Source organism: Solanum dulcamara, chromosome 6 (assembly GCF_947179165.1).
Source record: "Solanum dulcamara chromosome 6, daSolDulc1.2, whole genome shotgun sequence".
NCBI classification, from domain to species: Eukaryota; Viridiplantae; Streptophyta; class Magnoliopsida; order Solanales; family Solanaceae; genus Solanum; species Solanum dulcamara.
Genome location: NC_077242.1, coordinates 70,074,331 through 70,145,519, shown reverse-complemented (window position 1 = coordinate 70,145,519; position 71,189 = coordinate 70,074,331). Strand labels below are relative to the sequence as shown.

Here is a 71,189-nt window from a genome sequence, read left to right as displayed (position 1 = left end):
GATTATGAAGTTGAAAGAAGGAAATGAATTTGATTATGAAGTTGAAAGAAGAAAATGAATTGTAATAGTTTTGTTGCATTTATGGAATTTTTGGGTGAAATATGGAATTGATGAATATTGAATAGTTTACTTGGAATATTTTTCACCTATGTTGGAATGAGTTGAAATTAATTATGAACATGAAATATTCATATTTATTTGGAAATGCAAAGTTTGGTTGAAAGTTGTTGCACTAATTGGAAAATTACATCAATTTATGTTATGGTGTGTTTAAGTTGATTATTGATGGAATTGGTGTTGATGTTGGCTTGGTTGTTGATATTGTGGCCGAGTTGTAATCTCGGGGTTGTCATATATATAGGGGAGATGCTGCCGAAATTTTTGTAGACAAGTATTGGAAAAATTGAGTTCTTAAAGTCTTATGAATAGTAATTGGTAAATGTGACCAATTGTAGATTTTGGAGGAAACGGGAATTGAATTTGGACAACCGTAAAACGTCAAAAAGGTATGTAAAGTTTTACATTTTCTTCTCTTGGCATGTCCTAGATGTAATAGGAGTGAATACGAACCTCGGGGATCAATCTACTCTTCGAAATCGACGCTCGAAAATTTCCATTTTCTATTCAATAGAATTGAATTAGGTAATTATGAATAATTTTAAAAAAAATTGTCTAAACTTCTAGATTTTGCACAAATGAATTTTGAATACCTTGAAACTCTTCTAAATAATATTATGAAGTCTAACGCACGTGATTTGTATGTGCCACCTCATTTGACCGAGGTGGGCCCCACTATTCCGAATTTTTCGTTGTTATTCCGTTTGGATTATGTTAGGGAAAATTTGAAAGAAACTTTTTGCTATGCTTCCTAATATTATATAAATAATTACTCCGTTAAATTTCCATAATATATTTGGAAGTATTTGTACTATTATTATTATTCAAGTTTCCTTTTATGATTTGTTATCGAAATTATGCCATCGAGTCTGTATAAATGTTTTGTAATTTAAATTGCATTTAGTTTCTCACTACTCCACTCGTGGATGCCTCAATGCTTCTTTCACTGAGCCTGGGCCAGGATATGTTTTCGTGCGTATTTCTCTGCATTGTTCGCCGTGTCCCGACGTGAGGGGGCAGGTATGACATGTACATGGGGTGGTAAATGTTATGCCACGGAGTTATGCTGTGCCATGTACATATATGTTTGTTATATGATATGATTTGATATGGCCATCTGATATGATATGATTTGTTACGGAGATATTCCCTACTCTGGTGTTATGATGTGCTGTGGCGCCAATGACAGGAGGGCAACCACGTTTTGTTCACCGAGTCCCATAAAATGGGGCCGGATACGGCATATGTATTTGCATATATGATTTGGGATTATGAAAAGTATTTTGAAATTCTGAACATTTATTTTATTTTCTGCACATACTATTCAGATTATGATTTTATTTATTACAATTCATACTTTACATATTCGGTACATTTTTCGTACTGACCCCCTTTCTTCGGGGGGGCTGCGTTACATGCCCGCAGGTACCGAAGTTCGATTTGCTGATCCACCTGTTTAGGATATTTGCTGCGTCGTTGACAGTGCTCCCTTGTTCGGAGCTTGTATTTTGGTACTGACTTTATCTCTGTATATTTGGATATGTTGGTCAGGGGTACGACGGGGCCTTGTCTCGTCATATGACTATGCTATCATCTGTAGAGGTCTGTAGACAGAGTTATGTCGTGGGTTTTGGATATATGGTTTGGATCTTTGTGTGTGTTGTGACAACCTTTCAACTCTCGTGCGTATATCTACTTTTATGATATATTTAGTAATTTCTACTAATCACTACATTTGTTTATTCGAAAAAAAAATAGCCAAATTTGGGATAAGGGTACGTTTGGGTGCCCAACTCGGGCACCAGTCACGGCCTACGGGGTTGGGTCGTGACAAAAGTGGTATCAGAGCGGTTGGGTCCTCGGAATGTCTACAGACCGTGTCTAGTAGAGTCTTGTTTATCGGTGTGTTGTGCACCACATTTATAAGCAGGAGGCTACAGGACATTTAGGATATTACTTTTTCTTCTTGTCTTAGATCGTGCGATAGAGCTATATTATTAGGATGATTCTTTCCTAATGAAATGATTGTCATTATTTTCAGTAATGCCTCCGAGGAAAACGACGGCTAACCAAAAGGGAAAATCAGTAGCACCCGGTGAGATTAGTCGGGCGCACAGAGTTATCAGGGCCCGATCGATGCCTGAGAGGGAGACTGTGCCCCCGACAGCCAGCTCTGCTACACCGCCAGAAATTATGGCGGCCCCAGGTGAAAATCAGAGGGCGGATTCACCTGTTTTCGGAGCCCCAGCACCCGAGCCTCTAGCTCCACAGCCAAGAGCTGAGGAAAGGGCTATGCAGGATGCGGTCCAGCTGTTGACTAGTTTAGTGGCAGGCCAGGAACACAGACGCGGTTTGGGCGGAGATCAGGTACAGAGGCCTGATAGTTCGAGGGCTCGTGAGTTTCTGACTTGTAACCCTCCAGAGTTCTTCGGGACAAAGCCCGAAGAGGACCCCCAGGAGTTCATTAGGGAGATGCAGCGCACTTTGCGTCTGATTAAAGCTTCCACGACAGAGTCAGTTGAGTTGGCTTCGTATAGACTGCTTGAGGTAGCTGCTAACTGGTATGAGTCCTGGGAGTTGTCCAGGGGTAGACTAGCTTCTCCAGCTATATGGGATGAGTTTACGGAGGCGTTTATTAGTCATTTCCTTCCTCCTGAGATGCGGAGAGCCAGAGTGGACAGATTTTTACAATTGAAGCAGCGAGGACGCAGTATTCGTGAGTATAGTCTGGAGTTTGACTCATTGGCCCAACACGCACATGTATTGGTAGCTGACATGACTGACAGGATGCACAGATATGTGATGGGCCTAGATCGGTACTTGGTGGATAGTTGTTTGGTGATGGCTGCTCAGCCAGGAATGGACATCGCCCGTATTCAGGCATATGCTCAGGGCATGGAGGAAAGACATAAAGGACACCAGTCACGGCAACCCAAGAAGGCCAGATCAACCGGGTATTCTGGAGAGCTCCGGGGCAGACCATACCAGCAACAGAGTAGTGGACAGTCCACCCAACCAACATGGAGTATGCCTCCACAGTCTGTAGACCGGAGGTCAGGTGGCACAGGATATTCTGCAGTAGGTTCGAGTTTCAAGGTTTCCAGTTCGCAGCTAGACAGAGGATCTGGTCAGACGAGGCCACCCAGGCCTCAGTGTTCTTATTGTGGCAAATACCATCTAGGGGAGTGCTATCGTGCTACAGGGGCTTGTTTTTCTTGTGGAAGTCAAAGCCATATGATGAGAGATTGTCCGTATAAAGGTGGGTTAGCCGACACAGAACGGCCTACCGGATCAGTTGCTGGGTCATCATCCTCTTCGGTAGCTATGCGCCCCACGGGGCAGGGTATATCTACACCAGCAGGCCGCGGTAGAGGCCGTGGCGGAGTCTCTAGTTCTAGCGGTCCTTCGAATCGCCTTTATTCTTTGGCCACCCGGCAGGATCAGGAGGCGTCTCCAGACGGGATCACAGGTAACCTAATTTCCTTATTTACCTATGTTGGTTAATCAATAAACTATGTGCAGTAGCAGGAAAAAAAAAGAAGGGAAACTCCGCCCTAAGATATTCATAAAACCCCATAGGATCAGTTTAACATTCGGGGACGAATGTTCTAAAGGGGGGAAGAATGTTATGACCCGTATTTTTCACATTAGGACAATTTGGGGATAATGGTAATAAGTCAAGGGCAAGGCTATGTTTGACCTTGTTGGATACAAAATTCTTAAGACTAAATTGAGATGTGGAAATATTGGAAATTTGTTAAGGGTAAAAATTGAAATTTCTCATGTGGAAATACCATAAAAGATTAAGGACAAAATTGGAATTACTCATGTGGAAATACTATAAAAGGTTGAGGACAAAATTGGAATTTCACATGTGGAAATACTATAAAAGGTTGAGGACAAAATTGGAATTTCACATGTGGAAATACTATAAAAGGTTAAGGGCATAATTGGAATTTCAACTTGGAAATATTAGAAAAGGTGAGGGGCAAATTGGTAATTTCACTTAGAAGTCTTTATGTCTTCCAACTCTTAGAACTTTCAAGACAATTCAAGAAAGAAGAAAAAAAAAACAAAGGAAAAGAAAATAAGGGGAAAATCGATCAAGGAAAAAAATAGGGAGAAAATTGAAATCTTGCTCCAAAAATTATTTTCTCCTAGTATTCCTACTAATTCAAGGATTCTCTACAATATGATAAAGTTATTTTGGAAAATAGGAGGCTTGTTTGGTTGATTTGAAGCTTTGGTAAAGTGAAGAAGTTGGAAGGAAAAGGTAAGAATTAATCCAATTTCTTTGTGTTATGAAGGTTGTTTATGTTGTAGTATGTGGAGATGTGTAGAATTTATGAAAATATGGAAGTTTTCATGGTGGGTTTTACATATGTATAAATCCATGTATATGAAGATTGTGGGGAAAGATGAATTAAATTTTTGTGTAGTATTTTTGTGTAGTATTTTTAGTGTAGTATTTGAATAGTAGTATGATAAATATTTGATGTTGAAAATGGAAGTTGGATGAAATTAATTGAAGTTGGAAATATGGGTTAGGTGATGAAATGGAAAAAAAAAATAAGTTTGTATAATTTGTTAGTTGTTGTTATGATTTTTGGGATATAAATAAAGTTTATATGGTGTAAGTTGGTATTAAAATGGTTTGTAGGAATTATGTAATTTTAGTATGATATTATAAGAATATGGAGGTAAGTTATTAAAAGTATGGATTCTTGTTGTTGATTATGAAGTTGAAAGAAGGAAATGAATTTGATTATGAAGTTGAAAGAAGGAAATGAATTTGATTATGAAGTTGAAAGAAGAAAATGAATTGTAATAGTTTTGTTGCATTTATGGAATTTTTGGGTGAAATATGGAATTGATGAATATTGAATAGTTTACTTGGAATATTTTTCACCTATGTTGGAATGAGTTGAAATTAATTATGAACATGAAATATTCATATTTATTTGGAAATGCAAAGTTTGGTTGAAAGTTGTTGCACTAATTGGAAAATTACATCAATTTATGTTATGGTGTGTTTAAGTTGATTATTGATGGAATTGGTGTTGATGTTGGCTTGGTTGTTGATATTGTGGCCGAGTTGTAATCTCGGGGTTGTCATATATATAGGGGAGATGCTGCCGAAATTTTTGTAGACAAGTATTGGAAAAATTGAGTTCTTAAAGTCTTATGAATAGTAATTGGTAAATGTGACCAATTGTAGATTTTGGAGGAAACGGGAATTGAATTTGGACAACCGTAAAACGTCAAAAAGGTATGTAAAGTTTTACATTTTCTTCTCTTGGCATGTCCTAGATGTAATAGGAGTGAATACGAACCTCGGGGATCAATCTACTCTTCGAAATCGACGCTCGAAAATTTCCATTTTCTATTCAATAGAATTGAATTAGGTAATTATGAATAATTTTAAAAAAAATTGTCTAAACTTCTAGATTTTGCACAAATGAATTTTGAATACCTTGAAACTCTTCTAAATAATATTATGAAGTCTAACGCACGTGATTTGTATGTGCCACCTCATTTGACCGAGGTGGGCCCCACTATTCCGAATTTTTCGTTGTTATTCCGTTTGGATTATGTTAGGGAAAATTTGAAAGAAACTTTTTGCTATGCTTCCTAATATTATATAAATAATTACTCCGTTAAATTTCCATAATATATTTGGAAGTATTTGTACTATTATTATTATTCAAGTTTCCTTTTATGATTTGTTATCGAAATTATGCCATCGAGTCTGTATAAATGTTTTGTAATTTAAATTGCATTTAGTTTCTCACTACTCCACTCGTGGATGCCTCAATGCTTCTTTCACTGAGCCTGGGCCAGGATATGTTTTCGTGCGTATTTCTCTGCATTGTTCGCCGTGTCCCGACGTGAGGGGGCAGGTATGACATGTACATGGGGTGGTAAATGTTATGCCACGGAGTTATGCTGTGCCATGTACATATATGTTTGTTATATGATATGATTTGATATGGCCATCTGATATGATATGATTTGTTACGGAGATATTCCCTACTCTGGTGTTATGATGTGCTGTGGCGCCAATGACAGGAGGGCAACCACGTTTTGTTCACCGAGTCCCATAAAATGGGGCCGGATACGGCATATGTATTTGCATATATGATTTGGGATTATGAAAAGTATTTTGAAATTCTGAACATTTATTTTATTTTCTGCACATACTATTCAGATTATGATTTTATTTATTACAATTCATACTTTACATATTCGGTACATTTTTCGTACTGACCCCCTTTCTTCGGGGGGGCTGCGTTACATGCCCGCAGGTACCGAAGTTCGATTTGCTGATCCACCTGTTTAGGATATTTGCTGCGTCGTTGACAGTGCTCCCTTGTTCGGAGCTTGTATTTTGGTACTGACTTTATCTCTGTATATTTGGATATGTTGGTCAGGGGTACGACGGGGCCTTGTCTCGTCATATGACTATGCTATCATCTGTAGAGGTCTGTAGACAGAGTTATGTCGTGGGTTTTGGATATATGGTTTGGATCTTTGTGTGTGTTGTGACAACCTTTCAACTCTCGTGCGTATATCTACTTTTATGATATATTTAGTAATTTCTACTAATCACTACATTTGTTTATTCGGAAAAAAAAATAGCCAAATTTGGGATAAGGGTACGTTTGGGTGCCCAACTCGGGCACCAGTCACGGCCTACGGGGTTGGATCGTGACACCTTGCCTCTAAGGAATTGCCTGAGAATCTTAAAGGCTCAGATGGTACTGAAATGAGGCTTGTGGATGCCCCTAGTTCCACACAGGAACAAGGTAACACTGCAGCTCCAATTCATGTGCACCAGCTGCAGTTTTTGGGAGAAGGCTCTTCACTTTGTCCAGCTGTTGGTTCCAAGGAAAATATGCTTGGTTTGAGTGTTGGTGCAGCTGCTACAGTGAAAGAAAAGAGTATACAAAATAAGGCCACTGAGGTGCAGGGATTGAGACCTGCATGTGCTACTATTTTCACTCCTGAAATGGGCATCAATGCAGCCCCTTTTCAGCCTCAGGATCTGCAGGTTGTGGGAGATGTCCTAGCTGCTGGTTTGAATGAAAAATTGCAGGTTTTGAGTGCTACTTCAGCCCCTAATCTGAAGGAATATAGAGTAAAACATAGGGACACTCAAGTGCAAGGATTCACACCTGCAGCTGGCCCTATTTTCAATCAACAATTTGACATAAATGCAGCTCATCTTCAGAGTCAAAATCTGCAGGTTTTGGGTGGTGGTTTAGTTGCAGGTTTGCATGAAAATCTACAGATTTTGGGTGTTACATCAGCTGCTAATTTTGAAGAGAATATGATGAACAATATGGCCACTCAGGAACAGGGATCAAGACCTCTAGTTGCTCCTATTTCCACTCAGGAAATGGGCAACACTGCAGCCCCTACTCAGTCTCAAAACCTGCAGGTTTTGGAACATGTTCCAGCTGTAGGATTAAAGGACAACTTGCATGTCTTGGGGGCTAGCTCAACTCCTAGTTTGAAAGGAAAAAGTGTGCAAGTTGTGGTCCCTAAACTAATACCATTTCAGCACCAAAGTCTAGATGTAGATCACAATGACAATGCTGAAAATGACCAGGAAAAGGGCTGCAGTTTCAGCTATGCTTCAAGTGTTCAATTCCTCAATCCTGTCTCCCAACAAGTGCAACACCCAAACCCACAAATGCAGGCCTTTTATGCCTCTTTAACTCAACTTCCTGCTGCGAACCTTGTATTTAAAACACAAGGAGAAGCTACTGTTTCTCCAACTGCTCAAATCAACTGTAGTAATTCCAAACAGACATCCAACTCTAGGACTCATAAAAGAAAGGAAGCTAGAAAGAGGAAAGAACTAAAACAACATCAAGCTGCTGCAGCCACGAATGATGTAGTTGCTAATACATGCTCGCAGTTGGTTTTAGTTAACCAAAATACACATATCAGAAGCCCCGATTTTAAAGGTGAAGATCCCATCACTATTACTCCACTAAACATTGAGCCTATTCCTTTTATGCAGCCACAACAAGACTCCACCATTCCCTGCGCACTAAATACTACTCCTACCCTAGCAAATGAATTTGATGAGTATGGTGTCATACATTCAGAAGATGAATATGACCAAGAGTTTCAAGGTGAGGTTGAACTAGAGGATGAAGAAGAGACTGCTGAACAGTCTAATAGAACTCTTGCACCATCCAAAACCACTACCAAAGTCACAGATAATGAGATGAACCAGCTAGCTAGTGAACAAGGCTTATCACCTAGAGGTATTCACCATAATCCAAAAATTTCTACTATGCATGCTTCGTTTAGTAGACCAAACACTAGGCTCTATAACCTCAGAACCCATCAATGATTAACACAATTGTATGGAATGCTAGAGGTATCAATACCAAAGGTGTCATAGATAGACTAAAATTCCTCAAACAAATCCATCAAACGTCCATAATTTCCATCCTAGAACCTTTTTCCAACAACGCTCATCTACAAAGCTTTAGAATCAACCTTGGTATGGATAGGTCCGCTTGCAATCCTAATGGTAAGATTTGGATTTTCTGGACTCAAGATGTTGATTGTAAAGTTACTGATATTGACGATCAACAGATCACTTGTGAGATGAAACATGTAGAGCATCCAAATGCATTTCTCATGACATTTGTCTATGTAAAATGCAAAGATACTCTTAGACGACCACTTTGGGATAGGCTTTTGCATCACGCTTCCACTAACCTTCCTTGGTGCACAGTTGGGGACTTCAATGTCACCACGTCCACTACTGAGAAACTAGGTGGAATCCCTTACAACATGCAGAAAAGCTTTGAGTTTATCAGCGTTATCGAAGCTTGTGGCCTAACGGATTTGGGGTATCATGGCTCAGACTACACTTGGTGTAATCAACGAGATATGCATAAAAGAATATGGAAGCGACTCGATAGAGCTATGGTGTCCGATAACTGGTTAGCTGTCATGCCACACACTTCAGTTACTCACCTCCCTTCGACTGGCTCTGACCATAACCCTTTACTAATAGAGATGAATGCTAGACAAGATTCCCTTATTAAATATTTTAAATTCTTGAATTGTTGGGTGGATAACCCTACTTTTCTTGAAACTGTAAAGTCCTGTTGGGACATACCTATGACGGGGAATCCAATGTGGTCATTCCACCAAAAAATGAAAAGGCTATCCTCTACCCTTAGCAAATGGTCGAGAGTGGAATTCGGCGACATTTTTGCCAAGGTTAAGGAATATGAAGAATTGGTGAAAAGTGCCGAAGAAAATCTGATAATATCCAATAATGAAGAGAACAGGATGCAATTGCATGCTCTCAACGCCGAATACACCAGATTTCTTAAAATTGAAGAGAACATTCTGAAACAAAAAACTCAACTACATTGGTTCAAGGATGGAGACGCTAACACCAAGTATTTCCATGCTTTAATTCGTGGCAGGAGAAGACGATTGTTCATTCACAAGGTTACTAACGAAGAGGAGGATTTGATTCAAGGCGACGAACACATTGCTAAAGCAGCTTGTGATCATTTTCAAAAAATATTCACAGGTGATGAGTCTCCGATTTCGGAGAACATCTTGAATTGCGTTCCTAGAATGATCACAGCTACTCAGAATGAAAGCCTTCAAGCCACGCCTACCATTGAGGAGTTAAAACAAGTGGTCTTCTCCATGAACCCTAACTCTGCAGCCGGTCCGGATGGCATGAATGGAAAATTTTTCCAAGCTTGCTGGGAAATTATTTCGGAGGACCTACTTGCAGTGGTTAACTCTTTCTTCTGTGGCCATGCTATGCCTAAGTTTTTTTCTCATGCATGTTTAGTCTTGCTCCCAAAGGTAGATCACCCCAACACGCTCTCTGACTATAGACCCATTAGTCTCAGTAACTTTACTAATAAGATAATATCAAAACTCATTTGCCTCAGGCTCTCTCCCATTCTCCCCGGTCTTATTTCTCCTAATCAGTCCGGGTTTGTAAAAGGAAGAAGCATCTCAGAAAATATCATGCTAGCACAAGAGATTATCCACGATATCCGGAAGCCTGTTATTGGCGAGAATGTGGTTATCAAGTTAGACATGGCCAAAGCATATGATAGAGTCTCCTGGTCCTATACTTGTCTGGTACTGAGAAGAATGAGCTTCGGTGAGACCTTTATTGATATGATTTGGCGAATCATGTCTAATAACTGGTACTCCGTTCTCGTTAATGGGTCTAGACATGGTTTTTTCCACTCCACCAGAGGGCTAAAACAGGGTGACCCTCTTTCTCCCGCCTTATTCATTTTAGGAGCGGAGGTGCTGTCCCGAATGCTGAATAGTCTTCATAGCTACCACTTCTACCAGGGTTTCCATATGGCGAAAAGAGGCCCACAGATTAATCATTTGAGTTTTGCGGATGACGTTATCATCTTTACCTCCGGAAGGAGGGAAACTCTTCAGATTATCATGAAGACCTTGACCCTATATGAGCAGACATCGGGGCAAATTATAAACAAGAATAAGAGCCACTTCATGATGCATTCCAATGCGCTCCAAGACAATGTGGATATGGTGAAACAGGTTACAGATTTCACTCAAAAGCATAGTCCCATCACCTACTTAGGATGCCCTCTCTACATTGGTAGGCAGAGAGTCATGTACTACACGAACATGGTTTCTAAGGTTGTCAACAGAATTAGAGGGTGGCATTCCAAAATCCTCAGCTACGGCGGTAGAGCTACACTTGTGAGATATGTACTTCAGTCGCTTCCCATTCACCTCCTTTCAGCCATTACTCCTCCTAGTACTACTCTCAAGCAGATTGAGAGAGTTACCGCTGATTTTTTCTGGGGGTGGAAAGATAATAAGAAAAAATACCATTGGTCTTCATGGAAAAATTTGTGCTATCCTTATGATGAAGGAGGTATTGGGTTGAAGAGAACTACAGATGTCTGCAAATCTCTCCAGTTCAAGCAGTGGTGGATATTTAGAGCTAAACAGACGCTGTGGGGTGATTTCCTTAGAGCCAAATACTGTCAGAGAGCCAACCCCATCACCAAAAAATTCCATTCTGGGCAGTCGCGTGTGTGGAAACATATGATGCACAACAAACACACTGCCGAACCTCACATTCAATGGAGGCTACACTCGGGTTCGTGTTGTTTCTGGTGGGACGACTGGCTAGGTGTCGGACCATTAGCAAACTATAGACACGAGCTGGGAAGAGCGAACAATGCTAGGGTGGCTGATTTTCTTATAGATGGGCAGTGGAACATCGACATGCTAAATCAGTTGGCTCCACCACAGCTCATTACTCTCATAACTTCTACCACACTACAGACGCAAGAAAACAAACCGGATCAGGCCATTTGGAAGCTGAATACCAATGGAAGCTTCACGTGCTCTTCGGCATGGAAGCTTGTGAGGAAACACAAGACCAAGACACTCTCCGACCACTACACTTGGCACAAAAACATACCCTTTAAATGCTTTTTTTTGCTGTGGAGGGCTTTTAGAGGCAAGCTGCCCACGGAGGAAAAGATCGTTGCATTCGGCCATGTTTCCACTCCATGTTCTTGCTGCCACAGCCCAGGTCCGGACACCATAGAACACATTTTCAGCATGGGCCAATTTGCTAGGAATATTTGGCGTTACTTCTCAGATTCCCTAGGCATCAGACATGAAGTCACGCCCCTCAAACCCCTTATTATGAGCTGGTGGCTTCGCAAGTACCGCACAGAAGCTCACAAACTTATCCTTCACTCCACCCCAATATTTATATGTTGGAATTTGTGGAAGAATAGATGCGCGAGCAAATACGGGGGGAAGAGTTCTAGCTTGGCGAGAGTGAAATTTGCAGTTTTCAAGGACATCTCTAATCTTCTTAGAATCGCATACCCCTATATCCATTGGCCTTCGAACTGGATCCACACTATCTCCTACATAGATAAGTGTAGTCATGAGATGAAGATTACCCAAGTCTCATGGATTAAGCCACAACTCGGTTTCGTTAAGCTAAATACTGACGGTAGCGCGTTGGGTAATCCGGGGGCTATTGGGGGGGTGGCATTGTAAGAGATCACATGGGTAATTTCCTCTTCGCTTATGCCATACCACTAGGGGAGGGAACCAACAATCAAGCTGAACTAGAGGCGGCTACTTATGGGCTTAGATGGTGCATTCAACAGGGCTTCCATCATGTTATCCTAGAAGTTGACTCGGAGTTGCTCACTAAATGGATCAGTCACCAGATGAAACCTCCGTGGAGCCTTCACCAGGTAACTCATGACCTTGTTGATATTACCAAATTATTTGCCTTCTTTGCTTGCAAACATGTATACAGGGAGGCAAACTTCACTGCGGATGCTCTCTCCAAGCACAGTCACACTCTTACCATTCCAGGCCACTACACTACCCTCCAGCAGCTACCTCGTGGTATTCGAGGATACTACATGCTAGATAGAATCGGCCTACCTAGCTTTAGGCGGAGGAAGACCAAACGGATTAAGAAGCCTCCATGATCTACTACTTTGTTTTGCATCCTTGGATTGATCACTCAATTGCAGTGTTTGTGATTCCCCATGTTATAATTTTAGCCATGTTCTTTGATGATTTTCGTTTACGCTAAAATTTTGTTGTATATATAGCTTTTATGAAGATTATCTCCTTTTATATTTAGATTTTTCCTTTACTATGTAAAGGGAGAGTCTCCCTTATTTATGTTTTTCTAGTTTCTTTGTATCGAGAGGAGTCCTCTCCTTTAGGTGCATAGTTTCTAGGACCCTTTTTTGTGTGCTTGTATCGGGGATGAGCTGATTGACCTTATTAGGAATATCGGCTTATGAACCACCATAGGATTGGAGGTTAGGTTTATGCCCCCCTCCGTGTATCTTTCTATTTTTATGTATAATACAGCTTGGGGGTGAGCGGCTCAACCCCTGGCCGTGCATGAGAGGTGGGAGCCTCGTGTATGGTCTGTTCCCAAAAAAAAAAAAAAAAAAAAAAAAAAAAAAAAAAATCTTATTGCCTTTTATTGACCTAAAATACCTTATATTTGTTTATATAACAAAAAAATAAAAATAAATTAAATTGATAGCTTTTAAAATAACGTGTTATAATATAATTTTTTTTAAAAAATAACGTGCTATAACTTAAAGAGTTATTGTTAATAATATTATTATTATTTTATTAAACGATAAAATTAAATACTCTATCAAAAATATTTTTTTTTTTAAAATTAAAAATTAATTAATCATTACCTAACTTAACTAATTTGTCCTAAAAACTAACACATCTCTTTATCCTACATGCCACATGACATGTTCCTAAGCTGGACTTTCTTCCTTTTAATTATATATAGATTGTAATATAATATAAAATATATTTGAAAAGTATTTTAAATTAAATCTAATTACAAAATTGTCACAATTTGTATTTATGGAAACTTAAAAATTAACATAACGCGTTTTTAAAAATAAAATAATTTTAAAATGTAAATTTATAAAAAAGTTGTTTAGACTTTTCACCTAAACACCTCAATTCCTCATTAAATGTTTCAATTAGACACTTTTAATTTAAACTTGATTTTTTTTACATCCATCTTCATTCATCTATTATTAGATAGTTAAATTAAGGGAAAAAATACTTATACCCCCAAAAGGGAAAGTATTTACCTTTAAATATCCATTACTTTCATACTTCATTTTTATTTTAAAATGATAAAAATTTATTTTTAAATACGGGCGCTGTCATCATGCTGGCGTCGTCGCCCATCCTACATAATACCAATAGGGTATCAATATACCGATGGAGTATCACAGAGAATTAAGCTCAGTTCTATATAATACCGATATGGTATCAATATACCGACAGAGTATCACAAAGAATATATTTACTAATTAGTTTAATAAATAAGATTGTGATTTTAATAATTTTTCTCTTAATTATTTTATTTTTTATTTCTTTAAAAAAGAGACCAATCTTATATGATACCGATAGTATATCAATATACCGCCAGAGTATTACAGAGAATTAAGCTTAATCCTATATAATATCGATATAGTATCAATATACTGATGGAGTATCACAGAGGATTATGACGTCATCATGATGTCATGAGCAAAATTAAAAGGGAGAAAGGGTAAATAGTTTGAATCATGAGTCTATTAAGGATAAATAGTTTTGATTGGGTCCAATTTGATTGAATAGTTTCACAATAACTCTATTTTGTATAGTTTTCCTTAAATTAATCATATAAAATATGTAATTTCTCCAATAATTATTATACATACTTTACCTACTTCAAACCAGAACGACGTCGTACTAACAGTCTTTCAAAAGTTTCAAAATCCATAATTTGTCTTCTACCTTAAAACCTTTTGCCAACCATCTGAAAATCTGGGATTTCAGAATTGAGGCAATCTAATTTATTTCTGATATTTATTTTTGTGTGTATGTGTGTATATATATTAGAAAGACAAAAGAATGATTATTCAGGTTTTGAAGAACCCTATTTCCTACCCAGTAAGCTCAATTTCCCCATTTTAATTTTTTGTATAGCTTAATAATCATATATGTGAAAGTCAGTTTAGAGTACTTAGAACTAGTTTTTATGTTTAACCACATTGAATTAACCCCTTTTTTTCTTCATGATTTTTGTGTTTCTATCTTTTTGGTTCAATGGCCACTTCTGATGTTATTGAATTTTTTAAAAACATTTACCAGTAGTGTTGGGAGAAAAACATTTAAAAACATGTATCTACGTTAGATGTCGGACCCTTTTTCGATAGTTTATGTGTTTACTTCTTCAGATTTTGAACTCTTTTAGTGAAAATTTTGGCTCTGCCACGGAGAGGGTGCTTACCATTTGAACAACCCTGAATTGAACTGATTTTGAGAATTTTTCTTTTCTATCTATTTAGTTTCTTTTTTTCCCCAAACCTTAAACATATGTTTGGAGCACTCGGGAAAATCTTAGTAGCTCAGTTCGTTGACTAGCTAAATTTTCATCTTGTTCTTGTTGAGGGGTTCATTGCCCACCTTGGAATCCCCTCCGCTATTTTTATTTGAATTTTTTTAAAAAAATAAATAAATATGTGGTGCACTCATTTGATACCTCAGTGTATAGCACTTGGAACTACTTTTTTTTTTCTTCTCATTTTATGTTTACTCACATTGAATTAACCCGTTTTTATAGCATAGATTGTTCTACCTGTTTTTTTATCCTCTCAAGATTTTGTGTGTATATCTCTTTGGTTGAATGGTGAATTCTGATTTATCGAATTTTTAAAAACATTTACTGGTGTTGGAGGAATTCCACTCAAAGGAATTGAGTGAAACTGCTTTTGATAAATTTGCTTCTTTAACAAAAGATTTCTGCCCCTTTTTTTTTGGTTTTAATGTTAAAGGGTTAATATTTATTTTATCAAAATTATTAATGTTATACTGACATTGGTAATTCTGTTTTTGAGAGATTTCACCTTTGAATTATTTTGTTTTTCAAGCTCTTTTATGGGTCCAGATTCTTGGTAGAAGGAATTCAGACTTTTCTAATATTTATTTATTCATATGTAATAGCAAGAAAATGAACATTTTCTTCTCAGTGATCACATTTGCATTTCAAGAACAGGATGCACAAAATGATCCATTTTAGTTGATAGGCGCTCCAATTATTAGCTACTTTTTTTTTCCGTGTGTGATCTTGTGCTTTGGTTATGAAACTGATGAAAACCTTTTACTATGTTGAATTTTTGGAGTTTCCAGATTTCTGACTGAGGTTGCATAGATGCTGCATTTAGGCGAAGACAAAAGCAATGTGGTATGCCTAAGTTCATGTTATCTGTTACTATTTCTCAAGCTTGTTGTAAAATTTTAAAAGTGTGATGTTGCATGGACTTACTGTGAGTTCTTGAGGAACTACTGTATTTCTAAAAACTACCTGCTCCAAGCAACAGTGAGATTGCGAGGGAAAGAGAGAAATTAAAGAAGATCCATTCAATGAGATCTTAGAATTAGAAAGAAAGACGCAATGGTCATACTTTCTTTACATCATGTGAAGCCTGGAACAACATGCAATATTTAACACCAGACAATATTCACTTTGGAACTTGTCACGACCCAAAAATCAAGATCATGGTGGCACCTACCCTAACCAACACCCATTGATAGGTAAACCAACCGTTATCCAAACTGAATATTCATTAAAACGCGGAAATAGAAGTAAAGAAGTAACAAAAATAAGTCTTAAAGTCAAACTTTCATAGAATATATATAATTGCGGAAAATAGGGTCTACAACCCCTAAATCCGGTGATATAGTCCAAAGCTTCTAGAATAACATGAATGAGATCCAAAATACTACAACTGTCTAATAGGTAAGGACATGCATAAAATAAAAGATAGAGAAGTCAGGATACTGCAGAACAACCAAGTAGCTACCTCCAAGGACTTCGATAAGTTCCAACTCGAAGCTAGAATTACCTACTACTTGAACCAGGGTCAGAACCTGCACAACCTACGAAAGTTCACATGTACTCAGTAGCATCATCGACCGACCCTTAAATGAAGCAATGACGAAGGTTGGTCCTACACTTCTCTGTTCAACACTTAGTCATAGATATCAGAAGTAAGATCTCAATTTAGAGACAGTTTAGCAACTAAAGATAACAATAGATCAAGTTAGAAGCACTATCTGAAACCAACAAATATCAGAGAATTCCACAGTAAGTACAAACCATAGAACACCGTCTATCTGAGTCAAACTCAATCAAGCAGGGAGGAAAATAAGCCACTATCATAATCACTATACCTTTTCACCACTACAAATCAATATGTAATTTAAAGATGATGAAATGAAATGCAAATGCATATGCTATGTATACACCTCTTCCTCTGTCGATTAGTCGGGACCCATGGGGGACTCGTGAGGTCCGTATACCGTCTAGGCGTGCAACTCCGACCATAACAATGGTAATGTGCATGCGTGCAACTCTGATCCCAATGAAATGCTATGCATGCGTGTAAAACCGATCCCAAATGATTAAGATATACTCATGATTTACACATTTCATAGAAATTAATCAACCCATCTCAACTTTGTCTTTACTTTCAATTTCTCATTTCATGGAAGGATTTCATATTGAATGGAATGCACAACAAAGACAACAAATATCAAGAAATATTGCCATAATTCGACTCTGACTCCATATAGGAGAGTAAGGTGCAAAATATCAGTCAAATAAACACGATAAGCCACATATTAAGCAAATGTATGAATAGCTATGCTCACAAGTCACGTAATCATCCAAACAATTAAGAAATCGTCAATTCCCCCATAACATGGCATCGATACCCGCATAAATGCTCGTCATTGAACCCCCATTACCATAACTCCTTAATTTAGCAGCAGGAAAGAGCTGTAGTCATACATTTTATAATTCCATCACCGTGTTTGTGCTTCTGTTTTACTAATATAATTTACCTATTGAAAAAGCGGGCTTTTTGAATATCCTTGTGGTTTGGCTGGTTAATTTTATGATTTCTGCATTCATCTGCCCTTGCATCAAAGCATGGATGCACACATCGGTGACATGGTTTATGTAATCAATTAACTCCATGATATTTGATTTGCTTATTATCAGTCGTATATTTGCTAGGATACAACAACAACAACAACTTACCCATTATATTTGCTAGGATAATATTGTATAATAATGTTTATGGAGCCAGTATAATAAATGCAGCCCCTTTACTTATAAGTGATGTTCCATTATAATATGCCATTCTATTTACATCAAGTAATGAGGTGAATTATTTCCTTCTTCTTTTTGAAGGTCCAACTGCCGGAAGGAGTAACACCGTTTATTCATGTTACTCAAAATGAGTTTTTAGGGCGAAAGTGAGCTCAAATCCTTTCTTTGCTACTTCTAATGATTATCTCTCCGCCAGTCTCTTTCTTTTGATAATCCTTTTAACTTTGAAGTTCATGTTCATACACTTGTTCACTGTTGCTTAGACTTATAAATTATTACTTGGATAGCATATTGATTATAGTCATGGTCCAAATTGTTAGTTTGGGTATCTAAGAGCTGGATTCTATAGCTATGCAAAAGAGATTGGTTACTGCTATTGTTTTCATTTATAAGACAACTTTCATAAGCCACTGATAAAAAGAAAAGAGATTAAACTTTGATAAACTGTTGTATCTTGTTCCATGTTGTGCCAAGGATTGCCTGTGAGTAAGAATTCAATGGCAAAAAACTGAGTGAAGAAGAAATTTGAACTCCAGATTATGATTATCTGGTCAAGCTTAAAAGGAAGGACTTTCTGTGAGTTGAAACTAATGTTTTATAATGCTTATGTTTCATCTTTTTCCTTGTTCTATAAAGATGAGAAACAGAAAATTAGTTTCTTTTTGTGATAGAGAAACAAGTTTTTGTTTCATTCCTTAGGAAGTTTTTGTGTCCTACTTCATTGTGTGATTTATAGCTTTTTGGCTTTCAAGATTGAAGCTTTTGATGTCTTAACTTGAATCCCAAAATATCACCAAAAAGAAGAGAAAGAAAACTTGTTCCCTACAAGATGCATACCTAGATTAGTTGACCTTGATTTGGAGTAGAATAATTTTCAATTATCACTCATCTTGGCTTTACTTAGTCAATTTTAATTGGAATGCTCTTATGTCTTACAGACATAAGAAATTGAAAGAAGATGATATTGCTATCTGTGAATGCAAGTATGAAGCAAGTGATCCCGAAAGTGCATGTGTAGAAAGATGCTTGAATGTAATAACCAACACTGAGTGTACACCGGGATACTGTCAGTGTGGTGAGGCTTGCAGAAATCAGGTAAATATGATTCGTTTAATGAGTTGACCATTTCTATGATGTTTCTCTTTATTAGCATACTTTTACAATGGTCTTATCTATTTCTAAACTTACAACAGATTTTATGGGTAGGGCACCAAATTTGTGTTTCAATTATGTGTTGAGAAAGAGAGTGAAAGCAGTGGCGTTTTAGAAACTTCATGATAAGCTCAAAAAAGCCATCTTGCCATTACCTTTCCTAGTGTTATTTTATAGCTTTTCATTGTTGTTGATATGATTTCATTAGCTCTTGATGATATTTACACATGAATTTGGATGGGTGTATAAATTTTATAAAAACACTACTTTAGAACTAGAAAACACTTCTATAGAAGCCAAAAGGGCTAACTGGTTATTTAGGGAGATTCAAGTTCTTTCCTTTGATGGACGACCTAGTATAGAGTCCCAATTCCAACAACTTTGCTCTTCTGGTTGACCCTTATATAAGTAAAGAACTAGAAAACTATCAATAATAATAAAGGAACAAAAAACAGAAAAAGAGAGAAAAAAAGGAAAAAGATGCAAATTGTGAGAAAAGTTTTTATGCAGTCCTGAAACTATTCAACCAAGAACCTGTCAAAACGCATTTCTATGACCATTCCCAAAACTATTCTACCATAACCCATTTCTAAAACTAGCCTTAAACCATCTTATTATGCAGTCTTCCACTTGATGATCCTTGCATATTTCATGTGACGGAGCTTTATCCAGTTTCTTATCTTGACAACTTTCCATGCTTTTATTTCTATAATTTCTTCTTTAGCAGTCTCCTAATGCTGCCCTTTTCTATTGCGCGTCATGGGACTCTTCATACCCAAGTAGAATTCTGACTATTATTTTAAGCATTTCCTCCCTATCAACCACTAAGACATCAGGAGCTTCGTATCAATTTGGCATAGGGAACTTCTAGATGGCTGGAAGAAGCTAATCTTCTACTCTAAAGAATATTTTTTTGACAAGTCTTCTATCAAGCAACCTTTTTCTTAGTATCCTCCATCATGTGTTTTTTCCCTCATCCACTCTCTTGAGATGAGTCATCACTCATCAGATTGGAGGCCTAAGACAAACTGTTTTCAGCATCTATTGCTTTATGAGTGTCCATTTGTTGCTCCTTTTCTTTCACCTGTCCTGGATCAGTCTTGCTCACTTTGGGCCAATTCTACTGTAATACTGTTCTAGTATACAGGTTTATTCAACAGTGTTTGTGCTCATGGCCTACTAGTGATTTCGTTTTGTGCGGGCTAGGAGAAGCCCTCATATTCTGTGATCCATAACTCCACATGTTCTTTCTTACAAGTGATTATTCTCGGATCTTCTACTTATTTCATTTCTTCTTGATTTTAGGAAGACTTAATTCTCCTTAATATATCGGTGTTCGAACCATTTGTCCACTCCTTCATGTCCTAGATCTCTTGGCTTTTATGTTTGGATCCATTTTAATGAAAATGAAAATATTCTGGGTGAGTTTGTAGCCTATGTAAGGCAAAAACAAGGCATATTTGGATAAGTAAAAGGGATTTTATTCAAAACAGCCTAGCAAAAAGGGAATGCCGGAATCGATAATTACAAGGTAGAGAAAGCTCAAAACCTTACAATGTTTGTAATGAGCTGACAAGGTCTAACATGGGCACTACATCATGCACATATGCCACGTTGCACCCCTAACGTGGACAATGCAATGCCGTATTATTTAACATGTCAAGTCCATATTTCATATTAACTAACCTTTTAGTTATTTCACGCAAGCAAATCTGCCGAATCAAGTCTCGATGTTAGCAAAAGATTCTAGAAATCAAGTATTTGTGTGGTACGAGTGAAGCATAAGATCTTTAACTTGATGTGACAGTTAGAATGCGTCTAGATTTGTTGTATATGTGTAGGGTTTATTATACAAATTGTTATATGAAATATTCTTAATGGAACATCGAGGGTGTGGCCTAGTGGTCAATGATACTAGGTGATTTCTTTCCATCTATCCAAGCCTTGGTGGACCTAGTTACCTGGTACTTGTGTTGGTGGAGATAACAAGTACCTCATGGAATTAGTTGAGGTGCGTGCAAGATGGCTTGAATGGCATAGTTATTAAAAAAAGGAATATTCTTAATGGTTGTACTATTAGGCATCCTTGTGACTAGGGAAGTATTCCTTATTATGTGTAGGCTATACTCCTATAAAGGAGCTCTATTGTATGTTATGTAGATTAAAAACTTCTTTTGGCTGTTAAAAGCACCATATGTTGCTTTTTGTACATATTTATGTGATATGAGGAAGCCGAGCTGTATAAAATTTGCATGCTAATGCTCATGCAGCAAAGTGTGTCATTGTTGCATATGCGATACCCTCGAGGGGTCATGTGATATCTGTTACTGTAAATGGTGATTCATTTATTTAATTTGGTTGCAAGAAGGTTTTCGGGGAAGTTGTGATATTTGGGTTTGATTGATCTTTTGTGATAAAATGCAACTATCAATCTCTATATTTGTACAGCAGGATTCCTATTTCATCGGGGTGTGACTAAATGCTGCTTCAGAATTAGTGGTTTATCTATCAGATACATTGAGAAACTGGGAATCTTTGTTTGATTGAACTCGCTCTGTTCCGAGCAGTTGCTGTATAGCATAATTGCTCCTTGTTGTTCCTTAAAAATAAAAATTTTAAAAATTGCTGTTTGTTATTTAGTTCTTTCCATATTGATAATCTTTCTTCACTTAAATTTATCCTTTCATCTACTCTGAGGAGGAGTTTGTAGTTCCTTATATGCGGTTGACTACCTCAATAACTAATTTGAGATTATACTCTGTGCTGTATTTGGAAGAGACAGTGAGTGTCACGTAAATAATTTTAGGACTTTTGTTTTGAAGTGTTTTGCTTGCTGTCCACAGAGATTCCAGAAATGTGAATATGCAAAAACTAAGTTGTTCAGGACTGAAGGGCGTGGTTGGGGTCTTTTAGCTGATGAGAATATAAAGGTAATTCTGCTGAGGCAATTCCCCGTAGTTTATTTTTAGGTAACCATTAGTTTGTATAGCAAAGTTTCGGCATATACAAAATGACTTTTTGTTTGACGGTCACATGAAGAAAAAGTTCCAAAACTGAGCCTATCAAATATGAGCTTTCCATGGAATATATCAGAGGCCTTTTCCTAGTAACTGTAATTATGGCTTATTCTTAATTAGCTGCAATCAACCAACTGTTCCTATCTCTTTACATTATTAGGCTGGACAGTTCATTATTGAATACTGTGGAGAAGTGATATCATCTGAAGAAGCAAAGAAAAGGTCTCAGGCTTATGAAGCTCATGGTAAGTTATCAACTTTAAAGATGGTTTTCAATGCATCTACAGATCACTACTATAATTTCATATGATTTGTGCAGAGCTCAAGGACGCATACATAATTTCTCTGGATGCTAATCATTTCATTGATGCCACCCGGAAGGGAAGTTTTGCAAGATTCATAAATCATTCATGGTAAGTGCTGAAACGCCAGTTGTCAAATTGATGAAAAGTGAAATAAGGTGCAGATATTGGTCAGTCAGTGGCATATTATTATGGTTAATTGGTGTTGATTGAGAGTACTGATACTGTGTGTTCCAAAATTTCCCAGCTGGCCAAATTGTGAAACAAGGAAATGGACAGTGTTAGGGGAAACAAGGGTAGGAATATTTGCAAAGCAAGATATATCTGTTGGAATGGAGCTGGCGTATAACTATAATTTTGAGTGGTATGGGGGTGCAACTGTTCATTGTCTATGTGGAGCTGCAAACTGTTCTATATTTCTGGGTGCCAAATCTCAAGGATTCCAGGTAATTTAAATTTCTTATGAATTGTTATATCTGGAATGCCCTTTGTAGCATCATTTCACTTATTGCATCTTCCCAGAATTTAGACAATAAACAGATTAATGATTTATGCATATAGATTGAATTTGCTAGTCACATACTACAATCTGGAAATCACATGTTTAGTATGGTGTATCCTTACCAAAAGTCTTTTTTTTTTCTGATCATAGCCTGTTTTTTATTGACGGGTATTAAAATTGCTTCAGAGTTATGACATCTTAAAATGATATATCTTTTTTCTTGTCTACTGATTCAATGGAAGTGTCATCTTCTTCTTCTGTTAAGATCTTGTACTTCTCAAATTTGAAGCTCTCGATGTCTCGCAGTCATTTTCCTCTTACTCCTTTACATATACCTTCTTCCTTCATCCAAGGGCCTAAAATACACCAAAATATAGTGACCTTGAATTTTATCAGAGGATAAATCGCGTGTTGCTTTTGAGGCTGAAAAGAAAGTAATCCAGGATAAATGCTTATTGCTTATTATGTTTGACTCTAGAGCACAACAATGGAAGTCTATGTAGTAGATGTCTTCTTTGCTTTTCTCATTTAAAGCTTTGGTTGATCAACGAGATCATAGATTTTGTTTCTTGTTGATATTGATATGCTTCACTGTTCTTGCTGATATTGATAAGCCTCACTGTTGAAGTGTTTTAAATTAGCATGTAAACCGATTGTCACTATCTTTCAGGATGAGAGCATTGTGTTCTAATCCTGGGACATTGGTACACAATCTTAAGGGGTTTTAAATTATCACACTGGACATAGATTTCACATTTGATTTGAGATTGTCTGAGAGGAACTATAATTCCAGCTAACGTAAATTGTAGAACTTGGTAATTCAAATGAAATTTTATGAGAAAGAATGTGGTAAAGGTGCTCATATTGGTAAAATGTAATATAGAAAGAGGAGGAAAGAGCTTCCCATTGGCATATGCTTTCTTCTATGCTCTAGAACATAATAGATGCTTCTAAATTCGATATGAGTCTTTCAGTCTCATTTCTTGTTCTTTTGTTCCCTTTTTATCTTTGCTCAGGAGTACAACCATGTCTGGGAAGATGGGGATGACAGGTAATGCTCAACTTTGTTTTTTGTAGTTTGTACAAATCTTACGTTTTTTTTTTTTGAGACAAGGGTAACTTTGTATTCACACAAAAAATTCATCATGCGATGAATGATGAATTGGGAACTCACAACCCACAAAGTGGTGGGCACACCCCCATTTGGGTACTTCACAAGTTTCCTATGAAACCTACTAAATCTACTGTCTCCCCTACCAACTCTTGATTACACCAATAAAAATAGCAGGCTTATACACTTCATCTTAATCATGTATTCTTCCTCTTATATTTCTGTTCTTTTTTGTTTCTTTTTTATTGATATGTGTGCTCTTCCTCGTGTTGTTATTGTTAACTCAATAAACAAATCAATGTTTTATTGTGAATTACGGAAAAAAAAAGTGGGCTTTTGGATTCACAACGAGGAGACTTGATCTGTAATTTTATTTTTAGAAGACAAGTAGTCTTGCATTCAACATATTGTTCTGGATCTTCAAAGTTTTGGATTTATCTCGAGAAATATTAGTGATACCATTCTAAGCTCAGTCAGATATATAAATGTGACTGGCAAGGGCTTTGTACGAGATCTTGCATGTTTTATTAGTTGTCATGTCTTTCCATAAGCAAAAGTATGAGTAGAGCTGCTCTTTCCCTATTCTTAATCCCACTTCTTATGTCTGTCAACAAGAGCCCAGCCTCTGGTTCAATCGATAGATAGGCCGAAAATGATATATCTGGACAAAATTAACAGACCTTTCCTTTCCTTACTTGACTTGCGAACTGATCAAACCAGTAGCCAAGTCATGCGTCAGTACCACGTCCAGGATCTTAGGAAAGGGAAAGCTCAAATGATATCATAGGATGGGCTTACTCCTCACTGCTGTACAATTTATTATAGTCATACTCTGTTTCACACCTAGTAGTTAGCCTTTCGTTTCCTCCTTGTAAGAAACATGTATGGTATGGGAGAGCACCCAAGGCTGTGACCTAGTGGTCAATGAATTTGGGGAAAGCTATGAACTCTCGGGTTCAGTTACCCAGTATTTTGGTGGACAGAGTTACTTAATACCTGTGTTGGTGGGATGTAGAAGGTACCCGGTGGAATTAGTTGAGATTCATGCAGTTTGACCCAAACACCCCCATCATTAAAAAGAAAAAAACACGCTAAAGAGAGAATATACTATTTTTTGAAATATTACATTTTAAAGTAATAAGGGGTCGATCAAATAATATAGCAAAGTTGAAGCTTGTTAGATTTTGGTTCACTGTTGGATGACTTGAGCTTTACTTTATAACTAAATGATATAATTGAGGCAGTTCACATATTTGTCAACACTCAACAGTATTAAGAGAGAATTTCAGGTAATGAGTTCCATCAGAGAAAATTGCCGATGATATTTATAGCTTGGATGCTACAGTTTTACTCATTTCCTTCTAATTCTTGGATATTTATTTCAATCTGGCTTTCTTATTGCAGATATACGGTGGAGGAAGTTCCACTTTATGATTCGGCAGAGGATGAATCTTTACCAGTGATCTCTGGAACTAGTGGAGGAAATGAGCACACTAAAATATTGATTGAGAGTGGGGGCTCTACGTTCAAGGTGGGACCAAGTAATAGCACATGTAAGAATTATAATATTGGATCCGGTTCAACACCGAAGAAGAAGTCTCAACGCATTCCCAAGCGGAAGGTAAAATCTTCCAGCCGTAAGCAAGTGAATGATGGAGATTTTGCTAAATTGTTTGCATCAAAGGAAGCACGAGAAGAAATTACTAAGTACGAGGTATGATCACCTTTTCTTTGTAACATGTCATGGTGTAGTCAACTTTATCGACTTTTTCTTTCATATTTTTACATGGGTTGGCAAAGAGGCAAATGTTTCTACTCCATTTGGCTTTGATGAGTTCTTCTTTAGATAAATATATCCATGTACAAGTATGTGCTCTTAGGAGTAGTATACCTCAATCTTCCTTTTTGTTCACTTTATATTGTTATGGTTATTTTATTTTATTTTGTGCTTCGCCATGGAGCACATATCTTATTCTTCTGTTTATAGCCATATTTGTAGCACCGTGAAAACCTAACTGGACCAGAACCAAACTCCTTAATTTTAGGATGACATGTACTTTCCTTATTATACAACTGTTTTGAGCAGAAAGCTTTTTTAATTTTTTGGTGCTTGTGAATTATCAGTAGAGCTGGTAGCATACCCTTCTCTTGATGGAATTCTCATTTACACAAATTTATTTCCTTGTATTCTCATGAAGTATGGAAGCGTGTTTACTGTATTCAAATAGTATATGCTTGCCTGGCTTATCCAAAGAATAAAAAGCATAATCTATATATGCACACAAATGCCAGACCTTGGTGTGAAAAGTCCAAATGAGCAGGGAAATTGAACTCACAACTGAAAATATATAGCACCAACAAAAGGTTTTACTGATTAGACAAACCTCCACCTTTCTCTGCTTGAGTCCTTTTCTCTGTTGGAGCATAGCAATTCTGTCTGTTAGGTTTTCACACGTTTAATAACAGTAATGGCATCATAGTAGTCTCTAGGATTTTTCAGACGCGGAATGGTGATGTGTTAAAAATCCTAGGAAGTTGGAAATGCTTTTAGCATCTATCAGTGGATTTGGCTCATTATCTATTCTCTAGCATTTGCAAGAGAGAAGGGGAGCCTTGGAGTAACTGGTAAAGTTGCTGCCATGTGACCAGGAGGTCACGGGTTCAAGCCTTGGAAACAGCCTCTGGCAGAAATGCAAGGTAAGGCTGCGTACAATAGACCCTTGTGGTCAGGCCCTTCCCCGGACCCTGCGCATAGCGGGAGCCTTAGTGCACCGGGCTGCCACTTAGCATTTGCAAGAGAGGAAGTGAGAACGCGAAAACTGGAGGCGGGTTGACAGGTTGGATAGAATGCTTCCAGGTAGTAGCTGTTATCATCATGACTGCATCTTCCATGTCCCCCATCCCCCACCCTCCCAAAAAAAGGAAAGGAAAAGAAAAGGCGAACCTCCTAATTCTAGCTTTGTGATGCCACATTTACAGTTATAATTGATCTTTGTCAGGCATGGGTGGTCAAACTAGTGATGAAATACTAAACTCATATTGTGGAAGGAAAACCAAATTGTAATTTTTCTCAAAACTTTTGCCAGTGTTATGCAAGGGATAAAAAATGATGCGGAACAGTTTGCCAATGTAATGCAGGGGTTAAAAAATGAAGCCACTTCGAAGCTCAATTCTGTATATGAAGAAATTCGCCCTACCATTGAAGAGCATGGACGGGACAACCAGGATAGCGTACCCACCAGTGTAGCTGAGACGTGGATCGAAGCACACTGCTCTAAATACGAAGCAGATTTTGATCTCTACTTTTCTGTGATCAAGAATGTGATGTGCCCTCGTCCAGCAACCTACGCCACTGCTGCAGGGCCTTCTGAAGGAGGAGCCGGACCTCAAACAACCAATGCTGAAGCCAAGCTTTCTGAAGGAGGAGCTAAATGAAGTATATGTCAGATAAATGACGTTTAATCGGGTATTTGATACCGTTTAATCTTCAGAAAGTCAGACATGGTTTCTATGCATACATACAGCACAAACAAATTAGAACAGTTTATGATGGGATTCATGCAAAACAACTTGACCCTTTTGGGAATTTCATGTGTAACCCAACTCACCATTACACCATCTTTGGGTGTTTGCATAGCCAGGGAAGTTACTTGTAGTTTTTATCCATTGTTAGTGTCCTTGGGGAAAAATACTTGCACAGACTTGGTATTAACGCCATACCATTTTATCGCTTACAAGTGTTTGGGACGAAGGAAAATGTTTTTCATGGAAATAAGTTATTTTTTTACTTTATGTTTTGGTGTTTGGTAAGTAAGAAGAAAATGTAGATCAGTTTATGATAGGATTCATGCATATATATCATCACTTTTATTTTTCACTTAAAACGTGATAAAATATTGTGGTTTGGTATAACATCATGTGCGAATAAGTTTACACAATTTGATGTAAATATTAGGTGTAAGTACGCGATTTGATGTAAATAAATAATGTTTCACATCATCTTTGAAGGTGAATCATTAAAATTACTCTGTTTTTTTACTGTAATTTATAACTCAAAACAATGTTTTTTTTATAAAATGTACCATCCTACTACAACAGCAATAATAACACCAATTACCATGCATCAATCTCAAAGTAAGTTTTGGTCAGCTATCCATGCCACTTCATTTAAACCTATTTCAATATTGTGTAATAAAAAATAAAACTAATTTCTCTAGCACAAAAGTTCTCAGACATTATAGTAACACTATTAGACAAAGTAGGACACATCAAGTACATTGATAATGTATTTTTTTGGGATAATTACGCCACATGACCATTCGGTAAAAGTAATTACCAAAAAAATTGTCATTCGTTGTATAGGCATGTATAGTCCGTGTATATTTCATATATAGTCGAGCTATATTCAGTTTTTAAGTGTATCATAAGGTATATTCAGTGTATAGCTCATGTATAAGTAATCTATATTGTATAATCAATGTATATTTTCTATGACTTTTGACAAGCTATATTGTATAGTCACTGTATATTTCCTATGATTTTGACTATTTTTTATGTAAATAAAACATGACTTATGAAACTTCAGGACTCTTAAAATTTGTTGCTCTCAAATACAAAGTTAGTGCGTATATATATATATATATATTCTCATAACCTTGAAGAATTTTAATGTATGTTTATCTTTTACAAAAATAAATGAAGCAAAGGATCAAACAATCCTCAACGTTGGATTGAATTTATCACTATATTTTTCTCACATGGCCAGGAGGGGGTCATTGGGATTACGTGAACTCATGCTCTTCTTTCTAGATCATATAGAGTAGTGTTATATTTTTTTAAAAAATACTAATATAGATGTGTGAATCCATACTTGAAGCATCATATAATGCGATGATGATTGAGTGCACCTTTCCAGGTGAGGATATAAATTTAAATCTTATATCTATCTTGTCTTTTCGTTTTAAAATTGGGTAACACCTCTTTAAGTGGTTAATGGTAGCACTTTTGGCGTTTTAATTATTATTATTTTTCTTTCTTTTTTTGCTTTAACCTTTTAAAATTTTCAAGTTTGTTACATTGGAAATTCTTAATTTTTTTAGCAATGTAGTTTTTTTTTATATAATTAAACCAAATGTGAATATTAAAACTATTAGTACTCGATGATATAACATTCAACCAATGGGTTCAACCGATCTTAATACCTTTGACACGAAATATAGCTATATATATAAAATCACTATTTGAATAAATAAGAATTAATTTTGGATCTATTATTTTAAATGTTTAACGAATTCAAGTAATAAGAACCTAAAGATCAAACCAGTCAAATTGATTTATTAGATCGATCTTTTTGTAATAGTGCACCTATCCTCTCGAAATTCTGGATATGCCTCTGCTAACATGTATCTAATTAAAGTCCGATTATTTATTTTTAAAGGTCAGACGATATTCAATCATCTTGATCTCGATAAATAAACCACCATATCACAATTATGTACTATATAATTAGATATACATGCAACACATACATAGAAATTAGTACATATACATAAAATAAAATAAAAATAGTATGATGAAATAAAAAAAATAAACAACTTCTTCTCCCCATATTAAGATGAACTTAGAACTGTTTGTTTGTCCATCACTGGACCTTCACCTATGAGGTCCATATTCATGTTCCCAATCTTCAACCAATTCAAGCAAATTTCATGTTCTCTTTTATAAAATAAGCAATCACTAGTAGTAGAAATACAACACAAATCAAATGCAAACAAATGCCTCTATTTTTGGGGGTGGTCTTTAATTTTTACATTCAAATTTGATGGTCTTTGGCCTTTTTCTTTTAACACTTTTAAGTAAAAAATAAGTGATCGAAAATTCCATGACATCATAATAACAAATAATTTTTGTTTGACATGAATTTATATTTTCGTATCATAATATAAAATAAGCTATGCCTTAAAAGGTATAACAAGTTATACCGCTTGATTCCTACAGAATCTATATAGATCAAGACAAAAGTTCAGTTCAGAACCACAATCCTTTGGTGCGCAATAGGGGTGTACATAGACCGGGTTGGTTCGGATTTTTTACAAACCAAACCAAACCATTTGTGTCGGGTTATTAAATCTATAAACCAAACCAAACCAATAAAAGTCGGGTTTTTCGATATCAATTTTTCTCGGGTTTTTCGGGTTTTTTCGGATTTTTTGGGTTTTTTTCGAATTTTTTCGGGTTTCTCGTAGTATCTAATAAAAAGCACAGAGCAGTGCTTCTTAAAAAGAGTTCTAGTACAAAATATCAACATATAAGATGGAGGCACAACACTTTTTGAAGTTTTAACTTTATAATATAATTTTATAAGATAAGTTTTTTTTGTATATTATTTAGATGGGCTACTCAAGTCTAAATCTAAATGTAAGAAAGAAAACAAAAATTATGAAAAAATTTTAGAAAATATTTATAAATTACATTTTAATAAATATTTTTTATGTATAACATAATTTAAAAGTAGTATATCTATAATCGGGTCGGTTTGGGTTCGGTTTGACTTTTTTTAGTTAAAACCAAACCAACCCTATAATAGTCGGATTTTTTTTTCAAACACCAAACCAAGTCAAACCAAACCACTAGTCGGTTTTTTTTTCCGATTTGGTTTGGTTTGTCGGTTTGGTGCGGTTTATCGGTTTGTCCTGTACAGCCCTAGTGCGCAATATGGGATAAGCAAGGATATATCATGAGATTATTTAGTCTCACCTTCTATATGAGATAGTAATCCTGCTATTTTAGTACAAATGATGGGTTAAAATAATCTCAGAATTAGCTAATACCTTAGATCAAACATGGGATAAAGTTAATCTCACATTTTATATTGAGATTATTATCCATATCCCACGTAGCAAACAACCCTTAAAAGACATAACGTTTCTAATTGAACTTATGTCGAGAGAGGCAAAAGTTCAGTTTCAGAACCCACAAATTATGCTGTAAGAGGCATAACTTTTTCCTACAAAACTTATGTTGAGCGAGGCAAAAGTGCTCTAAACTTATGCCGAGAGAATTAGATACTCCACAATTTATCCGGATAGCTTAATTTCTACAGAATTTATGTCAGATCAGACAAACGTTTCTAAACTTATTTCGAGCGAAATTAGGTCATAGATAAGACCACTTTGTCTCACAAATTTTTATTAAATGACTAGCTAGGGCAAAATTTAAAGCCATTATAGACCATCCCGAAATAAGCCAATTCATATAAAAACTTCTTTCTTTTCATCCTTTCAAGCCTTCGTAGACAAAGTTATTCATGCCTATATTATAAACATAGTAGATATCCTATAAAATTAGTTGAAATACACATAAATTGATTTGGACAATACAATTCTAGAAAGTCAATTCTGGGCCGGTGGTTCCTGAGAGTCCAACACACAGTTTCCTATCATAGTTGATGAAAGATGTGACAAATTACAAGTGTGAGGCTTACTAGCATCCAAGGGAACTGTAGTTTTATACTTCCTCCGTTTTAAAGTAAATGGTGTTTTTATTTTTTTATTTTGTTTCAAAATAAATAGTGTTTCTCAAAATCAAAGAATACATTTATTTATTTTTTCTCCCATACCCTAATTTTAATGAATGAAGTTTCACGTACGAAATCATTAAAGAGCTACTTCATTTTCAAAGTTATTTGATTAAGGCAAATTAATTATGGGAAATCAACACAAATTGAATTCATTAGGCAAAGTATTTACTCAAATTGAACCTAATCCAAACTATTTACCCTGTTGGACCCACGGCCCAAACATTGCCTGTTATATATATACACTCTAATGATATCAAGGAGTAACTGAGTAGTGTTTTCACCGAAGGATTGCTTCTTCCTCTTTGATACCATCTGAGTATATAATACTCAGATGGTATCAAGCAGTAAACACAAATTAGCAGTTAAAAAAAGTGAAATGGAGAGGTGCAATTCAAAATATGCTGTTTTGGTGTAATCTAAAAGGTACCATTTTCTCATTTTCCATTCACACCTTAAAAACCCTAACACTTCAAAGTATCCTGCTGGCCATTAGACATTAGACTCCATGGAACTCATGTCATTTCCAACATGGTTATTGTAGGTTTGTACTTCTTTAACTTGTAGATTAACCTTCAGTTCAAGAGACTGTACACATAATAAACTCACAGGGTTGTACTTCATTGACTTGTATAAAAACATAATATAATCCTATTTAAGAATGACTTCAGTTTTAAGTAGAAGAAAACACAAACACTAAATTTGGAAAATTAGCCCTATGCTGGGCATTTGTTAATCCTGAAATATGCATTACAATTTTCTATTTCTTATCGCTACGAAACCTGCAATCAAGTTGTACAGAACTTGTACAAAAGCATCACCATCGAACACGTCAGAAGGGTTACTTCTTTCGTGAAACGGGTGCAGCTGAGAGCAGATGAAGTCTTAAGCCACTGCTCTACCAAGAAGTTCCTTCTCCAGAGCAGTTATTTTTCAGCAGGTTCATCAAAAAGTTGAGCCATTGAACCCAAAATATGGGCGCTGCATGCAAAGAAAAGGCTTTTCGATTAAGATATAGCATTGACAAAACCTTTACATTGATGTAAACACGGTCAAATAAAAAATGACAACGCAAGATTAAATCACGAGAACCAAGCTAAATGCTGCAATAACTCAAGTTTGTGCAGGTTGAGCATATAGAATTGCAACCAAAAAGTAGGTTATAAGTAAAATGTCTACTTATTATGTACGGATTCAGATTCTAGTGACTTGCTTGGGATTGAGGCATGTTGTTGTCATTGTTGACGTTTCTTCTTGTTGATTAGATTCTATTTCAAAATAGAGCCAATTCCAACAGGATTGTAGGATATTTCCACCGATGCATCGCAAGATGGGTAGTCTAACTTTAACCAATCGGCAATCGGTTATGAGTAGGATTCCATACATGAATTCCAATTGAAAGAATATATTGAGGAAACAGTAATGTAGTTTGGGAGTTAGTCAAGGTGCGTGCAAACTGACCTGGATACCACATTATTACAAACAAAATCAACGGAAGGACATCAATTCAACCTCAGCTAAAATTAACATGAAAGTTGTTTCCCATATGGTTACTTTAAGTAGTTCTTCTCCGCAAATTTCAGAACAAAATTTACAGCTAATTCAATTCATATTCAAACTTCATCTATTTTTTTCCTCAAACAAAAATTTATATGCAGAGTGATCCTTGCTAATAAACAACTTAAAATATGCTCAATATATATCACACAACTTTAGAAAACACAAACAAGGTCTAAACTTTGCTAGGGTAGATTGAAGTGGTTCTGTTTGAATCCAGGCGTCTAAAAGGAAAAGAGTAAATTATTCCTTTAGTTGTTCAAGACAAAGGGAAGTGTACTGCACGTAACCTTGCAGTGCCCCAAGGAAGGGGAGTGGGGGCTGGGTAGGGGGAAAACACAAAACATCATTTCCTTCTTTGTTCCCGTAAAGACGTACCGGAGAATCATAAAACTTTATATAGAATCTGTCACTGTCTATTGACAGTTTTGTCTGAAGAATTTCTGCAATGGTTGAACTGAGTTTTCCATTCACACTAGGTCCAAGACCTCCAATGGAGATTAATTCTCCATATGCAGCAGGAGCTTCGGTACCAGCAAACGCAATAGGAACTCCTCCATTCAACAAGATCATCACATACTGGGGAAAAACAAGTAGAGTTGTGTTAACATACTTCCACAATGGTAACGTCACTTCATTCTAAACAAACTAAACTTTGCACAATATAAGCTCCCCTTAAACCAACTCCATCTTCATATATTAAAACTCTGGCCCTTACAATCAGCAATATGAAAATATAACCCCCGTCATTTAAGTCGCTGAAAGCTAGTAGTCTACTTACAGGGGAAAAGGGTACTAAATCTACTTGTGCTGCTGCTTTGGAACGAAGAAATGCTAAGAGAACACTTAAAATTCCGTTATACTAGCACAAAAAGAAATAGAGTAGAAGGGGCAAGAATTGGCATCAAAATATTTATTGGATTCTGCATTTCTAATCTACCAACATAAATGAAATAGAAAACCAAAGAAGAATTCCTTTCAGTTGCCCCAAACTAACAACAATAATTTACAAGCTATCAGCAATGAAGACTTATCCTAATGGTTAAGGTGGAAGTGCTCAGTCTCAGGTTCAATCCCATCAAAATATAAATTCGTGTCCAATTTGAGTGTCAATATTTTCGCAACTACCATGTGCTAGAGGATATTGATTTCTTCCTGTTGGAGGTGTAAATATTTTTAGTGCGAATATAGTCTTAATTAACAACTACCTTAGTCTCTCATAGCAAACCTGGCCATTCATGATTTTGAGCAACAAAGGACTAAATTTGTCTTTCTATTCATCTCACTTCCCTATTATTTTTTTAGAAAAATATTCCCTTCACTATTATCTTCTTCTTCTTAAAGTTACTATTTCCTTCAAAACTTTCAGTTTATATTTAACAACAACATATCCACTATAGTCCCACAAGTGGTGTGGGGGGGAGGGTAGAGTGTACGCAGACCTTACCCCTACCTTGGAAGGTAGAGAGGCTGTCAAAGCATTCTAAAACAAAAAGAAACCGTAACTACAAGAAAATAATACGATATTCAAAGTGTAAGAAACCATAAAATAGTACCAGATATCTTTGGACAAGAAGACAAGAAACTACAGGATTAATAATACTCTGACTACTAGTACAGAAAAATAAGCGAGACAACGCTCTACTACCTACTAATCTTCCACTCTAATTCATATCCTCCATAACTTCCTATCTAAGGTCATATCCTCGCTAAACTAAAACCCATGTAGAAGTTTTTTTCCTTTTTCTTTTACCCCATCTCTGAACATGTTCCTACTCAACCTCCACATGACCATCAAGTGTGGTGAGATGGATAATCCATCTCACTCTTAACCTGGTAGAGACCCTGACAATGGAGAAAACAATATATATAGGAAGCTCTTCCCTCTTTAATGGAATTAGTCGTGGATTCTGGGGATAGCATATGGTTATACCAATGTTATTTCCAACCTAAAAAATTAGAAGTAAAGAATGACTTATAATTACCACTAGATCATTGATAAACTTTTCTTAGGGGAATATTTATTTATTTTGATGAGTTTAGTGTCCGGACCAGCTTTTGTGCACCTCGGCTAATTATATAAGTTACCTGCCATATCCCACCAGCCAGGGGCGGACCAACATGTATCCAGGGGTTCATCCGGACCCCCTTCGGCGAAAAATTATATTATTTATACATGATTAAAATATTTTTTTATGTATAAATAGTAGATGTCGACCCCATTCGACTAGTTCGTGTGTCAACCTTTTTAGATTTTGAACCCCCTTATTAAAAATTCTGGTTCCGCCACTGCCACCAGCAACAGGTAACTCTGTCCACTGAGGTCTTGTCTCAGGGGAATATTATCAAGCAGGTAGCAGTCAATATAAATGTGAATGAAAACATAAAAAGCCCAAAATGACTTAACTGATTCTGGTTTGCCTATGATTTTTGCAACAGCTTTAGTAGCATCTTTTAGAATATCAGAAGCAACTACTGCATCTACTGGTAAATTTGTGAACAGATTCAGAGTTGGCATTCTTCTCTTCTATTCCAAAAACACTAAAATAGTTGGGTAAGGGAATGGGTGGTTTACCGTTAAAGAATAATCAGTTTATAGATATTGTTGAAGGTGAAAAAGGAACTTCTCTCTTATTTTTAGATTTTAGCCCAGTGGCATTTTTTAAATAGCAAATTAATAGTTTACTTAAAAACTACTGCAAATTAATTGTGCCAGTCGTAACTACGGAAGTTAAGAAAATCATAACTACGGGAGTCAAGGATGGGTTTGGAGTGGGTTTTGGTCTTTTAATTGATGGGATGGGGTGGGGTGGGCGCTTATGTGGAGATCCTACGTGGGAGAAATTAATACACATGAGATGCCATATTTTATTCCATCAAACGAAGGGGTAGAAGTGAGCCAATAGTATGACGGGAAGGATATTTTTGAGCCAGAATATAGTTTAAGGGTATATGTGCTCTATTTCGAATAGTTAAAGGATAATTTTGGCCCTTTTCCGTAAAAAAAACTTAGGGGTGGGCGAGGAAAAATAAATGAGATTATAACGTAGAAAATGAAAAATAAGTAATAAATATGGTCTATAAAAAAGGTTGAACAAATGGATAATTTTTACAACTCGCTAGTTAAATTTTATTTAGATACTTTAATTATGATCTGTTCTAGTTGAGTAACTGAACAGAAAATAAAATATCCTTAACAAGCAATGTCGGTCATTATTTTGAAAGTGTTCGTGTGTGTGTTTACAAGTGCCCTTATGTAGATAAGTTGATTACATAAAATATATATGTTCCTTATTATACGTATTAGCATTTCTTTACAGCTTGTTGAGTTTAATATATATAATTAAAGGACATGACACATTTTAAGTGGTTCACTTATCTCGTAATAGACACTTGTGATCACGCGCAAAAGCTTTTTAAAAATTTTGAATTGAAAGTGTCTAATATCGTAGGTCCAAATGCCCCCCCACGGCTCAATTTTATTGTGCTTCAATCAAGATCACTTTCCTGAGAATATCAAAGGTGCTTTGTAATAGAATATAGTGCAAGGAACAACATTTATCTTAAGAGTAAAAAGTGCAGGTTGTTCCTACTTAATGCCAGATAAAAACGAATTATATAAGGCTACAAATAAGGTGGTGCATAGTTTGGACACTAATGTTAAATGTGTGAAGAGGACACAAAGAAACCAATCCAGTTCAGTCATTGAAACACATAACTATGCTCAAATGTTCTACCATTTGTTTCTTGCAAAAAAAAAACACAACAAAACAATCACTTGTTGCTATGCTCAAACCAAACATATCAAAAGAAAACCACTTGTTACTCCTACCAACTGCGATGACCATTGGACTGAAGGCTCCTCCGAGAACCATAGCTTGTCTAGGCCGTGACTTGGTGAAAGCGAGCTTTCTTTCTCTGAGATTAGTAGGCCAAAACCAAGTTGTTTAGAAGAAAATAATAGCCAAGTTGATGTGATAGCATCATACGATACACTGTATGTGTCACTACTCGTCGTCTCTTTCTACGGCTATGAAGAATTCTTAGATGCCCTGCAACAATGCAAAACAAGAGGCATATTATTATTCTGGACAGTACATCTGCCCATGAAGCAAATACCAACCAAAGCATGCAAGTGTTAGGTAAATTTATGCTAACATTGCTTATCAAGTCCCCATCAACATCTTAAACATTTGCCCCAACCGTTTAAAAGTGCCAACCATCCAAATATAAATGCCACCTCTTATTTCTTACACCTTTTTCCTTCTTTCTTTTCTTCACTTCTAGTAGGGTACTCTTATCTGTTCTTGAATATTTATCACTTTTGCTTCCTAAGATTAAAACCAAATGAAATTTGAAATATGTTGTTTTTGTAACTATGGTGTCTTCTGAGCACCTCGAATCATTCCACGGAATACCTATTAGCTCCCACCAGCCATAGGTACCGCTAAACTATTACTAGGAGTAATTTTCTTGATGAAATTTACTAGGATTAATAGTTTTAGTGCAGTTTCTGGTCATTTATGCTTTTTTCTGACAAAATAAATTTAACTGTCTGATTTAGCGCCAACAATTGGTCGAATTTGTAGGCAAGAGAACACAAACGAATTAGGAGGGAGAGTACGTACCTTGGGCTTCATCAAGATTAGCCGATATGATGTTCCATAAAAACTTTTAAATCCTTTTAAGCATCTACTGCCAATCGCTGCCAGATAATTGAAGCAACATTTAGACTTTGAGCACTGGCCCCAGAGCACAAATGGAAGGGAAAAACACTGCTGCAACCTGCAAGCCTGTAACCTTTTAGGAGAAAAAATGAGAGCATACCACCAGTACCAGTTTGTATTGTGTAGGAATGATCTTCTGGCCTCACACCTGCATTAGCCAAAGTAGTAAAATCTCAGAGCTCCTTAGATAAGACATCAAATAAAGAATGCTACAGTTAGAAACAAATAAATAATAATGCAACGGAAAGCCTCAATGGAGTTTAATCGGAATGACTGGAATTCTTAAAAAAAATTATATTGTGAAGCAGCATTCCAGGATCAGATAGAATTTCAATATAAACAACTTTCTTAAACACAATATATTTTTAAGGATAGATGAAGCATGTTATATGTATTCCGTAAATAGTTGTGAGCACCTGGAAGATAGAAGTATTCAAATTCATTATTTCAGCGATAAAAGCTTGGGTTGTTAGTTCTTTTCTATTTAGTCACGACATAACAAACAGTACAGTTTTTTTAATGATGGTCGTTTCCTCCTGTCTGGGACAGTTTGCGCGCACATAAAAATGGTACTTAAAAACCCGTTTATGATGCTAATTGAAGCTAGATAATAGCTAATCATACCAAGGAATCCTCAAGACAAGTAAAAGTTGTAGGCACTATATAAACTACACAAATTACCCTTTTCTTAGTGAGAGGTCAGAAAACAGATCGGCACCACCTCAGACATCCTCAAACAGATCGCTATACTTCCAACAAGCTACTGATTTTCTCTGGTAACACCCAAAGATACGCCCATTATTCTAAAGAAAAGTTCCCAACATTGTCTTGAAAATCTGCAATGCATGAAAAGATGTTCAACTGTTTCCTCCTCTGAATTGCAGAAATAGCATCTACTGCACAAGGAAAATCCTCTCCTTAGTAACTTGTGTTGTGTTTGGCAAGCATCCCTAGCTGCTAGCCAACCAAAAAAAGCTTCTTTCGTAGGTTCTTTGGTTTTCCAAATCATCTTCCATGGCCACTTAGGAATTCCAAGGTTATTGCATACCAGTTTCTTCCACTCCACCTTTGGAAACTCTCCTCTAATCTTCTGATAGAACTGTTGTTGGGAACTGGTTCATGTCCTGCTTCTGTGAAATACTTAGATGTCTTCATGATCTTCAGTAAGATCCATGATGCCTGTTTAGGAATGGTCTCCATGAAGTTCCTGTAGCCCATTGTAGCAGTGTACTTGTCTTTCTTTTGACATAAGTTCCGAAGTAGCTTAATAATTAACTTCTAATTTCTTACTGTGAACGAGGAGATATTCCACTAGTATTTCCAAAGTTATGTCCAGCTACAATAATGGGGATCCCATGGTTCCCTGCAGCAATAAAAGCAATATGGCTGTTAAATTAAGAAATTCAAGGCACTTGGTTGCAGATGCTATTTTCAGTAACTTTAAGCTTGCAGTAAAGACAACTGAATTCTCAAACATAACAAATTGATGATCTCAAGAAAGTTCAAATCAAGCAAGATGCTTTCTTTTCGTTCCATTGCTTCTCTTTTCTTTGTGTTCTTTGGAACCTTAAAAACCAAAGCCTGGCTGTTCAATTACCAATTATTAGTCAGACAAAATATTTGATATCAGCAAGGTTTCAAATCAGGAATCTGTCACCAAATTAGACATTGGAATCTTCTTGTGGCTGTTGAATTGTATTCTTTCTGACTTTATTGATGGAAAGGTGGAAAATTTAACATTTAAAATAAATGAACCCCCAGCGAGTGAATTTTCACAAGAGATATTGGCTATAGCATCTTCCTCATCGTGCAGACTGCACCACATTCGTACAGTTTCATAGAGATGCTCAACTCTTGATAGTTCCATGAACGATCCATTGCGACTAACAAAATAAGAATTTTACATATCCTAAAAGAGGCATTAGAGAGGCCTTGATCAAAAAGCGCTAGTCTGGGGTAGGCCCATAAAGTTTCCTCCTTTTTTAAAATAAAAAAGTAGGCCTGAGATGAATTTAAATGGAGAAACATGGTCAATGAGGATTCATATAGCCAACCCACCTTGTTTGGAACTGACGAGTACTTGTTTTGTTATTGTTTCTAAAGTAGGACTAAAATGTTAATATCATTGTCATGTACGTGTTTGAAGATGAAGGTAGTTACTGAAGTTGAACAGCAGAATTTTGGGGTTCCCACTATTTTAACTTTGGCTAAGAGATTATTTTACAGGTTTAAGCAAAAGATCCAAAATTTAAACCTAAAGGAGAGACGTATCAACTGCTTTATAGAATGCCTAATGCAGGCTTTCTTAGGAACCTACTGTAGCTTCACATTTAGTGTCAAGGTAAGGTTAATAAAAGATCAAAGTTGGTAGGATGCAGAGAAACAAATGATTAGTATTTGAAAATCTGGAAAAGAAAAAAGCTATAGCCGACCAAAATGCTGGCAATTTTCACAGAACCTATACTTCAGCATTTCCTTCACCATTTTCATTTATTTTTTTTATAAAGCCAGAAATCCCCAAGGGCCAGTGAGGCATGATTCAACACTCAGGGAATAATGGGCCCTTCCTTCTATCCTTATCAACTTAAATACCCTGCTTTTGCCGGCAAAAAAAAGTTAATGGCATTTTCCCAGAATACTTAAGCATTTCCTTCACCATTTTCAAGACTTATTCTTACAAAGAAGTTTGATGACCAGAATTCATATATAAAGTAGGTAGATCGCTAAAAATTATACTTCAGAAGAAATGGAATTACTTAAACAATCCCAATCAGCTCCTCGAAACATATTGATTATGATAACGAGTAACAACATTCAGTGTGCACGTTCTGAATACCAAATAAGCCTACAAAAAAGCCGCAGTGGAAATGCCCATGATAGTGAACACTTACATTCCATGACCGTCACCATCAAAAGGAGAAGCATAGTCCTTAGTTGCATTAAATATCCCCCTGGTTATAGTAGATGCTGCAAAATGAGATGCTCCAAAAGTGAAGAAAACATACTTTTCATTTTTCAGTGGAAAGTTTATATGCAAAAGCACACAGATAACTCGGACTGTTTTCACAGCACCAGCATGCATAGACATTGGTTTCCATGAGAAGCAAAACTAACTCACACACTTGCTAGGTTTCAAAAAGAGATATTGCTTTCAGTCAGTGCTTCAGGAATCTTCATCTAGGATGATGGAGAATAAGTCTGGAATATCATGGACTTCTCTCCAAGGCATCAGATTCTGGTGTATAACCATGCTCACGCAACCGAGCAGTTAAAGAATTCAATCCAGCATAAATAAGGTTGCCTTCAGGATGTGACTTATCAGCAGTTATAAAGACATGGACACCATTATGAAGTTCAATCCAGCTGCAACCAGGTGTCTTCCTTACATTTTGTAGCTTCATTGCATCTCTTATCTCTAATACCTCTTCATAGCGACCAGTTTGTCCATAAACATTTGATAATATGACATAACTTCCACAATGATCTGGTTCAAGATCAAGTACCTGTTTTGCAGCAACCTTAGCAAGATCATCATTACCATGGAGACGGCAGGCAGCCAAGAGAGCTCTCCATATTACAGAATTGGTCTTAATGGGCATTGTTAATAACAACTCATAAGCAGCTTCAAGCTGCCCAGCACGACCTAGCATGTCAATCACAGAGGTGTAATGTTCAATAGAAGGCACAACACCATACTTCGGCTGCATTTGGGCAAGAAATTCTCTCCCCTGTTTTACAAGGCCTGAATGGCTGCAAGCTGACAAAACCCCAACAAATGTGACATCATCAGGCCTCAATTTTGCCTTACACATATCAGAGAACAATTCTAATGCCTTGATGCCAAATCCGTGCACGCCATACCCCTTAATCATAATGTTCCACGATGCCACATCTTTGAAATTCATCATATCAAAGATCAGCTTAGCCTCACGCATGCTTCCACATTTGGCATACATGTCCAAAATTGCATTGTCAATGTAAGTATCGTCATATTCTTTGTCAGCAGTATCTTTCCTTAGACCATTAACAATCACGTATGCATGAATCTCTCTACCATGCCTCAATGCTGCTAAATGAGCACAGGCAGGAAGTGCAGTGGTGACAGTCACCAAATCAGGACTAACTCTAGCGGACAACATCCTTTTGAAAAGCCTCAAAGTTCCCTCGTGATTACCACATTGTTCATGCACACAAATTATTGAGTTCCATGAAAATATATCCTTATCATCCATTGTCTCGAAAACCTCAAAAGCGTTAGCAACACAGCTACATTTACCATACATGTCTATTAATGCATTAGAAATCGCAACCCCCAAATCAAATCCTTTTTTTATCACAAACCCATGTATCACCTTTCCATTATAAACTTCCCCATAATTTGCCAGAGCTGAAAGTACACCCGTTATGCTAAACCTGTTGGGAATAACTCCATCCTCAATCATCCACCTAAAAACCATCAAAGCACTACCAAACTCAGCAGTTTGAGCATAGCCATTGATCATGGCATTCCAAATCACAACATCTTCCCTCTCCGGCAAATCCTCAAACACATCTAACGCAAAATCCACCATCCTATACATCAGATAACCGTGCAACAAAGCACTGCCGATGAACAAATCAACTTCTAGCCCAAGTTTAAAAACTAACCCGTGAATCTTTTTCACGTCTACTTCATTTTTACAAGCCTTAAGCACACAAGGGAAAGTGAACTTATCAGGCATGACACCACCTAGTCTCATTTTGAAATAGATTTCAAAAGCACTTTTAGGCAAATCATTGGCAATTAACCCTGCTATTATAGCATTATAAACAAACACATTATGATCAAGTGGTGAAGTATAGAATACAGATAACGCATTGGATATCGAATTGCATTTCGAGTACATGTTAATAAGGCTAGTTGTAGGCACTGGAGATAAATCCAAATGACCACATCTAAGCATGTGGCAATGAACTTGTTTCCCTCCTGTGAGGTCCTTGTCATTAGCAAATGATTGAAGTGATACAATACAAGTCTTGAGATCATCAAAAGACTTGTAAGCAATGGATGAAAAACTGATTGAATATTGACCCTGTAACTTAAATACTGACAAAGACTTCGTAAAGAAGGTTCTTCCTCTCATTTAGAAGTGAAAAAGAAAATACATACAGGATTTTAGCAACTCAGTCGGTTGGCTATCTAAACTTTCTCGATTCCTCACCTTATAATCCCTTTCCCCATTTCCCCTTCCCCTACATCTCTGTCATAAAAAAAAAGCAATCTTTTTCAAAAAAAAATATCATAAATTGAGCACTATAATTACGTACAACTGTTAGCTCTAAACTAAAACCACCTCAATCTCAGAAAATTATGCAACATAAATACTAAAACTTTATTATTATCTATATACCCATTTTAAATCTGAACCTATTTATCTATATCTGTATATGTAATTTGTGAAAAAAGTAACATTCTTGAAACACCCCAAGAATCATTCAGTTTAAATAGTCAGGACAGTAAGTGCAGATAGGAAATGGGTGAAGGGAAAAAAAAAAAGAATAAAAGATGGGTGTTCAAAGATGATAACCATAAATTAGAAGGAACTTTGGCGCAGTGAATCGAAGGCCGATTGATAAATCTAGGAGGAAGGTTTTAGGAGGGTTTAAATAGGCTCTACAAAAATAAGAAAATGTCATAAATAGTCCAGTAGGTCTAAAATGACCATTAATTAGGCATTTATTGAATTTAGTTCTTTAACTATTTAAAAATTTAATCAGGCTTAGTTTCTTAATGATACGCTTATCGATTTTAGTCTGTTAATTATACATTTATCGATTTTAATTTTTTAAGTATATATATATATTCAAAAACTTATCAGGTTTGGTCTTTGTTCATTTTTTATACAAATAACTTAGGTTTATATTAACGGAACTCGTGTCTTCCTAAAATTACATCTTTAACTCATTTTTTTTCCAGTTGTTTCTCTCTCTCCACTACTTTTTCTTCAAATTACTCTTATGAAAAAGAATAATAGTTTCAACTATTCAAAATAAAATTAATGAGGAAAAAAGAAGATATAAGTCATAATGTATTTATTCAATGAAGTATAAAATAAATCATATTTTTGTTGTTAATGACTTGAACATGCTATGTTCTCTTCTTTAATGATTAACGGTTCATAATTAGAGCGGATTTTTGTTTCATACAAAAGAAAAATAAGAAATCTAATCTTATTACTCAAATTTTTCTACATAAAATAAAACAAACAGAATAATAAAATCAATTTATTTCAAAATTTATAAATAAAAAAAACTATTTTTTGCAAATCTACCATTAAATAAATTTCAACTTCTAAAATATAAAATAAATTCCCTTCAATAAAGTCGTTGGAGTACAAAATTTGGAATTAAAACATGTGAGAGAAGAACTTTGAATTTTATTCTCATTGCAAAAAATTGGTTTCTACCACATATAAATAAATCGCTCCACACATCTAATGGATAATAATTTTTTTATAATAAATTTTAGCATACTCAAGTAATTAGTAGCAATAATCTGTTTCCGCTTATCCTCCGGTGAATAAAATTATAACTTATATTTTTTCCTCTTGAATTTTATTTTGAATCGTTGAGGTTAAGGTTCTTTTCATTAGAGTAATTTGGAGAAAAAGCAGCGGGGAGAGAAACAACTAAAAAATGAGTTAAGAATTTAATTTCATTGAGGCATGAATTCCGTTAATATAAACCTAAGTTATTTATATAAAAAATGGACAGAGATCAAACCTGATAAGTCTTTAAATACTTAAAGAGTTAAAATCGGTAAGTACATATTTAAGGGACTAAAACCGATAATTGTATAATTAAGGATCCAAACCTAATAAGTTTTTAGATAGTTAAAGAACTAAATCTAGTATGTGTATAGTTAAGGGACCAAACCTAATAATATTTTGAATAGTTAAAGGACTAAATCCAGTAAATATATAGTTAAAGGATCATTTTAGACCTACTCTTATAGTTAAGAGACTATTTATGACATTTTCTCCTACAAAAATTAACTACAAATCTAGCATGGAAGGCTTTAGGATGGTTTATTATATGTTTTTCACATATCTTTTAAATATTTTTAATTTTCAGTTGTTACTTGTAATATTTTTTTATGTAGTTTTCAAATATATAAATTCTATTTTAAAAAAACTTGAAAATTTCTTGATGAAATTTACGATCAAATTTAAATTGTTTAACCCTCAAAATTCAGTTGTGTCAAATAATTTAAAACAGAAGGAATAATAAAATATTAAAGTATGAATTTTATATGGTTATAACCACCTTATAAAATAATAGTCGGTGATATATACGATCAAACCTTTCTATATTGATAATTTTTGTCTGAAAATTTCATAATTGTTATAATAAGGTGTTATTATATATATATATATATATATATATATATATATATTGATATTTGACGTTCAAATTTTATTTAGCTATTATAAGCAAAAATATGTAAAATTAGAAAGAGCAAATATAAAAAAGGTGAATATCAATGGTCTTATGGGCGTGATTGGTACCAAGAAAAATGTTCACTCTGGAAAATATTCTAGAGGTTTTTGGGGGTGAGTGAGAAGAAAATAATGAACTTTAAATGGTATTTATGAAATTATTTTTACTACATTTATTAGGAAACTAAAAGCCACTCTCCTCATTTTAAGGAACTTATTTTCTTGAAAAAAAAAATTTTAAAAAATATTTTGACCAACCAAATATGAAAAAACATTATACCTTTAAAAGAGTTTCATATTCATTTCAAAATTGAGGATTAAGTCATAAAATTTACTATTACTAATAAAAAGTTTAGAGGTATTTGTAAAAATTCAAAAATGTGAGTTCAAAGCAATTAAACTCCATATCTTGCCGGGCTAAGACTCTCACAGAACTAACGCTTTCTAACTCTCTGACTAATGAAAGCCATATGCCGAGTGAAAGTCACTTGACTTATGGGAAAAGAAAGTCATTTGACTTAAAACAAGAGCGTTAGCCACTTGACTTACTAAGAAGGAGCAAAAAGCCACTTGACTTACTAAAAAGGAGCAAAAAGCCACTCGGCTCAAGTAGAGGAGCTCCGCCCCAACTTCAGTTAACTCCAAAACATAGTGAATTTTCCAGTAGAACTCGATGTAGAAGATTAGCACATACCCAGATTCCAGTTGGATAAGAATGCTCTCCCCTTTTACAGACAAACTTAGCGCAAAAGAAACACTATAAAGACCAAAATTCGACAAGGTTCATTCATAAATATGTGAAACTACAACGCCTCAAGCGAGGCAATTGTAACTGATCATTTTTGTGCAAGTCGCAAAATGCAGCATTTACAAAACGAAGCTTAAAGTAAAATTAAATAAACTAAAGATTCAATGGTATCATATCGATACACATGAAAGAACTACAAAGCTATGGTGAGCTACTGAAAAGCTATCAATACATTGTTGTATGTGACATCAGATTAACAAAGCATGAACCACATGCAGTTGCTTCAGTGTTTGCTCTGGCACCAGATGCAAACAGGAAGGGAAGTACGAGTGCCAAGACTCCGGCTATTCTGTTCATGACCTGTAGCTACTGTAGCCTCCTCCTGCACCAAATGATCCATAGCCACCACCATATTGATGTCCTCCATATGAAGATGATGGATAAGAGCCACTGCCTAGGTTAGAGTAAGACGATTGCCTCAAGCCTGTATCTAACTGGCCATAACTGCTCGGAAGTGATTCTTTGTGGCTGCCCATGAATTCCTACATTGACGATTCATTCATCAGTTGCTTTGCAATTCGGAAGAATACTATAGAAACTCCTCAATCACATATAGTTTGCAAATTTTAGATGCATCATATGTGGAGTATTTACATATCAACTAGATGTCTTTTTGAAATTGAGAATTACCTGGATAAGTTGCTGGGCTGTCTGAACTTGTGATGACGTCCCTTTTATTTCCACCGTGATTTCATCAGATAAACCACGACTTTCTTGCACAGTAAGAACGGCACCACTAGTACGCCGTATATAAGCAATACTTGCTCCCCCTATGCCAATGATATCTTCTGCATAAGCTAGAGGTATTTGCATTTGAACAGTCTGGGATATCTGAAAGGGAAACCAAGATGAGGTCGCCAGAGACAAGTATATTGTTGTTTGACATAACAGAGTAACTTTTCACACATTGAAGAGAACTTAAAACTAGCATAAGAAACAGGGAAAGTGTAATTATGATTTTACAGATCTAGGCCTTTTAGATCAAAAAAGAAATGCAACTATTCACACAACTTACAAACACAATTAAGATAACATACTAATACATATACTCAGCTTGTGATGATTGGATGGTTTAGCAAAGAAAAATATTACAGTACACAGTTAGCAAATGTTCCTTGAGAGCAAACATGGAATTTCTACCAATCTATCTAGTTTGCTCGAGCACTTCACTCTTCCGAATAAAACCATAAAAGTAGCCACCAGTGTGTATTTCATCAAGTGTGTATTCTCACTTAACAAAGTCACTATTTATCTTTTGGATGGTAAAATGTCACAAATTACCTTATTAGTTTAAAAGCCCATCAAATAAAAAATGTTCTATAAGAGATAAGATAACAAGATATTTATACGACAATGATATTTCTGTCAATTAAAAGACGGCAGTTCTGTAAACTGCACCTAGCATTTTTGCCTCCACTGGGATTTGAAAGTAGCAATCCAAGAGTAACCCAAAGTTGCAGGAACAATGAATGGAGCTCTAGACTCTTATAAGAAGAATCGCTACCAGACACTAATAACAACAAAAGATGACTTTCCGAGACATTTTAATATTTTGCTTCACTTTCAACACTCCACATGAACTAAAGAAAATGAGTTAAATTGAGTTCTTTTTACTTTGAACAAGAAACACTAAAAAGATCACCACAAAGAAAGATGGTGTTAAGATTCTTTTCCCAGGAAAGTCATAGCAGTTGCGCAATATTAAAGATAAGTGCTTATTTGTATAAACATGGAGAGAAATCTTCTCATAGAAAAGGTAAGGGGATGCAAAAGTCCGGGACTTCATCAGTTAAGCTTGAATTGGAAGCAGAAATGAAATAAAAAGTTGCTGTAACAAGACCGGAAATACAATGCTCAGAGGAGAAGAGGGACTCGATGCCTGATTTTAATACCCCGACAAAAAGAAGGAAAACAGACCTCTTATAAACAGTGAGCAAAAATTCAATGGTCAACGGAGTTGGACAAGATGCCATAAGAAAAGACCAGAGTAGGATTTTTTTTTGGAACAGAAACTTGATGCAAGAATCTAACATCCACACTCTAATACCACAAAGAAAAAGAAGACAAAATTTTTAAAAACTTTTCTGTTTGAAAGGTCGCTAAAGAGCCGATGCCGCAGACACACACACAGGAACAGTCACCCCAAAAAGTAAGAAACAAGAATAACTCATGAAAAGAAAGAAAACTGTTGGATCAGACAGTCTAAACCCCCGACCATAGGCAAAAACTAATAAAGTGTCCATCAAGATTGTATAAGCTCTCATGAAACGTGAAAATAGACGAGAAGAGAAATCCGCTTACTGAAGTTGTTTTTTGGTTAAAAACAACCAAGACAGCTCTGTAATGTAAAGTCAGATGCTAAAGCCACAAACCTGAGTAATAACAGAATTCCCAGCACGACCAACACCTGAAGTGCGAGTTCCAGAAAGTCCAGGATCTTGTCCATACAATGAAAGTCCAGGATCTTGACCATACAGTGAAAGTCCAGTAGAATGATAATGTGAGTCCAGTTGGCTTTCACGTTCAGAAAATAGAGAGTCCCTCTTTGTTGGAAGAGGATAATCACCAAGTCCTGATCGAGGAGGATAATCACCAAGTCCTGATCGAGGAGGATAATCACCAAGTCCTGGTCGTGAAGTATTAAGCATCGTCCTCTCAGACCAAGGCTCAGTTTCGCGCTCCTGAACAGCAGGTGTATTGTACTGCAGAAAGAACAAGTATAACAAGGATGAGCAGATCAAAGAACATTGATATGATTAACAAACTGATAAAGGAAAAAGGCATAAACTTACACTCTTTTCAAACAAGGGAAGAACGCTATGATCCACCAAGAACTTTCTAAGGTGCCCAATCACTGATTCTAAAGCTTTAAGAACCTTGAGAGCTTCACCTTGAATTTCCACAATTCTCTCATCCGAAGTCGCATAGATTGACATCTCATCTGAGTATATAGATTAAAGTGAATCCCTGTAACTTATTTAACAGTAATTCTAGCAACTCAAGCAGTAATACTTTGAAGACAGCAAGGAAATACCATTGGAAAGAACTCGAATGGAGGCACCAGTATTTTGCTGGATAGGCTTGATTAAAGACCCTTGCTTTCCTATTAAGTTCACAGCTTGTGTTGATGCTACAAGTAGTCTGATGGAGCAGAATGCAGCCCCAGCAACTCCAGCTAAGTTGACATCATCTTCACCTTCAGACAGACCAGTGACACGTTTGAACACTCTTATTACAGCATCCATCGCAGGGGATAATGCTGCCTCGGGTTCTTCTTTCCCCGATATTAGAACCTGTAGCATTGTTATGAGGACTATCATAAAGACTACTTTTTTCAAAGAGAGGGCAGAACAGAATAAGGAGGTTGGAAGCCTTCACACCAGAAAATATTGAAAATTGATACCCAGAAAGAATGATAGCACATGAAGCATCTTAAGAGTGAGAACGACGAATAAAATGCAAACTTTGCAAGAAAATAATTAACAATAACCTTGCCCTTTGAATCAGTCATATTACAGGGGATGGACACTAATTATCATATCTACAGTCTATGTATGTCATACACATCTTCAACTTAAGTTATACATGTATTAAATTTTGTATGAGTAAAATCTTGTTTTGTAGCATTCTACTATGTATAAAATTCAACACACCTAGTGTTTGGTTTGCAATTTAGAAACTGCACAACTAATATATGTATAAGTTACGAGGGAATTATGTATTATTTTATGCACGATAGAAGATGGAATAACTAATACATGAATAACCTATCACTGCAGATACCCTCATAATTAATTCCTATATTACTAATCCTTGTATAACTCACACCGGCTACCAAACGACCACTTACTGTACCCCGCCACTAATCCTTGTATAACTCTAACCGGCTACCAAACGACCACTTACTATACCCCGCCACTAGCCCCCAAAAGTAAAAGAAAGAAAACATAAAAGGTCATAATTCTTATTCCACACCTCAATTTTTTGCTCTTTTGCTATTTCATTATTTCAATTTTCCCTCAGAATTAGTTTAGATATCCATCTTCAAACACATAAATTGCACTTCAAATGGATGTTTTTATGAAGGTTTGAAAGTGGACCTAATAGCGAATCTGAGATCTCATTTATAAACTTTCTATAGCTATAGGCTGGTTTTGCTTTCGTGAACTTCCATTAGCTTGCTGTTGTAAAAATCTAAGCCAAGTATTTCCGGTAACTCATTGATGTAGAACTCAGTCCTCTCTTCATTATCATTCTAAGCAATATCACTAAAACCATATTATTTTAAACATAAAAAGATCAATCGAGCCAATTCCTTACATCTAGCATTTTCTCTGCTTCCCTGTGAAGCCAGGAATGGGGGCACGGATTGGAGGGTCGTGCAGAGGAGTCATGCCACGAAGAATAAGGAAGATTTAGTTTGAGGGATTTACTAGTGTAATAAGTGGTACTCTTAAGTCACACAAGACTCAAACCTCCTAAACCCTTAATGCTTATTAAGCCATAAAAACAATCTATAGGTCAGTAAAGGAAACAAGTAGAATTATAATACCCCAATTAGTCTGAACTTGATAATTGTGTGGTAAGAATCCTACTTTTCACCTTAAGAGTTGCGAAATTTTATATTCATACAACCCTTCCCTTCCCTGAACTACACAAGTTCCCAATAAAAACAATTAGTTGATACTGAAACAGTGTTTTACCCCTAGATGTCCAGTCAACTGCTACTTCCAATCTGGTGCCATACTTCCTCTCTTCCTATTTACTAGTTTAAGATGTTCATTTAACGAGGGTACTACTATATCAGTGCAAGTGGCAGACCAAGGAGTTCCAGTAAGGAGATTCAAACATATGCAAAATTGCAACTTGAATTTGAATAGGTGATATCTCAAGCAACTGTTGAATCACCTTAGTCATTACACTAGAATCTTCCCTTATGTCAAGGGAATTCAAAAGCTTATATACTCCCTACGTCCCAATGTATGTGGCACAATTGGAATTTTGAGATTCAAACTTTTAAATTTTGACCGTGAATTCGGCCATAAAAGCTTCAAATATTTTCAAATAAAATTTATATATTTGAAAACTAGGTAAAAAGTTAAGTTGCACGGACTCTTCATGTTTGATGCCGCACACGTGTCAGATTATCCAAAAAGACACTACTTTTGGAGAATCCGACACGCACCCATAAATCACAATAATTAACCATATAATATTTAAAAGGCATATACAGATATTCTGATCAAAGAAAGATTTGATTGATTCTCAAAATTCCAAATGTGCCAGGTAAATTGGGACAGAGGGAGTATAAATTAATATATGCAAAAAAATAATAATCTCTTTTTTATCTTAATTGCACCAATATAATTTTTTGACAAAGGGGATTCAATTGAACCCTCCTCCACCCCTAACCAGTGGTGAAACAAACATCAACATAAAACATCACATCAAAATCCAAACCTTGATAGCAAATTTAACATGAATCATATGAAATGTGTATAAAAAGAGCATCATACATTCCAAAAAAAGGGTAAACTTACAACACGATCAGGAGAAGAAGCAGGGCCATCAAGAACCCGAATCTTCGCCCCTGTTTCTTCACACATCTTCTTAACAAGTTCTCCTTTACGCCCAATAATACTTCCAACTTTTAACACAGGTACAATCAATCTGAACACACAACTCCCAGGCCATCCAGGCCATTTCGGCTTCTCTATCGAAACCTCTGGTTCGATTTTCACTGTTCCTGGGTCTGCTTCTTCTGGCTTTACTTGAGAATTTTGAGATTCTTGCGTTACTAGAGAACCATTTTGGTTTTGTTCGATGTAAGCCATTGATAGCCTCTGCTAAGAGTATTTAGGGTTTTAGGGTAAAGAATCTCAGTTGCGGGAAAAGAAATGAGGTGAAGGAAGATAATAGAGGGTTTTATAGAGGTGGAGATTTTCACGTGTCTATGCATTTTTTCTTTTTTCTAATATGGGTTCGGAAATCGTCTCTCTGGGTAAAAATAAGGTTAATGTCTACATACATTTTACCATTTTCGAATCTCATGAATTTATATTTGTATGTTATTATTGCTGTTGGCTGTGTAATAAATAATATAGATAAGTAAATTTATGAGTGAATAAGAGTTGGTGTGAGATTTTCATGTGTTTATGCGTTTTTCTTTTTCTATTATGAACTCAGAAATCGTCTTTCTGATCCGTAAGGATAGAATTAAGATTTATGTACATTTCACCATTTTCGACATACATTTCACCATTTTCGAACCTCATAAAATTATACTGGTATATTGTTATTGTTGCTGGCGTTGTTGTCGGGATAATTAATAATATATTTAATTAATATTATTAGTAAAAGAGGTTTCTATGTGGATTGATTCATTCTTTGACCGCAATAATTACCGTCCAACACAAAAAGAAAATGATTTTTCAGTATGATATTCTGCACCTCGCATTTATAATATTTATATTCAATTGTGCTAGTGTGTTCCTGATTAATTCAGTGTTATTTATCAAATTATGTATCATATATATTATAATTTGTTAAAATGTAATATCTAAAACGTTGTTTATGTCGTTTTAACAAATATTAAAGGAACTTCTAAAAGATATTGACGGTCAAAAAATTTCTTCTTCACCATAAGAGTTGTTTAATTGAAAAAAAAGAGTAGGTTATCTTGATATAAATTTTAAGATAAAATATATTTTGTATTTAATTTAGGGTACAATTAAAAATTAAGATAAAATTTATATTTTATATTTAATTTAGAATACAGTTAAAAATTAAGATAAAATTTATATTGCAATTATAACTTTATTTATCTAGTATAGAAGGTAAAATAAATAATCTAAGTTATAATCCTGATTTTGGACAAGAAAACTTAGTCGGTAATTGGCCTTCCTTTTCATATTCGTTGTTTTTTATCAAATTGTTATTACATTCCATAATTTTTCGAAAAGTAATTCCTAGAATGTTTGTTCGTACGGTTTCATTTACAAATATTAAAGAAATTATAAAAGTTGTTGATGATCAAAAACTTTTTTTCTGACCTTAAAAGTCGTATGGTCGAAAGAATTAAGTAGGTTATCTTGATATAAAATTTAAAATTAAATATGTTATGAATTTAATTATAAATCTAGTTAAAATCAAGATAAACATTATATCATAATTATAAAATTATCTATTTCACATAAAAAATAAACTAAATAATTCAAATTATAATCATGATTTTAAACCAAACAACTCAATCTCAGTTATTTAGTCTTCCTTTCCACATTCAATGTTTTTCATCAAATTACTATCACACATTTCATAGTAATTTTTTAGAATGTCTATTATATTGGTCCAAACAACTTAGTAGATCTAGTCTTCCTTTACGCATTCACAATTTTATTTATCAAATTACTATTACAGTTTACAATTTGTCAAAAAGTAATTACTAAAATTATTGTTCATTTTATTTCGTTACAAATGCTAAAGGAATTATTAAAAGTTTTTGACAATCAAAAACTTTCTTCCTAACTTATGAGTCGTTTAGTTAGAAAAACTAAGTTATATTTGTTGCAAAAAGAAGTAAAAAAGTGGATGTCCATGGGACCCACTTTCACGGTAGTGAATAGTAAAAAGACCTCATTAAACTGTGAAAGAAACTAAAAGAAAGATATGATCAACTGAAGTTGGTCATCATTCCACAGGCACGTCATGATTGACTTAATTTGAGATTAATGGATTTTAAAAATATAACTGAATATAATTCTGCCTTGTTTAGAATTATAGCACAGTTAAATTTATGCGGAGAAGAAATTATTGAGCAAGACAAACTTGAAAAAAACATACTCCACATTTTCACTCGCGAATATGCTCCTGCAATAGCAATATCGCAAAAAGGGTTTTAAAAAATATTCTCAAGGACTGATTTCATAATGAAACCAGTTAATTAACCATTACTGGTGAAAAGACGCAGATTACTTTTTCACCTTCTTATTGCTGAATGCCACAACGAACTGTTAATGAAAAATCATGATAGTCGGTCCGTTGATTTTTTGTCACTCCCTAAAGTGAATCTGACAAACTATAACCAACGAGAAAAAGGTCATGGCCCTATTCGTGGTCGTGGTTGAAGAAGAAATTATAATCATGATACTCAGCTAGCACCGAAAAATGATCAGCAATACAAAAAAAATAGTGAAAAGCAAGAAGCTATACCAAAGAAAAATTCAGAATGTATATGTCATAGATGTGGAGGTATGGGGCACTAGTCACGGACCTGCCGGTCATCAAAACGTCTGGTTCAACTATATCAGGCATCCTTAAAAAGAGTAGAAAATAATCTTGAGACAAATTTTATCTCTGGAGATAATATTGAACTTATGCATCTGAATGTAGCTGACTTCTTCAATTTCCTAGAAGAAAATATGAATATTGATAAGCATGTTAATATTTAAATAAATTTCATTTCATTTGTTTGTACTAAATAATATGTTTATATTTTTCTATGAGCCATGTTTTAATTATAACGTTTACCTTATTTTTTTTTGAAGAAAAATATGAATATGCCTCAAATTTTGTTTGAATCAATGATGAATCACGAGGATATTTGTATAATTGATAATGGAATGACTCATGCCATTTTTAAAGACGATAAATATTTTTCCTACTTGCTTAGAAGAAAAGCAAATGTTACAACAATTTTTGATAATTCAAAAATTATTGAAGGCTCCGGAAGAGCTACTATATTTCTGCCTAAGGGGACAAAGATTGTTATAGAAGATGCAATATTCTCTTCAAAATCCCTAAGAAACTTGTTAAGTTTTAAAGATATCCACATAAATGGATATCATGTTGAGACATTAAATAAAATGAATACTGAAAACCTTGATATAACCAAGAGTGTCTCAGGCCAGAAATATATTTTGGAAAAATTACCAATTTTTTCGTCTGGCCTATATTATGCAAAGATTAGTGCAATTGAAGCACATTTGTTTGTAAACCAAAAGTTTACTGATCTAAATACATTTGTGCTATGGCATGATCGAATAAGTCATCCTAGATTAATAATGATGAGACGAATTCTTGAAAATTCAACTGGACATCCATTAAAGAACCTGAACAAGAATTCTTACGAATGATGAATTTTTATGTGCTGCTTGTTATCAAGGCAAATTAATTGCTAAACCATCAACTCTGAAGGTTGGCATCAAATCTCTTGGCCTTTTAGAGCGTATACATGGGAATATATGTAGACCTATTCATCCACCTGGTGGATTGTTTAGATAATTTATGTTCCTAATAAATACATCATCAAGATGGTCTCATGTGTGCCTTTTATCATCTCGCAACCTAGCATTTGCGAAGTTATTAGCACAAATAATAAGATTAAGGACGTAATTCCCAAATTACCCAATTAAGGTAATTCGCCTTGATAATGCTAGAGAATTTACATCCCAAGCTTTTGATGATTATTGCTTAACAATTGGGATAAAAATTGAACATCCTGTTGCTCATTTTCATACTCAAAATGGTCTTGCAGAGTCAATTATTAATCGCCTACAATTGATAGCAAGACCTCTACTTATGAAAATAAAATTGCCGATTACTGTTTGGGGTCATGCTATCTTACATGCAGCAGCACTTGTACGTCTCAAATCGATAAATTATAATAAATACTCTCCGTCACAATTAGTATTTGGTCATGAGCTAAATATAACCCATCTATGAATTTTTGGTTGTGCGGTATACGTGCCTGTAGCACCACCACAACGTACAAAGATGGGTCCTAAACGAAGGTTGGACATATATATGGGTTTGACTTACCCTTCTTAATTTGCTACCTTGAACCGTTGACAGGAGACTTATTTACTGCTCGATTTGTAGATTGTCGGTTTGCTGAAACTACTTTCCTACAATTAGGGGGAGAGAAAAAGGAACCTGAAAGAGAAATTGCATGGAAAGTTCTCATTTTGATCCACGTATCTGCACATGTAAGCAGGAGGTCCAGAAGATAATCCACTTACAAAAAATAACAAATCAAATGCCATATGCATTTACTGATTTAAAATGGATAACTAAGTCACATATCTCTACACTGAATGTGCCTATCCAGATTGATGTCCCAAAAGGACCATCTACTAGTATCATAACTTCTGAATTCCAAACACGCCTGAAGCGTGGTAGACCATTGGATTCAAAGAATAAAAATTCTAAAAAGAGAAGCTTGAGGATTTAATAAATATGATACTATAAAAGAACCTCATGAAGAAGGTCAAGATTTGCGTAATCCTGATATTCCTGAAGAAATTAGTGAACCCGAGACTCAAGTGAATGAAGAACTTTCAATAAGTTCTACCGGTGATGAGATAAATTTAGATCGATCAAAAATTATGGTGGATAATATTTTTGCATATAATGTTGCACTTAACCTCATGCAAGAAAGTAAAAGTCTTGAGCCTAAATCCGTCTTAGAATATCGACGTAGATGTGATTGGGCAGAATGACAAAAGACAATTCAAACAAAATTAGACTCACTTGCTAAATGTGAGATTTTTGGACCTGTAGTCCAAACCCCTGCAGGTGTAAAATCAGTTGTCTATAGATGAGTTTTTGTTCGAAAATGAAATTAGAGAAAACAAATTATAAGATACAAGGCACGCCTTATTGAACAAGGATTCTCTCAAAGACCCGGGGTCAGCTATGAATAAATATATTCAATTGTTATGGATGGAATAACTTTTTGATATCTCATCAGTCTACTGTACATAAAAATTTTGAAATACATCTAATGAATGTAGTTACAATTTACCTTTATGGTTCAGTTGATAATGAAATTTACATGAAAATTCTAGAAGAATTAAAATTGCCTGAAGCATATACTAAGTCTTGGAAGATGTACTCAATCAAATTGCAAAGATCATTATATGGTCTGAAACAATCAGAGCGTATGTGGTATAATCGCCTTAGTAAATATTTGATAAATGAAGGTTATATAAATAATGTCATTTGTCCATGTATTTTTATTAAGAAAACGAAATCAGAGTTTGTTATACTCGCCGTTTATGTTGATGACATAAATTTCATTGAAATCCCTAAAGAGGTCCAAAAGGCGACTGAATATCTAAAGAAAGAATTTGAGATGAAAGACCTTGAAAAGATAAAACTTTATCTGGGTCTGCAAATTGAATATTTAGTAGACGGGGTCTTTGTCCACCAATCTGCCTACACTGAAAAAATCTGAAAATAATTTTAAATGGACAAAGCACATCCATTAAGTACTCCAATGGTTGCTTCGATTACTAGAAGTGGATAAAGATCCACTCTGACCTCCAAAAGAGAATGAAGAACTTCTTGGTCCTGAAGTACCATATCTCAGTGCTATTAGTGCACTTATGTATCTCGGTAACGCAATCAGACCTGATATAATATTTCTTTTAGTTTTCTAGCATGGTATAGTTCATCCTCAATATGAAGGCATTGGAACGGTATCAAATATTTTTTGTGATACCTAAAGGGATTGATATGGGTTTATTTTATACTAATAAAGGTTGTGCAAACCTTATTGGTTATGCAGATGGAGGTTATTTATCAGACCCACATAAAGCTCGATCTCAGACATGCTATCTATTTACATATGAAGGAACTGTTGTATCATGACGATCTATAAAGCAGTCTATTATTGCTACTTCTTCAAATCATGTTGAAATAATAGCAATTCATGAAGCAAATAGAGAATGTGTGTGGTTGAGATCGATGATACAGTTCATCAAAGAAAGATGCGTCCTGGAAAACATGATGTCAAAGTACCCACAGTTATATTCGAAGACAACGACGCGTGCATAGCTCAATTAAAATGTGGCTTCATAAAAGGAGACAGAACGAAACATATTTTACCAAAATTATTCTTCACACATGATCTCCAGAAGAATGGTGATATTGATGTACAATAAGTTTGTTTGAGTGATAATCTTGCAAATTTATTCACAAAGACATTACCAACATCAACTTTTGAGAAACTAAGATATAAGGTTGGAATTCGTCGTCTCTAAAATATCAAATGAAGTTTTTATCAGGGAGAGTAAAATACGCGTTGTACTCTTTTTTCCTTAACCAAAGTTTTGTCCCACCGAATTTTTCTGGTAAGGTTTTTAACACAAGCACTAATAATAATGGAACTTTACAAAGATAGTTATTGCCAAATTTAACATAAATTCCCCAGAAATGGCGCCAAAAACTTGTTGGTGTCAAAACGCACACGCAAGTATACATTGTCTCAAAAGTAATATAGTGGCTCTTTTTGAGAGCCAGACGTCGAACCCACAGGGAATATACAACTAGGCTTAGTTAACTTTGTAATGAATTGAATTATTAGTGTGTGTCTCAAAAAGTTGAGTTTGTTTATATCTATGAATGATATTACCAAAACTAGGTGAAAACCACTTAAAAGATGTCAAATAGAATTATCAATTTAAAGAAGAGTCCTTGGGTTGTAGCAATTTAAGATTTCCATTTTAATCTCCATTACCTTGGCATTCAAGAGGTTCCGAATTACTGATTTACAGGGTTGATTTTACAATTATGATTTTCCAATTTTTAATTGCCTATTCTTGCTGACAGCTTAACTACATCGTTGAGCGGGGATAAACATGAACCAACAAAAATGCCTTAATCTTTTCATCCTGTTTAGCAACCAAACATGGTGTATAGATATGTGTCACAATCATTCTATATACTAATTGTTCTTGACAAATCTAAAACAAACATGTTCCTTATATTCTATTGTTCTATCTTCCTTTCATCTTCCGGACTTTCCTTGTGAATTATTTTTCAACATAAATTTTTTAAAACATACCTGGGAAACATTTTTCACTGAACTGGAGTAGGTCTGCGATGCGGACTCTTCGCGGAACACACTATTTGTGCTACGTTCAAATCTCCTTTTTTATGCTCTTTTATTTTTCAAACTAGCTTATATACTCAACAACATTAAATGTCAGTAAAACCAAAATAAGCAACTAAAATTCTAACTAAAACACACAATACCTCACGGGTTGTCTCCCACACAGCGCCTAATTTATTATCACGGCATGACTCAGCTATTGCTTCACTCATTATCCAATTCTATGACTTCCTCCTCACGATCAACATCCTCCCCGAAGTAATGCTTAACCCTTTGTCCATTAACCAAAAATGTGGACGATTTCATTGCATTCTACAATTCTACGACTCCATGTGGTGCCATACGCATGACTTCGAAAGGTCCACTCCATTTGGACTGCAACTTTTCTGGAAAAAGCTTAAGTCTAGAGTTAAAGAGGAGTACCTTTCGTCTTGGTTCAAAAATACGAGTAATGATGTGCTTATCGTGCCAGCGCTTAGTTTTCTCCTTGTGAAGCTTGGCATTTTCATAGGCGTGGAGCCTGAATTCTTCTAACTCATGTAACTAATCTAACCACTTTTGTTCTGCTAGCTCAGAATCAAGGTTGAGCTTTTTGATTGCCCAGTAGGCTTGATGCTATAGCTCCACCGACAAGTGACATGTTTTACCAAACACCATTTAATAAGGGGATGTTCTGATGGGGGTTTTATACGCAGTTTTATATGCCCATAATGCCTCATTTAGCTTTTCTTCCCAATTCTTTTGTTGTGCATTGACAGTCTTTTGCAGAATTTGCTTCACTTCCCTATTAGAGACTTACACCATATCATGAAATATCGTAATCATGCACTTTTGAAAAGTGGCAGGAGCATTGCAAAGACCAAATGGCATACGCTTGAATGCATACGTCCTGTAGGGGCATGTGAATGTTGTCTTTTCTTGATCCTCTGGTGCAATGGTAATTTGATTGTAACCTGAATATCCATCTAAGAAATAGTAATATTCTTGGCTTGCTAATTTTTCAAGCATTTGGTCAATAAAAAGTACAAAGTAGTGATCTTTTCTTGTGGCATCATTCAACTTTCTGTAGTCCATACATATACGCCACCCAGTTACTGTTCTTGTGGGGATTAACTCATTTTCTTCATTGGTCATCACAACCATCCCCCCTTTCTTTGGTACACATTGAACTGGCCTAACCTACTTACTATCAGATATTGGGTATATTTTTCCTGCATCTAGCCACTTAATTATCTCTTTCTTCACAACCTCTTTCATGATGGGGTTCAAATGGTATTATGGTTGTGCACTAGCCTTATGTCCTTCTTTCTTGAAAATTTCGTGCATGCACAAGCGGGACTGATATCGTGAAGATCAACCATTTGCCATTCAATCGCCGTTTTATGTCTTTTTAGCAAGTGCTGCTATGACCTGTGCCTCAGACAAAGCAGATGAAAAAATTACAAGTAAAGTATTATTTACTCCAAGAAAAACATACCTGAGATGTGCTGGCAATTGTTTTAACTCCAATTTAGGAGCTTCTTCTAGAGAAGGCTTGGGTGAAAGGCCCAATTCTCTGTTTAAGGGTTCTACATTCTTCTTCCATATGCTGATATTTGGCATATTAAGCACACTAGCTAACTCTTTAGCTTTCACGTTCTTTTCAATATCTTGACCCATCACGACTTTTGCCAACGAATCATTTGTTATAATGCATTGAGTTGAGACTTCCTCATCGATGATGGTTATAGCAGACAGTTTTTCATAGACTACAGGTAATTTCAGTACATGATATACATCGAACACCTCTACTTTGTCATGTGCTCTCATGGTTAACCTACCTACAACCACATCAATAAGTGCCCCGCCTGTTGTTAAGAATGGGCGTCCTAAGAAAAACGGAACATCGGGGTCAGGTTCAAAATCTAAAACAACAAAATCTACAAAAAAAATGAGGGATCCTACTTGTACCAACACATCTTCAATGATACCGTCAGGTCTAGGTACAGAACGATCAGCTAACTGTAGCAAAATAGTTGTTGCTTTAAGTTCTCCTAGGCCTAATTTCTTAAGCATAGATCTAGGCATCAAGTTAATACTAGCACCCAGATTACAGAGACCTCTTGCATTATTATACTTACCAATGGTTATCTGTACTGTGAAACTACGTGGATCTTTTTGTTTAGCTGGAAGCTTACTTTTGTTCAATATTCTTAAACTACACTCTTCAGTGAGTGACACTATTTCAAATTTTGCTAACTTGCTTTTATTGGCCACAATATCTTTGACAAAATTAGCATATTTTGGGATTCCCTGCAAAACATTGATCAAAGGTAAGTTAATTTATACTTTCTTCAACAAATCTATGAACTTTGCAAAACACTCCTCTTCTTTCTTCTTTTTGAATTTTTGTGGGAAAGGGGGAATAGGTTTTGTCTTTGGTTCCTCCACTGCTTTTGAACAGCTGGGTTCACCTTCTTCCCCAACTTGCTCTTTGCCTCTTACCTCTGCCGGTTTGGCTTTGGGAGCCAATTCAATGAGGGGGAGACCACTGCAAGTACTCAAGCATTCACCTGTTTGGGATTTGGGTTAGTGTTACCTGGTAAGCCCCTTGTTGGCGAGAAATATGTGCACTTGCCATTTGCCCAAGTTGTTTTTCTAAATTTTGGATAGCTAACTGATTCTGTCGAATATCTGCAGCTAGCTTAGCTTGGTCAGTCATGATTTATTTCAACATGTCCTCTACACTCACGCTTACTGATTTTCTTGATCCTTGATCACCTTGACTTTGAGTATTGTATCCTTGGTTAGGATTATTGTATTATTGTCCACCTCCTTGTGGTCTGTATTGAGTTTGCCCTTGTTGTTAATTTTGCTGATTTTCACCCCATGAGAAGTTAGGATGGTTTCTCCAATTTGGGTTGTACGTGTTTTCATAGTTATGGTTTCCACCACTCCTAGGTACATTACCCGCAAAATTTACCGACTCTGAATTTTCTCTACAATATTCAGCCACATATTCACTGTTTCCACATACCTCACACCACATGTGTTGTTGTTGAACCATGCTCACTGAAGCTTGCTGCTGTCCTTTTGCTAAAGTGTTGAAATGTGTTGTCATCATATTTTGCATTGCTGCAATTTGTGTTGTCAACGTAGTTACTGCATCAACCTCTAACATGCCTGCTTTTTTTTGAACGATAGGTCGAACATTTCCTCCGTTCCACTCTGGGTTTCTTTGAGATATGCGATTAAGCAATGTATATAACTTATCATATGTTTTCTCCAATGCTTGTCCACCTGCAGCAGAATCAAGAAGAATTTTGGTATTGGGTTCCAAACCTTCAATGAAGGTATGGACCAACACCTCATTAGCTTGATAATGGTGAGGAAAACTAATGAGTAACGATTTAAATTTGTCCCAAGATTGGTATAAATTTTCTCCATATTTTTGCTTGAAGCTCAAAATTTCAGCCCTCAACTTAGCCGTCTTCCCCGAAGGAAAGAACCTAATAAGAAATTTACGAGCCAAATCATTCCATGAAGTGATTGAATTTGGTGGTTCCGACTTCAACCACCTCTTAGCTTCCCCAACAAGGAAAAGGGAAACAATGTTAACCTCACATAGTCAGGAGCTACCCCATTAGGTGTATAAATGTCGCTAATCTCCAATTTTGTTTGGATGTGGACTTGAGGATCTTCATGAGGCAACCCAGTAAACTGCCCATTAGAGTGCAACAATTGTACCATAATCTATTTTAGTTCAAATCTTCATCCAACTGGAGGTTTTTGTATGCTAGAGGTGACATTTGTTGTGAGTGGGAGACTGCCACATCACGCACTGTCCTGGCTGCCATCTCTACAGAGACCTCTGTTGACACCCAATTTTGACCGACCTATAATTACTTTTCAAATCATTGTCTTAATAAATATGCATTTTTAATTTTTTTATTACTTTATTAAATAAATAAATTTATATTTAGTTTTATCCAATAAATCGTATATTTTGATATTCATAATTTATAATATTTTTGCTATTTATTAATATTATAACTATTATTTTTTTTATTTTTTAAATTATGAGCATCATACGTTCAAATATTTTTATGTGTCTATTTAGTATATATTATATATGTGTGTATTTTCTTTATATATAAAAAATATATATTTCTTAACTAAGTTTATTTTATAATTTACTTATTCATATTAATATGTACATATTACATATCTATTTTAATACGTTTTATATACATGTGTTTATAAAGTTATTACTTAATTAAGTTTATTGTATATTTGAGTTAACTATATTAATTATGCGTCTATTTTAGTACATACATACGTACATTATAAATACATCTATTTATATTGTATGTACACACATATTTACTTTATATATATATATATATATATATAATATTATTACTTGATAAAAGTTATGATTTTACTTATTCAACATATATTATGATAATTAATTAGATGACATTTTACTTGACAATTAATTATAATTATAGCCTAATTGAATTTAATGTAGTCCATTTTTAATCTCAATTTCAATCTCATTCGTTTGTTTGATTGATCAAACGGCTCCCACTCATTATCTTTTCCACACCCCAAAAACCCTAAACTATCTTATTCTTCCTCTTCCAAAGGAGAAAAAAAACTCACTCTCTCTCTAAACTCTCTCACCCTCTCTCCTCATTATCTTCTAAAAGAAGAAGATATCCGCCGCACCCACCTCCATACTCTATCTGGAAATCGCCTCGCCCTCTCTCGCATCGTCATCTCCGCCTTCGCCGGATAAAACATACACCACTATCGTACAACCAGCTTCTCAAGGCATTAGCCATGGCTTCGCTCCATCTTCATCTTCGCGCGAGCTGCTGTCCGGAGAAGACGGCAGCAACACCACCCAGAGCTGCAGCAGTTCGCGCTCCTCCTCAGCAGCAGCGCCACCAGCAGCTCCAACCGGCAGCAGCAGCGCCTCCAACCTACAACCAGTAGCGCCACCACCTTGCAACCAGCAGCTCACCAACCTGTAACCAGAAGCTCATCAGTAAACAGCAGCAACAAGCTGCAACAGGCAGCAACCACAGCGAGGTCGACAATGACCACAACAAGAGGCAACATGAGACAGCAACGTTGACGACAAGGCGAACTCCAGTAGCAGTCAAACAATTCTTCGAGATTTAATATTTGGGTATACGTATTTTCATATTTAATATGGTTAAAGACAGATCTGTAAGATACGTCCCTGATATGGATTCTAAAACTCATAATCATTACATGTTTGAAATGGTTTATGACTTATTTGATTTGAATTTAAAATCTGGCCAGTTGTCTTGGTTGACTTCATCGCCCTTCACCCATGAGTTATCAGTATAAGAAAGACAGAGAGAGAAGAAAGAAAAACATACACATAAAGAACAATACAGAGGAAAAATACAGAGAGTAGTGAAAGAAAAGAAAGGAAAAATATTTTACTTTACATTTTTTACATCCAAAACGAAAACAAAAACAAAAGAAAAGATTTCTTGCATACTTTAATATTCTATTTCCAGTTCTTGGTATCACTGTTCAGACTTTTATTTGCTCATTCTTCCTAACTAAAATATCCAGGTTAGTTCCAACTTTTCTTTACATGTATGAATCTATTATTTTTTGAAATGTATTCTTATCTTTATTTATTTTCTTTGTTAAGGTAAAATTATATAATTATGTTATACCTCTATATTATTAGTGTACTGCTTGTATTTTTTTTTATGATTTAACAGGGTTTGAACTTCAAAGTTCAAGATACGAACAGTTGCGAACGAAAGTTTAAGATGCCATTATTTCGTTTACATCTTTTGTATTACTTTACTCACTTACCTTTTATTTTAGGTTGTAATTATCTTGTAAACTCTACTCTGCATAATAATAAATAATTGGAGACTATCTAAAGGGGAGAGGGAATCTACGTGCTACTTGTATTTATTTTACTTCGATATAATTTTATGTGGGTGTGTACGCTAGATAAATATGCTGAAAGATTATTTTAATTATTAAAGTTATGCTTTTATTGATGCTTAGATTTAATTTTAAATGAAACTTGTTTATCACAGAAATAAATATTGATAAACTCGATGCATTTTTATCAATCTTCTAATTTTAATTTATTTTTTTTACTTATTAATATGTATTAAATAACCTACCCAACTTTCATATATTTTGTTCAAACTACCAACCATTCTGCCATTAAATATCATGTATATACGCTTTTGATAGATAATTTTCAGCATGTTAATTGAATCATATGTCATGGTTTAAGCTTAATATTTTCAACATATTAATTGAAACTACATCTACATGACTCGTTTAATATTTTTAGCATGTTAATTTATATAGAAATTATGTTTAGGATTTAATAAAATTTAATAGGCTACTTTAATAGATACAATACCTATATAGGTTTGTCAATAAATATTTTTTAGAACATTATGTCATACAGAACTATGCCTATAGGATTTAATAATATTGCAAGCATATAAAAACCAAGATTTTCATCGTAATAAACATACATAAATCATGTCTATAGGACTTAATGAATATTTTAATATTTTATATGAATTAAATTATGCTTACAAGACTATAAATATTTTCATCATGTTGATGCATAAAGAAGCTATATCTAAAGGATTTAATAAATGTTCCAATGCATATTTTATTTAGAAACCATTGTTATATGCCGGTAAGAATATTTTGAGCCTATTAGATCCATGGGACCTAACAATATTTTTAGCATACTTCATCATATAACAATCATGTTTATAGGTATCATAATTCTAACATGCCAATTAAATAGATATTAGGCCTTCATAAATATTTTTTATAATATTATGTGTAGAAGTCATGCCTATAGGGTTCTAATAAATATTTCTTATGTTATTCTATCCTTAAGATTGTGTCTATATTTTAATAAATCTTCAGCATATCAATATTTAGAAATCCTATCTATTGTGTTTTAATAAATTTTCAGCACACTGTTAACTAAAAATCATGTTAATAGGATTTTATAAACGCTATTAGTTAACAATAAAATTGACAACCATGTCTTGTTTTATTATAATCACCTTAGTAATTAAAATTGCCTCACATGTCTAAATCATAAAATTTGTCTCCATGTTCTTTCTGTTTTCATATTTATGATACATACGTCTTATTGTGTACGTACACTGGGTAATTTTTTTGACTTTCCACTATTTATCTGTGTTTTCAAGCATGCTAAATAATTAATCTAGAGGCTTACTTGAGATTTTATGTGCTAACTGCTTGTCCTATTTATTTTGTTTGACGATGTGTCTAATTAGGGCGCCTATATTTTCTTTGGTTTAAAACCTACGCTAATAATATATCCAATGCCTCTTGGATATTAGGTTGGATCGATAAGTACGCTTTAGGACGTTAGTTCTTATTTCTTTTAGATCGATCTAGGATTATAATAACAAATGAACATAGGAGGGGTAAGGGTAGTTAGGCCCTTTGGAAATGATAGAAGTTGACCCAAGCAGAAAAATGACAAATTTTTTATATATTTTATCTTTCGATTAATAAGCCGGCACTGATCCGAAGAAGATAAGAATGTAGATACTTTTATTTCCTATCAACTTTTAAATTTTTTCGTTTGTATATATTTGGGTAGTTTAATATTTTAAAAACTTAATGATTTTTAGGCATCACTAATCTTATTAGAAGTTTCACCCAAATCACATTTATGACCTATTACACATCCATATATATATACACTTATCTATTATCTTATTCACTTCTTTATTTATTTTCTTTTATATCATGTCTACAAATAAAGTAACCAGTTCTAATACTCGACATTCATATTAGTTACCATAAATTTAGGTAAGCTTATTTATTCAAATAATTTTAAATATACATCTGTATTTCAATACATAAAATTTTCATATATTTCAAGTATATTTTGTTTAACCATACAATAAATATATTATTATTAAATTTGCTCCATTCATATTATAAGACATATATATATATATGACATACCTTGTATTTTCACCATTTTCTCAAAATTTATAAGAAATCCCTCTTGTTAACATTTTCTAAAACAAACAAATGAATAAATAACCCTAATCATTTTTCTAAAACTAAATTTAAGCACTATCTTTAGATAGGCTCTGAGGGATGCTTAACACCTTTCCCTCAAGTAACCAAAACCCTTACCTCGAATATCATTGGTTTCGTAAATCAAAATAGAGTTTACATTTACATTTTTTAAAAATGGTTTTCCTAATATTTTTTCTTAAAATTAGGTGGTGACTCTAAACATTTTCAAAATCAGAGGCATAGCCACTTTTATGTTGTGAACTATTTCAACTAGTTTGAAAATAGGGTGCGATAGCTTGGCGACTCTACTGGAGAACGAAATGTACTTAGCATTTTAGGTTTTAACCTTAGTAAAATTTAGTTTTAGAATTAAGGGATATTTATTTATTATTTGTCTATTATTTTCTTTAATTATTTAATCATGTTTTGTTATATTACTCTTCATTTGAAAGGACGTAAGCTAAATCCAAACTTCTGCTCCTTGTTTGTTTGAAAACACTACATGCTACTGTTTTTCTTACACTGTCGCTTGCACTTTCTATCAAGTCCTTGTCCGTACACAATACACACCCTGGTTCACGCGGAGAGTGTCTCACACTCCCCCAAACCTTCTTTTGGATTCCTTAGTTTCAGAATTGGCGCAATAAGATTAGTGTGCCTTCTCACAAACATTCAGTCCCACTCTTGTACATCTTGGAAAAATCTTACTCTAGATAGAAGGTCATGATGCATATACCTTAGGCGAGATGATCCAATGCATCATCTTTGCAATTAGGAAAGCCACCTTTTGTCAAAGGTTACACACCTGACGACATATTTTATATGGAAGTTGTTATGAATGATTCTAACAAAAACACATGACGGATTTGGAATAAACATACTTATCATACCTTTACCTTTCTTCTAGATGAATATCAACCAAAACCTCCCAAACATTCAGATGGTTGTTTCGGCTCCCTATATTATACAAAATTGGTGGCTAAACATTCATAAGGCACACAGAGCTGAGATTAGAAATCATTTAGGTGCGTTTTTGTCACTCATGGGAATTCGAGCCAACAAGATCCTTATTATGCTACTAATGGAGTTTTGGGATCCAAGCACAGTGACCTTTAAGTTTTTGTATTTTGAGATCACTCCAACACTAGAAGAGTTTAGTGATTTTTTGAAATTACCGATAAGAGGAAAAACACTGATATGTCTATCAACCATAAGTACAGGTGATTTCCTTAGATTTTTAGGGCTACATATCTTGCCATCACTAAGGAATGCAGAAAATGAAAAGGTAAAGTTGGATTATCTTTTCCAAAGATTTGGTCATCTCGAGAGCTTCGATAAACACCAAGATGAATTTTCTTGCACTTATAATCAATGGATACATATGCGGCCAAGGATATTTGTGATGGCCTTTTTGGGGGATATGGTCTTCCCAATGAGGTTCCATTTGATAAATATCAACATTTTTCCAAAAGTAATAGACCTTTTTGTAGTGCCGCATAACTATTCCTTGGTACATATGATTCTTGTCGAAGTATTTTGATCATTGTCAGCATGCATAAGAGGACAAAACTTCTTTGGGGGCTGCAATTTGTTATTATAGATCTGGGCAATAAAGTACTTCTATTGTCGAGAACCCCAAATGGACTAGACTATAAACGCCTGTAATAAGATTCGGAGCCACAATGATCGTCTCAGATTTTGGGGCGCACCTATGGGAGAGGAAGAGTGGCGTTTATTCTTGACCAACCTCATAGGTAATTTCGTCCACTGGAAGTATTATTGGATAAGAGGATTGATTTTTGTCAAGACGCGACACCTCTATTTTATTGAGTTGATCGGGTTAGGAGGTATTCAGCCATATGCTCTTCTCCGAGTCTTGTGATAATTTGGAGCTGTGCAAGACATACCGCTATGAGAAAATATAACGTTACATGAGGATGATCTCATTTTTGTCCCAGCAGCACAGATAAGAAATTTGCAATTGGAATGGGATCACATGATTACAATAAATGCAGGAAATGAAAAATGGTGCATGCTAGAGTATTATGTATGGCGTACCACTGTGATCCATTTGGCTTGACCAAGTACAAAGGGGATTGGAGGTGTTGCGGACAACCAGTGGGTTAATTGGGTTAGGGAGGAAATACTTCCTCACGTAGAATTCACAACACCAATGTATAATCAAATAATTCCAGGATCCGTAAATTATTTGATACCAATGATCGAAGATGATCCAGAGGAGGACCCTGAAGAAGATCCAAGTGAAGATCCGAAGGAGCCGAAAGAGGAATATCCGAAAGAGGATCCAGAGGAAGAAGCTCACTCTAATTATGGTTCAATAGGGTTCAATGAAGGGGTGGGATCAAACCAGATTGACGAATCCTCGGAGTACCATCCAGGACCATATTATGATTACGACGATGATGATGCTGCTCCAACATGGCCTTAGATTTCATTCTTATATGTATTTTGTCATCCCTTTGTTCACCTTATGGACTCCATGTACTTTTATTTTTTAGGTTTCTGCCCATCCACTTTATTGTAATATCCAAGTCTTCTTTGATTAATGAAATCATGTTTGTTTTAAATCCAAAATTTGTTTGAATGGATTATTTATCATCGAACTAATTGCAATGTAGGCCAACCTCTAGCAAAAAGCGGCTCCTTATTAGTACACGTTTGAATGTCGCTAACTTGGTGTATATATGTGTTATTATTTGTTGTACTTTTATATATCTCCTAAACTAACAGTTTTTTTCTTTTATTTTATTTTGTTAATCCCTGAAAGAACGTTGATTTGTGTTGACTTGCAAACTGGCTGACTCACGGTACAACCTTAGATCAAGGGGAAAGATGACAGGTGGAAAAGAATTCAACGCTGCTGCAAATATAATGATACCAGTAGAGAATACTGAGGGTTATCAAAATGTGGCTGACATTCGAAATAATGAAAAAATGGCTCACATGGCACAAGAGCTTGAGATCTTGAGAGAGGAACTATGTCAAGATGCCCAGCTACTTCCCAAGAGCTGACTTGCCTTCTGCAGATTCACCAAATATACCTAAACATGCTCCCGTTCATGGTCAAGCACCACTAGCTCATCCATCTGCAATCAGGACTGCTCCTGACTTTTCTACTCAAGACTCCGCCATACCTACCTACCCAGCAACACAACAGATATTTGGAGCACACACCGCCGCTCCTTACGATTCATAAATGCCACCTGTATATGTCGTTGAGGCTCCTACTTTCATGACACCAGCTAGGGTTAGAGTCCCGTATGAGGTTGACTAATATGTAGAGATGGAGAAGGATGCCCGATTGAAAGAAGATGAATCGATGGATGCCCAACTTTGAGTTCTAAGAAAGGCGTTAAAAAACTTGCAAGTCACTAGGGGAACAAAGAGCCTAGATTACGATGACTTATGCATCCACCCATACATTGACATGCCGGTAGGATACAAGCCCCCAAAGTTTGACAAATTTGATGGAAAGAGCGACCCTCACGCATATCTGAGGGCATACTGTGACAAGTTAGTCGGTGTAGGGAGAAATGAGAAGCTAATAATGAAGTTGTTCATTCGAAGTCTATCTGGAGAAGCGTTGACTTGGTATACATGCCAGGATCCTCGTAAATAGTATAACTGGCAGGAAATGGCTGAGGATTTCATGAATTGCTTCAGATTTAAAACTGAAATCACTGCAGATATGTTCTCATCAGCCAACATATAGAAGAAACCATCGAAGGACTTTTAGGAATATGCACAACGTTGGAGAACCGAGGCTTCTAGGGTTCAACCACCACTGGATAAGGTGAGCTCTCAAAATACTTTATTCGAGCCCAAGAAGGTATGTACTTTGACAAGATGATGTCGATGATGGGCCAAAAGTTTACAGAATTGGTCAAGATGGGGGATTTTATAGAGGAAGGCATCAAATCTGGTAAAATTTAGTCCATGGCCGCATTGTAAGATGCAAGTAAGGCCATACAATCAGGCTCAATTGGTGGCATCAAGAAGAAAAATGAGGATGTTTCAGCCTTCAATTACCAGCATGTAGGACAATCCCACCAATACCCCAATAATCCCCAAATTATAGCACATACTCCA

The 71,189-nt window shown here is 35.4% G+C and overlaps 6 protein-coding genes and 1 long non-coding RNA gene across 21 annotated transcripts in view; 3 read left to right on the top strand and 4 right to left on the bottom strand.

Annotated features, from left to right (window-relative positions):
• LOC129891360 (uncharacterized) overlaps positions 1 to 1,808 on the top strand; it is a 2,897-nt gene extending 1,089 nt beyond the window's left edge. The window contains exons 2-3 of one of the 2 annotated variants that reach the window (XR_008767184.1): positions 362 to 506; positions 1,543 to 1,808. This is a non-coding gene — a long non-coding RNA (uncharacterized LOC129891360). The remainder of the gene's footprint in view (positions 1 to 361; positions 507 to 1,542) is intronic. The other variant, XR_008767185.1, reaches the window with a different exon arrangement.
• A 364-nt stretch (positions 1,809 to 2,172) lies between these two features.
• On the top strand, positions 2,173 to 6,720 carry LOC129891359 (uncharacterized). 8 transcript variants are annotated; one of them, XM_055966688.1, is made up of 3 exons: positions 2,173 to 3,586; positions 5,336 to 5,386; positions 6,423 to 6,708. In XM_055966688.1, the coding sequence occupies exons 1-2, from the start codon at positions 2,254 to 2,256 to the stop codon at positions 5,356 to 5,358; spliced, it is 1,356 nt and encodes a 451-aa protein (XP_055822663.1). In that variant the 5' UTR covers positions 2,173 to 2,253; the 3' UTR covers positions 5,359 to 5,386; positions 6,423 to 6,708. The 8 variants fall into 8 exon arrangements, 3 of the variants coding, with proteins under 3 accessions (XP_055822663.1, XP_055822664.1, XP_055822662.1); XM_055966689.1 differs by lacking the exon at positions 6,423 to 6,708 and adding an exon at positions 5,902 to 6,364; XR_008767181.1 differs by lacking the exons at positions 2,173 to 3,586; positions 6,423 to 6,708 and adding exons at positions 3,606 to 4,390; positions 5,902 to 6,364 and having other exon boundaries at positions 5,242 to 5,386.
• Positions 6,721 to 14,508: 7,788 nt separating this feature from the next.
• Positions 14,509 to 27,745, top strand: LOC129891358 (histone-lysine N-methyltransferase ASHH1-like). Of its 3 annotated transcripts, none has more exons than XM_055966686.1 (11): positions 14,509 to 14,643; positions 15,883 to 15,937; positions 17,951 to 18,015; positions 18,808 to 18,964; positions 21,865 to 21,951; positions 22,199 to 22,283; positions 22,358 to 22,451; positions 22,588 to 22,786; positions 23,859 to 23,893; positions 25,358 to 25,667; positions 27,092 to 27,745. In XM_055966686.1, exons 2-11 carry the CDS (start codon positions 15,905 to 15,907, stop codon positions 27,386 to 27,388), a joined length of 1,362 nt encoding a protein of 453 aa, XP_055822661.1. In that variant the 5' UTR covers positions 14,509 to 14,643; positions 15,883 to 15,904; the 3' UTR covers positions 27,389 to 27,745. The 3 variants fall into 3 exon arrangements, with proteins under 3 accessions (XP_055822661.1, XP_055822659.1, XP_055822660.1); XM_055966684.1 differs by having other exon boundaries at positions 21,844 to 21,951; XM_055966685.1 differs by having other exon boundaries at positions 15,876 to 15,937; positions 21,844 to 21,951.
• Positions 27,746 to 32,152: 4,407 nt separating this feature from the next.
• Positions 32,153 to 35,769, bottom strand: LOC129891357 (uncharacterized). Its single transcript, XM_055966683.1, has 3 exons — positions 35,494 to 35,769; positions 33,465 to 33,665; positions 32,153 to 32,510 (listed from the first exon to the last, which is right to left on the bottom strand). The coding sequence occupies exons 1-3, from the start codon at positions 35,602 to 35,604 to the stop codon at positions 32,475 to 32,477; spliced, it is 348 nt and encodes a 115-aa protein (XP_055822658.1). The 5' UTR covers positions 35,605 to 35,769; the 3' UTR covers positions 32,153 to 32,474.
• A 1,002-nt stretch (positions 35,770 to 36,771) lies between these two features.
• On the bottom strand, positions 36,772 to 43,448 carry LOC129891356 (pentatricopeptide repeat-containing protein At3g14730). Of its 5 annotated transcripts, none has more exons than XM_055966679.1 (5): positions 40,705 to 43,448; positions 38,495 to 39,176; positions 37,872 to 37,961; positions 37,715 to 37,791; positions 36,772 to 37,138 (listed from the first exon to the last, which is right to left on the bottom strand). In XM_055966679.1, the coding sequence occupies exon 1, from the start codon at positions 42,934 to 42,936 to the stop codon at positions 41,020 to 41,022; it is 1,917 nt and encodes a 638-aa protein (XP_055822654.1). In that variant the 5' UTR covers positions 42,937 to 43,448; the 3' UTR covers positions 36,772 to 37,138; positions 37,715 to 37,791; positions 37,872 to 37,961; positions 38,495 to 39,176; positions 40,705 to 41,019. The 5 variants fall into 5 exon arrangements, with proteins under 5 accessions (XP_055822654.1, XP_055822657.1, XP_055822656.1 ...); XM_055966682.1 differs by having other exon boundaries at positions 37,914 to 37,961; XM_055966681.1 differs by having other exon boundaries at positions 37,715 to 37,961; positions 38,495 to 38,992; positions 39,104 to 39,176.
• Positions 43,449 to 46,051: 2,603 nt separating this feature from the next.
• On the bottom strand, positions 46,052 to 52,008 carry LOC129891355 (RNA-binding KH domain-containing protein PEPPER-like). The gene is made up of 6 exons (XM_055966677.1): positions 51,640 to 52,008; positions 49,134 to 49,392; positions 48,892 to 49,040; positions 48,472 to 48,801; positions 46,730 to 46,930; positions 46,052 to 46,581 (listed from the first exon to the last, which is right to left on the bottom strand). The coding sequence occupies exons 1-6, from the start codon at positions 51,931 to 51,933 to the stop codon at positions 46,393 to 46,395; spliced, it is 1,422 nt and encodes a 473-aa protein (XP_055822652.1). The 5' UTR covers positions 51,934 to 52,008; the 3' UTR covers positions 46,052 to 46,392.
• Positions 52,009 to 60,371: 8,363 nt separating this feature from the next.
• On the bottom strand, positions 60,372 to 61,692 carry LOC129892957 (uncharacterized). Its single transcript, XM_055968461.1, has 2 exons — positions 61,570 to 61,692; positions 60,372 to 61,283 (listed from the first exon to the last, which is right to left on the bottom strand). The coding sequence occupies exons 1-2, from the start codon at positions 61,690 to 61,692 to the stop codon at positions 60,372 to 60,374; spliced, it is 1,035 nt and encodes a 344-aa protein (XP_055824436.1).
• Positions 61,693 to 71,189: the final 9,497 nt, after the last annotated feature.

Coding starts and splice junctions, on each gene's coding strand:
- LOC129891358 (XM_055966684.1), top strand. CDS start 15,905: ATGCTGCATTTAGGCGAAGACAAAAGCAATGTG. Junction 22,284..22,357: donor TCAGGCTTATGAAGCTCATG/GTAAGTTATCAA, acceptor TGATTTGTGCAG/AGCTCAAGGACGCATACATA. Junction 25,668..27,091: donor AAGAAATTACTAAGTACGAG/GTATGATCACCT, acceptor AATGTAATGCAG/GGGTTAAAAAATGAAGCCAC.
- LOC129891356 (XM_055966678.1), bottom strand. CDS start 42,936: ATGAGAGGAAGAACCTTCTTTACGAAGTCTTTGTCAGTATTTAAGTTA.
- LOC129891357 (XM_055966683.1), bottom strand. CDS start 35,604: ATGCCAACTCTGAATCTGTTCACAAATTTACCAGTAGATGCAGTAGTT. Junction 33,666..35,493: donor TCATAGGCAAACCAGAATCA/GTTAAGTCATTT, acceptor GTTTTTCCCCAG/TATGTGATGATCTTGTTGAA. Junction 32,511..33,464: donor TAAAGTTTTATGATTCTCCG/GTACGTCTTTAC, acceptor CTTTGCATGCAG/CGCCCATATTTTGGGTTCAA.
- LOC129891355 (XM_055966677.1), bottom strand. CDS start 51,933: ATGGCTTACATCGAACAAAACCAAAATGGTTCTCTAGTAACGCAAGAA. Junction 49,393..51,639: donor CTTCTTCTCCTGATCGTGTT/GTAAGTTTACCC, acceptor ACAATGCTACAG/GTTCTAATATCGGGGAAAGA. Junction 49,041..49,133: donor CATTCGAGTTCTTTCCAATG/GTATTTCCTTGC, acceptor CTATATACTCAG/ATGAGATGTCAATCTATGCG.
- LOC129892957 (XM_055968461.1), bottom strand. CDS start 61,692: ATGACTGACCAAGCTAAGCTAGCTGCAGATATTCGACAGAATCAGTTA. Junction 61,284..61,569: donor GCCAACAAGGGGCTTACCAG/GTAACACTAACC, acceptor AATGTTTTGCAG/GGAATCCCAAAATATGCTAA.
- LOC129891359 (XM_055966687.1), top strand. CDS start 2,254: ATGCCTGAGAGGGAGACTGTGCCCCCGACAGCCAGCTCTGCTACACCG. Junction 3,587..6,422: donor GTCTCCAGACGGGATCACAG/GTAACCTAATTT, acceptor ACATGCCCGCAG/GTACCGAAGTTCGATTTGCT.